The sequence below is a fragment of the Loxodonta africana genome, chromosome 5 (assembly GCF_030014295.1).
Source record: "Loxodonta africana isolate mLoxAfr1 chromosome 5, mLoxAfr1.hap2, whole genome shotgun sequence".
NCBI lineage: Eukaryota > Metazoa > Chordata > Mammalia > Proboscidea > Elephantidae > Loxodonta > Loxodonta africana.
In genome coordinates, this window is record NC_087346.1 from 51,365,510 (window position 1) to 51,437,598 (window position 72,089).

Below are 72,089 nucleotides of genomic sequence, written 5' to 3' on the forward strand. Positions count from 1 at the left end.
AATGGTACATAATTGTTAGCTGTTATTACTATCATTATTATTCCTTGGTTAAGAATTTGAACTCTGGGTAAAACCTCTAGTGACCCTGTAGGACAGAGGAGAACTGCTCTGTAGGGTTTCCAAGGAGCGGCTGGTGGATTTAAACTGCAGATCTTTTTGGTTAGCAGCTGAGCTCCTAACTACTGTGCCACCAGGGCTCCAGAATCTCGTAATCTCAGGCAATTTACCTAATCTCTCTTATCCTCAGTTTCCTTATCTATAAGGCGCAGCTAGTGGGTTCAAACCACTGAGTTTCTGAGCAGCAGCCAAACACTTAACCTCTTTGCTCCCAGGGCTTCTGATATAAGTAAAGCATTTAATAAGCACTCAATAATTAAGTTAGCTATTATTAAATCATTAATGAAATTAACACTATGCTATGGATAATCACCATAGATTTTTTTTTACCCTTAAACAACTGTTTTGAATTTTTAGATTGTACCTTTCCCTGGTACATAATTTTATACTGTCGAAATTGTGCAATTTAAGCCATTTTATATACTTTTAAAATTATTTTACAGTATTTTTTGTGCTTCTCTATCAACTCAAAAATTATCACTGCCTGGCATTTCATCATAGTGATCAACAATTTCTCACTAAAACATTTGCTGAACATTCAGATTCTTTGAATTTGGCACTCACAGAGAAAACTGCCATAAACATCTCTAAAGCTGGCTTTGCCTGTATCTTCTCTGAAATTATTTCCCAGGACATTTTCATCCTGTGTCAGAGATGGGTTACCAAAATAGTTTCTAATCTGGAGAAAAAGAAGATAACTTTGACTCTCTGATCAGCTTGGGGTTCATTATCAACGTAAACTGTTAATACTTGATTTGTAGTGTTGGATTAGGGGAGATTAAACATAAAGCCTGAGCATGTTGAAGCCCTGGTGGTGTAGTGGTTAAGAGCTCCACTGCTAACCAAAAGGTCAGCACTTCAAACCATTAGCCACTCCTTGGAAATCCTATGGGGCATTTCTGCTCTGTTCTATAGGGTCACTATTAGTTGGAATCAACTCAGTGACAATGGGTTTGTTTGTTTTGAGCAAATGAAATTTTTCCCTATTATTAGCTCCCTCCTTATTCTGCCTCAACCCCACAATTTTTGAAAGATATTAGACTATTTGTGAATGCTTACATCTTTTTCCCTTCCAAATATCTGTTAGGTAAACACTAACCACACTGCTTTGCCAAGTCTTTTGGCCAGTAAAATGAGTGATTTGGACTGGGTGATTTCTGAGCCCTTGCCAGTTACAGCATTCTTTCTCAGGTTCTATAAAATGTGAGGGGCTGTCTTTGTGGAAAAAATAGCCAGCTGAATGTCTTACTCAAACTCTGTTCTGCCCCCGTCTTTTCTACAGTAATGGAAAGAGTATGAGCTTCCGAATCAGACAGATGTGGCTTGAAATGCTGCCATTACCACTTATTTAGCAGCTCCATGAGAGCATTGGAAATGGTGTGGCTCCCTACACCTGAATAACCTCAACCCTCTGGTTTTAACTCATTGCTTCATGGCTGGCCACATGACATAGTTCAATCCAATATTAACTTCTTCCTGTGAACTTTGAACTGAGTGACAGATAGATTCTAGTCAAAAGATAGAAGACTTGGGACCTAGGTTTAGTCAGAGAAAGAGAGAGTAAGAGAGTGAGCATGTACATGAACACTAGAGAAAGAGAAACAGAGAGACAGAGATGTGATAGCCGGTTAGTCCCTGATGTTTCAGTTGTTGTTCAAGGCATCTTTGGCCCTGTCACCATCCACTTCTTGCCCTTTGATAGCTTATACGGTCACCTGTTATATTCATACCATAAATCTCTTATTAACACTAGCCTGAGCACATTTTTGTTATTGAAACGAACATCCCTAAGAAAGAATATTAAGGGATCTATAATCTCTGATCTTCTCTTACCTCATCTATAAAATGGGCATAATAATGGTACCTTCCTTTCAGGGTTTCTGAGGATTACATGTGATAATATATGAGAAACTCCTAGTACAGTTCTGCAATCATGGTAGGTGATCAATAAATTGTGGCCATTTGATTCCTGCAAATGTATGCCTCATAAATAAGCCACCAGTTTATTAAGAATTCAAATTATTTCCAATACCCAATCATGCCCCATCACTCTATAAATATACCAGTCTAATGAGTTTTTCACATTGATTCAGACTAGAGAGCTTCCTTGATACCACCCAGGCCATCTGGCAAATAGTCAGATTCCCTTCCTTTGTGCCCCTCTCCAGAAGTAAGAGTGGGCGGGCACAGAGAGTAGAGTGGTGCCATTCTCTAGAAGTGGTACCCAGTCCATGCTGATAAGACCACAGTGAGAAAATGGAAGCCCTTCTTACCTCTGCTAGTGTGACTCTCTAAACAAACAAACAAAAAACGGTTACCATTGAGTCAACTCCAACTCATGGCGACTCTGCATGTGTCAGAGTAGAACTGTGTTCCAAAGGGTTTTCAGTGGCTGATTTTTCAGAAGTAGATAACAAGGCCTTTCTCCCGAGGTACCTCTGGGTGGCCTCAAACCTTCAACATTTCATTTAGCAAACAAGAGCATTAACCGTTTGCACCATCCAGGGACTCCTCCAGCGCTATGTTAGACAACATTCTGTTGGGATTCATGAAGTTTTCATTGACTAATTTTCAGAAGAGCACCCAGTCTTTTTTCTGAAGTGTGGCTTTCTATACCTGCATAATTGAAGCTTGAGACTGACAACAGTGTTACCCCCTTGACAATTCCGGAGAAATACGCCCTTCATGCTAACAGATCCATGTGGACATGTTGCACCTAATTATAAAATTGAATGCATTGTGGGTCAGAGGACCCTGAGTGTGAGCAGAAGACTTGAGATTTATTAAAATTCAAACTCCTGTTCTCTGTGACTTATCCACACGAATATTTTTCTCTATTTGCCAAAATGATCATTATTTAGTCTCTAACCAAAAGCCTGCTCTTTACAAAGCCCCCTCTGAGCCCTTTGATCAGAATGCCCTCCCTCTGATTCGGAACTACCCAGATAGGCTGACTTGGGTGCCTGTGTGTCTTTATCCCCCACAGCTTGTGAACTTCCTTGTATGAACAATAATTGTAGCTAATATTTATTGAGGGTTGTCTTATCCTAACTTGGTCCTATCCAGGCACCAAAATAAGTGGTTTACATGGACTATCTCCTTTATTCATCAAACTGCCCTTTGAGGTAGTACTGTTATTCATTTTACTTTGCAACTAAGGAAATAAGGCAAAGCATAGTTAAATAATGTGTTCAAGTCAACACAGCTAATAATCAATAGAGTCTGCCTGAGTCCAAAGGCCATGACATAACCACTGCCCCATCCTGCCTGTTGGTACAAGTAGGGATCTTCTTTTATTCATCGTTGCCACCCCCACTGTACTGAGCACAGTGCCTGGTACAGGGAGGTGCTCAGTCGATGGTGATTGGTATTGAGTGGAGCAACAAGGCCAGGGACAGCAAGAGCCTTTGCTGTGACTGATTGGGTGTCTGACTTCTCTGCTATGAAGATAAGGAAAGTCTGGGTCCAACACCTTTCTCTGGCTCATAAGTCTCTCTACCCTACCTCCTTTATCCTGCTTCTTTCCTCCTCCTTCTACCTCTAACAAATAGATTGGAAAGTTGGAGCTTAGCAAAGACACTGGGAAAACAGAACTCTGTATGGTTTGTGTGGGATCGAGGGAAGAGAAACATGAAATCCAAGAGAAAGAGAGTGTCACGGATTGAATTGTGTCCCCCCAAAATCTGTGTCAACTCGGTTAGGCCATGATTCCCAGTATTATGTGGTTGTCCTCCATTTGGTGATTGTAACTTTATGTTGAGAGGATTAGGGTGGAATTGTAACGCCACCCTTACTCAGGCCACTTCCCTGATCCAAAGTAGAGGGAGTTTCCCTGACGTGTGGCCTGTATCACCTTTCATCTCTCAAGTGATAAAAGGGAAGCAAGCAGAAAATTGGGGACCTCATACCCCCAAGAAAACAGCACTGGGAGCAGAGTGTGCCCTTTGGACCTGGGATCCCTGTGAATGAGAAGCTCCTCCACCAGGTGTCGTAGAGGAAGGACAAAGACCTTCCTCTAGAGCCGACAGAGAGAGAAAGCCTTCCCCTGGAGCTGATGCCCTGAATTTGGACTTCTAGACCATAAGAAAATTAATTTCTCTTTGTTAAACCCATCCACTTATGTTATAGCAGCACTAGACAACTAAGACAGAGAGGGATTAAAATTTACGTACACGGAAATAACCTACTACCAAAATATATATACGGAAATATGAAACCTAATGAAATCAAGATGTTATCTGAAACTGGCATATTGCAAACAATGTCAGGTTTTGAACACTGGATCAGTACCCTTTACTTTCTGATTTGATTTGACCTAAGAACAAACTGATGAGTGTGGTTTAAAGATCCAGATCACGTGTGGAATAGGGCATTACTTGGGCAAACACTGTATCTGCTTGTGCACTCCAGCAAGGGGCAAGTCGGCAAGAATTCATTGGTTTCCTGAGCTGCACAGAAGACAGAAACAAAATGAGCACAGCAGGAAAAGTAAGTAGTAAAAAATTTACTTTTGGAAATACAATCTTATAGTAAATAAAAAATACAGTATTTAATGAATAATTTAAAATTCATATCTAAATTAGAAACAAAATATACTGACATATAATATTCTATGTATGCTACATATGCAATGTATATTTAACTACAGTGGAAATAGGCAGTTCCTATATATCTGTAACACGAGGGCATGACATCTGTGTCTATTAAAGTCTTTCTTTCCTAAATAATTAAATAAATGCTCAGTAGGTACCAAAATCAAATCAAACTCATTGCTGTCAAGTTGATTCCCACTCATAGCCACCCTGTAAGATAGAGGAGAACTCCTCCACAGGGCTTTCAAGGAACAGCTGGTGGATGTGAACGCCAACCTTTTGGTTAGCAGCCCAGCTCTCAGCCACTGTACCACCAGGGCTCCTCAGTAGTTACAGTGATAGTTTATACTATGCTAATCATAACTAGTTTGTAAATACAATGTTACAACTGTGCTTAACCAAGAAATTATATTTATATTAAAACCAAAAAAACCATAATTTAAATGTGTTATTCTTTGAAATCATATTCTTTTTACGAACATAGGAAAGTTTGGTCTGACAAAAGTTTTATGAGAGGAATTTGATTCTAAGGATTCTGAAAGATCCTTTGAACCTTACTATAAAATCTCTTACCAAAGGCATATTTATCTCAAAGCATTAGAACCATCAAGGTTAAGCAAACCATCATAAGTCAACATGCAAATTCTGACTATAAGGAGTCTATTATTGCATAATTCAAAAAATTCCCATAGCAATTCTACAGAACAGTATCTTCTCCATACAAAAGTCATCATAAACTTTACAGAAAGTTAATACTGATATTATTTTAATCACTTCTTAGCACTAGGCCTTCCACAGATTCATGCTTATTTGCTCAATGTGTTCACAGGTGCAGAGAAATGCATGCGGTCACTCAATATGATCAATTCATGTTTGTTATGTAATTGCAAAAGCCTGTGCACCTGATTCCATTGTATTTGTTGTGTTAGGAGTGCATCACATAGTATAATATCTTCATAGGAAAACTCGGTTCAAATATTCTGAGGTTTCTACAAAGACATTGTGACTCCACAGGCTTATATCAATAAGATTCTTTGGAAACCACATGAGTGGCCAGTGATCAGTTTTCTTATTTCAATACTCTTTATTTTCCTTCATTGTTGATTAGCACTTACAACAGAAAGTTACATTCCAAATATAAAATAGTGAGAAAAAGGAAAAATTGAATATGCCAAAACTCAGCTTAAAAGATATAATAGAGTTCATAGAGCAACAGTAAACTAATCGTATTAATGAAAATAATAAATGCTGAAACAGACGATCAGTCCTCTTCCTGAGAAGCACTGTCAATAACTTTCAGCTTTGTGAAAACACTGTAGATATGTTTAGCCTTTCTGCATTTTATTTTCCTCAAATATTAAATGGGTATTAGTAATAATACCTACCTCGTAAAGTGGTGAGAATTTAATTAATTTTGTAAATCACTTAGAATAGTGCCCGATATATAGGGAGAACTCAGTAAATACCAGTCACTGCTATTGTTATTGTCATTGTTTTATTCACATTTTGTTAAGGTATTTGGATACCAAAGTGTAGTGAAAAAATAACCCTGGATTGATCTTAATTCTTTACACAGCCAACTTTGTGACTTGGGTAAAATTACTCAGTTAATGCAAGCCTCAATCTTTTCACCTGTAAAATAAGGTCAATAACCCAATAACACTAAGTTGGCAGCATACTTGTAAGGTGTAAAGATCACACAGCACAGGCGACAATATGTCTGACACTTGATACCAATTGCCACAGCGTCAATTTCAATTCATTGTGACCCCATGTGTGTTCAAGTAGAACTGTGCTCCTTAGGATTTTTAATGGCTGATTTTTTAAAAGTAGATTGCCAGATTTTCCTTCCTAGGCACCTCTAGGTAGACTCAAACTACCAACCTATCAGTTAGTGGCCAAGCATATTAACCATCTGTGCTGCCCAGGAACTCCCTGCCACATGATCGTTGTGATGGTTAAGGTTGTATGTCAGCTTGGTTGGCTGAGTCATGATTCTCAATAGTTTGGCAGTTATGTAATGATGTAGTTTGGCAATATGTAATGATGTACTTATCCTCCTTTTTGTGATATAATGTAATCACCTCCATGATATGATCTGATGTGATCAGTCAATCAATTGTAAGGGGGTGTGAACTACATCCAACATATGTGGATACCCTGGCAACGTTTACTGGCTTTTGCACTCTGGATCCTGCATCTGGCTCTTCATCACCTTACCTGTGGTTCTTAGGACTTGATTCACCAGCCTGCTGTATTGCCTGCCTATCTTGGGATTCATCAGCAGTCTACTGTTTTACCTGCCAATCCTGGGTTTTTCAGCCCCTGTAGCCATGTGAGTCAGGAGAAACCTCCAGCCTGATGCCTGACCCATGGAATTTGCAGCAAGGAAGACAGGTTTTAAAGTACACTCTCAAACGCTGAAAATATGCACTTAACTTTTAATAACATCTCTAGATAAGTTGTCCCACCTAGAGTTCCAAACTTTTGTTTATATATATATGTGTGCGTGTGTATAGACACATATACACACACATATATATATTCATGGACCCCTGGTGGCACAATGATTAAGAGCTTGGCTGCTAACCAAAAGGTCAGCAGTTCTAATTCATCAGCTGCTCCTTGGAAACCCTGTGGGGCAGCTCCACTCTGTCCTGTAGGGTCACTATGAATCGGAATTGACTAGACAGCAACGGGTTTGGTTTTAGTTTTTACATATATTCATATATGAGCATGTGTTTGTACATTTTACTCTCGAGCCTTAAACTCTGTACTTTTTGGCTCAAATCTAATCTGGAAGGAGTTCCTACACATAAATCGGACAACACAAAGCAAGGCTGCAAATGTATGGGGCAAACAGGACGCACACAAAAGTGTGGGAAGAGAAACTCAAAGAAAGAGGAGAGCTGCAAACAGAGAAAAGGAGAATCTGTCCTAGACAGGGAGGCAGGTGGGTACCCCTTATGGTAAAGTCAGATTGTTTTGGCTTAAACAAAGAATTGAGCAAGAGGGCAATAGATTTTATGTGAACAGACATAAGTTTTTTTCTGTCAACAAAATAATGATGACTTAGAAGTTCATGTACAAGCCAGAGTTTGTAGGTAAACAATAACCAATTTCAGGACAGCATTAGTAAATATCAGCCATAAACATCCTTAGAGAAAAACAGTAATGTAAGAATGGCCTAAAAGAAAATATTCAAATTTATCTCATCGTATTTTTATGGTTAATTCTGTTTCTCTTTCCTTATGTTACTAGTTCACATATTAAAAATTTTTTTTTTCTCTTTGCAGATCAGAGGTTTTCATTTCTATGGAGCAGTTGTTTGTACATACACGGGGCTGCATGTAGCACATACTGAGATGAAAAGACACAATCCCTGACTTCAAGAGTGGGGGGAAACTGTTATCATCTTTCTGTTCTATTTTCCAGATAATAAAATGCAAAGCAGCTGTGCTATGGGAGCTAAAAAAACCCTTTTCCATTGAGGAGGTGGAGGTTGCACCCCCCAAGGCCAGTGAAGTTCGAATTAAGGTGAAACATTTTTTTCACTTCCACTATATTTTGGTTTTAAGAATCTCAGAGAATAATAAACAATGGAAATAACCAAAGAGCCAATAAGAGGAACTTTGTATATAAATACAGTCCTACATTGCTTAATGTCCACTATCCGTTCTGTGAAATAGGACATTTTGCCATCTGGACATTGTGGGGTTCCCAGGATCAGGAACAGCCCTGTCCGGCAGCTCTAGCTGCCGCCTGCCCACCTGACAAATCTGGAGAGCTGTATCCACTGGATACAGAAGGCCCTCCTTGTTGGGTGTGTGGCTTCAGGCTAGGAGGGGCTGCGCCTGAAGCCAGATAGGAACTTTACCCACGTCTAGATGCAAGGCAGGGGTTGCATGGGGGACGAGGATATGTGGCACGGAGAGGTGGCCACGGAGTCTGAGCGGGGAGCAGGTGTGCGGCCGGGGAGCAGGTGTGCGGCCGCGAGGGCGCGGGTGGTGGTGGCAGCCCTGGCTGTCGCTGCCCTGTTGGTGTGGCTGCTTCCTGATCGTGTGCAGCCTTCACTGCTGACTACTAGATAGAGCAGGGAGCTCACAAGTGCCCCTGGCCCTGTTGGCACCGCCCCCCCAACCCCACCCCCACCCCCAGGACCACTGGCAGGAGCACAGGAACTGAGGCAGGAACTGCCCTGCACCAGGAGTGAATGACCTCAGGGCTGCTGTGTGGGTGACTGAAGGCAGGAGGATGAAGGTAGGAGGAGGAGGAGGAGGCGAAAAACAAGGTGCTGCAGGGATTGGGGTGCACACTGTAGTCACGCTGCTTGTTCACTATGGCGGTTTGGGGTCTTTAAAACAATCAAGAGGAAATAATGAAAGAAAGGAGAGTTTCTTTACCTCTAAAAAAAAAAAAAAAAACTTCCTGGGACCATGGACACACTTGTGTTCAGACGTTGCCAGGACCGTCGTTAACGGACCCATGACTACAATGTTAATCCAGACAATGAACTTACGTTTGTTGTCAAGGAAAGGTATAAATGGCATATATTGTTAAATTTAAGAATTCACCAAATAGTAAATACCATATAATCCCAGTAAAATAAAAAAGAATGTGTGTTTGTACAGAAAAAAAAAAGTGAAAATATATATCAAGATTTTAAAATCAGTTAGAATTTAGGTGACTGTTTTCTTGCTTCTGATGTTCTATTTCTACTTCTATAAAAAGCATGCATTCTTATATATTTCAAATTTACATGTTTCAAGAATGTGCTGGAACATTTAATGCAAGAAAGGAAATAATCCCAGGCATAAACTGAATCTTTTGTACTTGGGAAGAGCAGGGACTTAGCAAAACTCTTTAGAAACTCAATTTCCGAGAATTCTGAACGTTAAGTCCATCTGAGGGCCGTAATCTTTTACGAATTTAGTCATTCTCCCTTTACTCTGTAGATGGTGGCCACAGGATTGTGTCGCACAGATGACCATATGATTAGTGGACAACTGGCCTTACCACTTCCTGTGATCTTAGGCCATGAGGCAGCCGGCATCGTGGAGAGCATTGGAGAAGAGGTGACTACAGTAAAACCAGGTACAGGATTCACACTCAGGGAATGTGTCTCAGTTCAGGCCCTGCAAGAGCATCCAGCTTGAATGAGGAAACTAAGGCAAAGAGAGATGAAGGACTTTGTGTAAGGTCACAGCAGCAGCAAAAAGCTAAGTTGGGGCATGGACAGAGAACTTTCCTCTCTCCCTGCCTGGCTTCCTTCATGCGTTCAGGCATATATGTCTTCAAGCACTTATGTGTGCTCCCCTTCAACAATTATTTATTGGGTATGACTAGATGGCAGGCATCAGGTTAGATCCTGGAGATTTCATGAGAATCGAAAGAGACGCGGTGCCTAACATCATGGAGTTCATAAACTTACAACTTCCATTTTAGTATTCCTGAGCACTGCCTTCTGTCAGGACCCAAAACAGAACTACAAATGAGACTAGGAAAAAACATGTCTGTGTCCTGAGTCTCTAGATCAGTATACAGGAACTATTATTTGCTGAGTTTACAGGGTGGCGGCTGTGAGGGTAAGGCTGTATCAACATGGTCTCTCCTTTGGTGGGAAGTGGAGCCCATCCATTTCCTCTTCTAATATGGCCTCGCTTCTTGAACATGGAACAAAGAAAACAGACCATATGAAAGGAACTGAAAGAGACCTATCCTGGGTAAAATCCTGGGAGGAACAGTTAATGTGATTGACTGCTAACCAAAAGGTTGGAGGCCACTTAGAAATGCCTGGTGATCTACTTCCAAAAATCAGCCATTGAAAACTCTGCGTGGGGTTGCCATGAGTCAGAATCACCACCACGGCAACTGTTTCTTTCTTTCTTTTTTAATACCAGGCATCCTACACCAAACTGTTTTATTACCTTTAACCATAATAAACTATATCGGATTACAAACTGTTGCCTAATTTGTTTTATCCTAACTTTATTGTGTATTAATGTAGATAAATATTTTTAGAGATAAAGTGTGAATAAAAGCCAAACGTACTGCCGTTGCATTGATTCCAATTCATAGCCACCCTATGGAACAGAGTAAAGCTGCCCCATAAGATTTTCAAGGAGTGGCTGGTGAATTCAAACTGCTGACTTTTTGGTTAGCTGCTGAACTCTTAACCACTGAGCCACCAGGGCTCCACAAATTGAACACAATAGGAAATGTCCATGCTATCATTTTCACGTAAAGTTTATCAATTAAATGTGATGGTTAATCATTTTTTTCTTGATCTTGTGAAATAGGTTGCAAATGTGATTTTAAAAAATTACGTTTAATTCTAAAAAATCACTTAGTAGATTCACCTGCCCCCCCACCCCCCTTACCGAACAGTTAACTGACCTGTGAACAGAAAAAAGTAAATCCTGTGGTTTGAGTTTCAGCTCTTAGTATTTCCTTCAGTTAAGAAAAAAATATTGATGATAAAATGACGATCTTACTTTTCACCCTCGCTCCCTCCACTACAAGAGGAAAAATAGACAATTCATAAAGCAAGTAATTGGCTAGAAACATTTGAAAGTCAGTTCTTGTCTTACAAGAAAGTACCTGCCTCACTGCTGAGGAATGAGGCTTTCCAAGGAATTCCTTGAATTCTCGTCTCATTCTTTTTAGTTTTTAGTTTTCCTTGAAAAAGAACAGAAAAGTAAATAAAATAAGAATTCACTTCAGAGTAAAGATAAGCATAGTGACTCTGAAAAGTCACGAAATTCTGTGGATAATGATTATCAAAATTATTATTTTTATTTTATTGTAGCTCAAACTATTGCAAAATGCCAGATCTCCGAAACATCTAGTGGAACTATGGCAGCCCACTTATGACTAAAATTTATATTTATACTTACTGTGAGACCATTTGAGATTTAATTAGTTAAGAATTAAATGACAGAGTGTGCTCATTTGGTTTGGTTTTTATTCATGCTTTATCTCTAAAAATATTTATTTACATTAATACACAATAAAGTTAGGATAAAACATTAGGCAATAGTTGGTAATCAATAAAATAAAACTATTAATACAGTGGAATTGATTAAAAGTCCATGGTGTTTCCCACATTTGCATTTCTTCTTTGGGAGTCTTCAGGCCCATATAAATCCAAAGAAAAGCAATGTTGACAGGCAATGACCACTGGCGTAGTGGTGATTGCACCCTATCTCTTGGGAGGCTTGGCAAAGAGAACCTGCTGCAGTCGAGTTGATTCCGACTCATAGCGACTCTATAGGGCAGAGTAGAACTGCCCCATAGAGTTTCCAAAGAGCACCTGGTGGATTTGAACTGCTGACCTTTTGGTTAGCAGCCATACCACTTAACCACTATGCCACCAGGGTTTCCGTGGCAAAGATACATGCCTCTAATATATATGCCTAAGCTTGAAGTACTTGCTCCATTAATACTTGGGTAGAAATTTAAGAAGAATTTGTTTTATTCCCCTCCAGGTGATAAAGTCATCCTGCTCTTTCTTCCCCAGTGTGGAAAATGTGCCGTTTGTAATCACCCAGAAGGCAACATCTGCTTGAAAAATGAGTAGGTTTCTGATACTGTTCTTGCACATCCAGTGAGTTTGCACATCCCTTATGCTCCTGGCTCATGCCTTATGTCTCTGTTACACTGTGCAGTGTGATTGTGCCTCGGGGGACCATGCAGGATGGTACCACTAGGTTCACCTGCAGAGGGAAGCCTGTCTACCACTTCTTCAATACCAGCAGCTTCTCTGAGTACTCCGTGGTAGATGAGACCTCAGTGGTCCAGATCGATCCAGCCTCACCTCTGGAGAAAGTCTGTCTCATCGGCTGTGCATTTTCTACTGGTTATGGGTCAGCCGTCAATGTTGCCAAGGTAGGAATAACAATGGGTGATAAAACTAATTACGTTCAGACTGTCAGGAACCAGAAGGGAAACATTTTGTCACAGGAATCAGGGATCTTTCCTCACAGATTTTAGTAATACTTTTCCGCTTGTTCCTATAATAACACTGATATACTTGGTAGAATTTGGGCTGTCAATTACGGGCAGAAAAATGGTCTCTGAAGAAATTGAGAGCATGTCCTAGAAAATTCACCTGCTTATCATAGATGAAAAAACTGTTAATAACTTTGTTAATAAAAAGTAAAATTTCCTTTTCCATAATTATTTTTCTCTATTTGATCATTTTGGAATTTTTTAATTTTAGAGCTGGGAGCTTAATCTTTCATTCTACAAGTAAAGAGCACATACATGCATCAGACACAGCAGGTTCTACTAGGTTCTAAGGTGGCAAAGGTAATTGAAATGAAGGATTTGCCTTTGAGAACATCTAGTCCATGGATCCCATACTCACAGAATTAGGATCGACAGTAAATTCCAAATTCTTAACTGATACACCTCCAAACCTACTGCCACAAACACATGCAGTCTGTGAACTCCCTGGAGGAAAGTAATGAAGCTTCAGTGGAGAATTTATTCTATCCTATTCAAGGATGTTACTGCTACATCTCCTCCCAGCCATGAAAACACACACACAGCACACCACACCATACTACATGCCTCTTCCCTAAAGATTTGGAAACCAAAATCTAGTATACCTACTCCTCACTTATCAACTATCTCATTATCCAGTATTTCACATTTACAACAATATTTTTAAAAAAACTACTATTTTGGATATTAACAATGCACACCTGAAGGTAACGAACGCCAAGGTGGGAGGCGAGGGTAACGCTGGCTGTGATGGTTAAGGTTATGTATCAACTTGTCTGGGCCATGATTCTTACTGGTTTGGCAGTTATGCAATTTGGCAGTTATGTAACGATGTGATCTGGAAGTTATGTAATGATATGATCTGGTAGTTATGTAATGAAATAATTTGGCAGTTCTTTAATGATGTAATCATCCTCCATTTGGTCATCTGATGTGGTTATCCTCCATTTTTTAATAATACCAAGTTTCACACAAGGACCTAGTCTTTGGAAACAATGTCATAAGTGAGGTGTATTATCTCTTTCCTTTAATAATTATATAAAAATGAGATTCAGAGACATAAAGCTATTTGTTTTAAAACTCATTGTCTTAGTCATCTAGTCCTGCTATAACAGAAATACCTCAAGTGGATGGCTTCAACAAAGAAATTGATTTTCTCACAGTCTAGTAGGCTAAAAGTCCAAATTCAGGGTGTCACTCCAGGGGAAGGCTTTCTTTCTCTGTCAGCTCTTTATAGAAGGTCCTTGAGATGCATCATTCTTCCCTTGGCCTGGGAGCATCTCTCAACCTCAGGTCCAAAGGATGTGCTCTGCTCCCAGTACTGTTTTCTTGGTGATATGAAGTCCCCAACTCTTTGCTTTTTTCCATTTCCTTTTATCTCTTGAGAGATAAAAGGTGGTACAGGCCACACCCCAGAGAAACTTCCTTTATATTAGATCAGGGATGTGATCTAGTAAGGATGTTACAATCCCACCTTAACCCTCTTTAACACAAAATTAAAATCACAGAATGGAGGACAACAACAGAATACTGGGAATCACGCCTAACCAAGTGAATACACACACTTTTGGGGGGACATAACTCAATCCATGACATTCATAGTTGGTTATCTTAGTACAGAGATTAGAATATCTTTCTGAAAACTTCTCCTGAACATTAAATCATTAATTCCAAGCATTTTTAAATAACAGTAGTATACCCTGTTCTAATTAGAGCAAGCCCACTACAGCCAAAGAACAACCCTGAGTATATTCCACCTGAATTTGGAGACCACGTGTCTTGGTTGTTCTAGTGCTACTGTAACAGAAATACAACAAGTGGATGGCTTTAACAAAGATAAATTGATTTTCTCACAGCCTAGTCGGCTGGAAGTCCAAATTCAGGGCGTCAGCTTCAGGGGGAGCCTTTCTCTGTTGGCTCTAGAGGAAGGTCCTTCTTATCAATCTTCCCTTGGCCTAGGAGCTTCTTTATACAGGAACCTCAGGTCCAAAGGACACACCCTGCTCCTGGCACTGCTTTCTTGGTGGTATGATGTCCCCATGTCTCTCTGCTCACTTTCTTTTTTATATCTCAAAAGAGATTAGCTTAAGACACTATCTAACAGTGTAGACCTAATCAATATCCCAACCTAATCAATATAACTGCCACTAATCCATCTTATTACATCATAGTGATAGGATTTACAACACATAGGAAAGTCACATCAGATGACAAAATAGTATGTAATCATACAATACTGGGAATCATGACCTAGCCAAGTTGACAGATATTTTTTGGGGTCATGATTCAATCCATGACACCACCTAAAGAATAGATTTGACTCATCGAACACTAAAGACTGAAGACCAGACAAGTTATGGAATGACATCAAGGACATCATACATGAAGAAAGTAAAAGGTCATTAAAAAGATGGGAAAGAAAGAAGAGACCAAAATGGATGTCAGAAGAGACTCTGAAAGTTGCTTTTGAATGTAGAGTAGCTAAAATGAAAGAAAATGATGAAGCAAAAGAGCTGAACAGAGTATTTCAAAGAGTAGCACAAGGAAACAAAGTGAAATATTATAAAGAAATGTGCAAAGACCTAGAGTTAGAAAACCAAAAGGGAAGAACACGCTCGGCATTTCTCTAGCTGAAAGAACTGAAGAAAAATTCAAACCTTGAGCTGCAATACTGAAGGGCTCTGTAGGGAAAATATTAAATGACAGAGGAAGCATCAAAAGAAGATGGAAGGAATACATGGAATCACTGTACCAATAAGAACTGGTTGATGTTCAACCATTTCAGGAGGTATCATATGATCAAGAACCAATGATACTGAAGGAAGAAGTCAAACTGCACCGAAGGGAATGGTGAAAAACAAGGCTCCAGGAATTGAGGAAATATCAATTGAGATGTTTCAAAAAAACAGATGCAGCCCTGGAGGTCCTCAGTCCTCTACGCCAAGTAATTTGGAAGAAAGCTCCCTGGCCAACTGATCAGAAGGGATTCATATTTGTGCTGATTCCAAAGAAAACTAATCCAACAGAATGTGGAATTATTGAACAATACCATTAATATCACACTCAAGTAAAAATTTAGTGAAGATCATTCAAAAGCAGTTGCAGCAGCACATTGACAGGGAACTGCCAGAAATTCAATTCAAATGCAGAATGGGAAGTGGAATGATGTATATCATTGCTGATGTCAGACAGATCTTGGCTGAAAGCAGAGAATACCAGAAAGATGTTTACCTGTGTTTTATTGACTACGCAAAGGCATTTGACTGTGTGGATCATAACAAATTATGGGTAACGTGGTGAAGAATGAGAATTCTAGAACACTTAACTGTGCTTATGTGGAACCTATACATAGACCAAGAGGCAGTCATTTGAATAGAACAAGGGGATACAGTGTGATTTAAAGTCAGGAAAGGAGTGTATCAGGGTTGTATCCTTTCACCATACTTATTCAAACCATGTGCTGAGAAAATAATCTGAGAAGCTGGACTATATAAAGAAAAAGGTGGCTTCAGGATTGGAGGAAGACTGATTAACAACCTACGATATACAGATGACATAATCTTGCTTGCTGAAAATGAAGAGTGCTTGAAGCACTTACTGATGAAGACCAAAGAATACAGCCTTCAGTATGGATTGCACCTCAATGTAAATAAAACAAAAATCCTCACAATTGGACCAATAAGCGTCATGATAAACAGAGAAAAGATTGAAGTTGTCAAGGATTTCATTTTACTGGATCCACAATCAATATCCACAGAAGCAGCAGTCAAGAAATCAAAAGATGCATTGCATTGGGCAAATCTGCTGCAAAGACCTCTTTAAAGTCTTGAAAGGCAAGTAAGTCACCTTGAAGACTAAGCTGCACCTGACCCAAGCCATGGTGTTTTCAATCACCTCATATATATTTGAAAGCTGGACAATAAATAAGGAAGAGCAAAGAAGAATTGATATCTTTGGTTTGTGGTGTTAGAGAAGAATATTGAATATACCTTGAACTGCCAAAAGAATGAACAAATCTCTCTTGGAAGAAGTATAACCAGAATGTGCCTTAGAAGCAAGGATGGAGAGACTATGTCTTACATACTTTGAACACGTTATCAGGAGGGATCAGTCCCTGGAGAAGGACATCATCCTTGGTAAAGTAGAGTGTCAGTGAAAAAGAGGAAGACATTCAACACGATGGATTGACACAGTGGCTGCAATGAGGGGCTCAAACACAGCAACAATTGTGAGGATGGTGCAGGACTGGGCAATGTTTCATTCTGTTGTACGTAGGGTCACTATGAGTTGGAGCAGACTCAATGGCACCTAACGACAACAACAGGTTCCACCTGGCATGGTGTTTTCTTTCTTTTTTAAATTGTGCTTTAGATGAAGATTTACAGAGCAAAATTAGTTCCTTATTAAACAATTAATACACAAATTTTGTGACATTGGTTGCCAACCTTGTGTGAACACTCTCCCCTTTTCCTTCCCGGGTTCCCTGTTTCCATTCATCCAGTTTCCATGTCCCTTACTGCCTTCTCATATTTGCTTTTAGGCCGGTGTGCCCATTTAGGCTTGTATACATTATTGAACTACCAAGCACATTCCTCATGTGTTATTGATTGCCCTAATATTTATTTATTTATTGAACTTTAGATGAAGGTTTACAGAACAAACTAGTTTCTCATTAAACAGTTAGTACACATATTGTTTTATAACATTGGTTAACAACCCCATGACCTGTTGATACTCTCCCCTCCTGACCTTGGGTTCTCTATTACCAGCTTTCCTGTCCCCTCCTGCCTCCTCATCCTTACCCCTGGGCTAGCGTGCCCCTTTAGTCTTGTTTTGTTTTATGGGCCTGTCTAATCTTTGGCTGAAGGGTGAACCTCGGAGTGACTTCACTACTGAGTTAAAAGTGTGTCTTGGAACCATACTCTCAGGGTTTCTCCAGTCTCTATCACCAGCAAGTCTGGTCTTCTATTTTTTTGTGAATTTGAATTTTGTTCTATATATTTTTTTCTTTTTTTAATTTTTATTTTATTGTGCTTTAGATGAAGGTTTACAGAGCAAACTGGCTTCTTATTAAACCGTTAATACACACATTGTTTTGTGACATTGGTTGCCAATCCCATGATGTGTCAACACTCTTCCCTTCTCAACCCTGGATTCCCCATTAACCAGCTTTCCTGTCCCCTCCTGCCTTCTAGTCCTTGCCCCTGTGCTGGTGTGCCCATTTAGTCTTATTTTGTTTTATGCACCTGTCTAATCTTCGGCTGAAGGGTGAACCTCAGGAGCAACTTAAGCACTGAATGAACAAAGCCCTACTGTTGGAATTTCTCCAGCCTCTGTCGGACCAGTAAGTCTGATCTTTTTTGTGATTAGAATTTTGTTCTACATTTTTCTTCCGCTCTGCCCGGGACCCTCTATTGTGATCCCTGTCAGAGCAGTCAGTGGTGGTAGCCCGGCACCGTCTAGTTGTCTGGGCTCAGTCTGGTGGAGGTTGCGGTAGTTGTGGTCCATTAGTCCTTTGAACTTATCTTTCCCTTGTATCTTTGGTTTTCTTCATTCTCCTTTGCTCCAGCTAGGATGCAACCAGTGGAGTATCTTAGATGGCCACTCAAAGACTTTTAAGATCGCAGAGGCCACTCACCACAGTCAGATATAGAACATTTTCTTTATAAACTATGTTATGCCAAATGAGCTAGATGTCCTCCAACACCATGGTCTCCAGTACTCAGCCCAATAACGTGGTGCCTCAGGGATTTTGGATGTGTCTGTGAAGCTTCTATCACTTTGACTTAATCAAGTTGTGCTGACTTCCCCAGAATTGTGTACGATCTTACACGTCACCCAAGTTACCACTTATCTATTGTCTATTATCTATTGTCTTGTTAGTGTTTTTCCATCCTCATCCCTCCCCTCTCTTGTAAATACCAAAGACTGTTTCTTTCTGTGTGCAAACTTTTCAGAGTTTTTATGATAGTGGTCTCATACAGTATTGTCCTTTTGTGATTGACTTTATTCACTGAGCAAATGCTCTCCAGGTCCATCCATGTCGTGAGATGTTCCGCAGATTCATCGTTGTTCTTTATCATTGTGTAGCATCCCATTGTGTGTATGTACCACAGTTTGTTTATCCATTCATCTGTTGATGGCCACTTAGGTTGTTTCCATCTTTTTGCTATTGTGAGTTATGCTCCAATGAACAAGGGTGTGCATATGTCTATTTGCGTGGTGGCTCTTATTTCTCTAAGATGTATTCCTAGGAGTGGGTTTGCTGGATGGTATGGTATTTCTATTTCTAGCTTTTTAAAGAAGCACCATATTCTTTGTTGTACTATTGGTTTTACTATTTTGCAATCCCACCAGCAGTACATAAGAGTTCCAATCTCCCTGCAACCTCTCCAACATTTCTTATTTTCTGTTTTTTTGGTTCATGCCAGTAATGTGTGGGTGGATAGTATTTCGCTGTAGTTTCAAATTGCATTTCTCTAATGGCTAGTGATCAAAAGCATTTCCTCATGTGTCTGTTAGCTGCCTGAACATCTCCTTTGATGAAGCGTCTATTCATATCCTTCGCCCGTTTTTTAATTGAATTATTTGCCTTTTTGTTGTAAAGGTATTGGATTTTCCTATAGATTTTAGAGATTATTAGCACTGGGATTGTTTAAGGCTCCCCAGGTGAGCCAAATGTACAGCCAAGTTTGAAAACCACTGATCTAATTTACCGGTTCAATTTAAACATGAAGCGACTGAAGCAAAAAGAGGTTTGACAGCGGGTTGGACATGAGAGTCCAAGTAGGTCTTCATAATGGACAAAATCTGGCACTTTATACAGCTTAGAGTGTTCTGAACAATCATAATATTAATCCACGCTTCTGTTTTCTGAAAACACAGGTCACCAAGGGCTCTACCTGTGCTGTATTTGGTCTTGGAGGAGTTGGCCTGTGTGTAGTCATGGGCTGTAAAGCAGCTGGAGCAGCCAGGATCATTGCAGTGGATCCCAACAAATACAAATTTGCAAAGGCCCAAGAGGTGGGGGCTACTGAGTGCATCAGCCCACAGGACTTCAAGAAACCCATCCATGAAGTGGTGAAGGAAATGAGCGGTGGTGGTGTGGACTTTTCATTTGAAGTTGTTGGTCAGCATGACACCATAGTATGTACTATGACTTGTCTTGAGATACGTGCTTCTGCCATCTTGAGTCTCTTTTTAGGCAAAAGAACATAAACATTAATTACATATAATATTTTTTAAATTATGAGTAACAGTTTTTCATCCCGTTTGTTACCTAACCCGGTTGCTGTTCAGTAGACTCGGCTGACTCATGGTAACCCCACATGTATCAAAGTAGAACTGTGCTCCATAGAGTTTTTGCTGTTCTCCAAGGGGTTTTCTCAGAAATAGATCACTAAGCCTTTCTTCTGAGGTGCCTCTGTGTGGACTAGAATGTCAACCTATTTGTTAGCAGCTGAGTACTTAACCTTTTGCACCCACCCAGTGACTCTCTTTGATTGTTCTCTATGTTATTATGAGGAATTTTTCATTCCATCATCTAAATAAACCTGTCTCAAGTAATACTTTCCCTTTAGAAGATTTTAGTGAACCATTATAAATATATTTTATTTAAAAAGCCCCTTCAAACACAAGGAGATACAAATAATACAAATTCTGTTCTTAAATTGGGAAAATTTGATTTTTCACATATTCTTAACAAAAACAGTTTAACAATTTTTTATATGTTTTAATGAATCTGATTTTTTTCACATATCATACTTTGGTCAAAAGATACGATAAGCAATTTTAGGTCAAGCATCATTTTATTAATGAAAATAGGCCGTAAAGAAAGTGATCGCTTTAATGTATCATTATGTTTCCTTACAGCAGAGATCATACTGCCTGGCACATAATAGATATGCAAATTCTATGTATTAAACTGAATCCTTTAAAAAATCAACAGATTTTACCACCAAAACGCTTGAAGGTATATATATCTCATAGCATTGTTTGTGGATTACATGAGATAATGCACGTAAAATACTCAGCAGAGAGCCACTGGCAAGCTGTAGTAACCTCTCAATAAATGTTAACTAGTGTTATGCCTGTTCCAAAGAAAGATGATCCAATTGAATGAGGCAATTATCAAACAATATCATTAATATCACACACAAGTAAAATTTTCCCGAAGATCATTCAAAAGTGGTTGCATCAGTACATCCACAGGGAACTGCCAGAAATGTAAGCCCAATTCAGAAGAGGATGTGGAACCGGGGATATTACTACAGATGTCAGATGGACCCTAGCTGAAAGCAGAAAATATCAGAAAGATGTTTACCTGTGTTTTATTGACTACAAAAAGGCATTCAGCTGTGTGGGTCATAACAAATTACGGATAACATTGCAAAGAATGGGAATTTCAGAAAACTTAATTGTGCTCATGAGGAACCTGTACATAGATCAAGAGGCAGTCATTCAAATGAAACAAGGGGATGCTGCATGGTTTAAAGTCATGAAAAGTGTGTATCAGGTTCTGTCCTTCACCATATTTATTCAATCCGTATGCTGAGTAAATAATCAGAGAAGCTGGACTATATGAAGGAGAACATGGCATCAAGATTGGAGGAAGACTCATTAACCATCTGTGATATGCAGATGACACAACCTTTCTTGTAGAAAGTAAAGAGGACTTGAAGAACTTACTGATGAAGATCAAAGACCACAGCCTTCCGTATGGATTACTCCGCAACATAAAGAAAACAAAAATCCTAACAACAGGACCAATAAACAACATCATTATAAATGGAGAAAAAATTGAAGTTGTCGAGGATTTCGTTTTACTTGGATCCACAATCAACACCCATGGAAGCAGCAGTCAAGAAATCAAAGAACACATTGCATTGGGCAAATCTGCTGTAAAAGATATCTTTAAAGTGCTAAAAAGCAAAGATGTCACTTTGAGGTCTAACGTACACCTGACCCAAGGTGTTTTCAGTCAACTCATATTCATGTTCAAGCTGGAAAATGAATAAAGAAGACTGAGGGAGAATTGACACCTTCGATGTGTTGTGTTGGCAAAGAATATTGAATATAACATGGACTGCCAAAAGAACAAACAAGTCTGTCCTGGAAGAAGTACAGACAGAATGTTTCTTAGACACGAGTATGATGAGACTTCGTCTCACATACTTTGGACATATTATCAGCATGGACCAGTCCCTGGAGAAGGATATCATGCTTGGTAAAGTGGAGAGTCATCAAAAAAGAGGAAGACTCTCAACAAGATGGATTGACACAGTGGCTGCAACAATGGTCTCAAGCATAACAATGATCATGAGGATAGGGCAGGACCAGGTAGTGTTTCTTTCTGTCGTACATAGGGTCACTATGATTCGAAACCAACTCAATGGCACTTAACAATAAAAACAGCATTATTGTTATAAAATATTATTTACAATCTTGAAGTGCTTCCATTGTCTTTGAAATGTGCATGATAATGCTTTTAAATAATTACAAACAACATCAATAGCAAAGAACCACATTTCCAGCTATATAGTACCTGACCGGAATTCTTTAGAACTCTGAAGAAGTTCTCAGACCAACAAGTCCCAATTGTTAAAATTCTCCAGTAAGTTCCAGCAGCATTAGCAATAGGGAACTGAGCCCTGATCATAATCCTCTTCGCACTCTTGACTTAGACAATATGACATAGACAACTGTGTCTTTTTTTAATTTTTTTCCCCCATTTTCTCATGTGGGACTGAATTGTTACTTTATTTGGTGATACCAAATGTCTGATAGTCTCGTGTTCTAAGGATGTCTTCACATTCCAGAAGCAAAGAACTAATTGTTATATATCCCTGGGGGATCCCAATACGTTTTCTTGCTACCAAGAAAAACCTGGTTAGAGGTGAAAAGCTTTAAGAGATGGTCTTCTGAGGTTCCAGAATAATAGGTGTAGTTTAAAGTAAAAACAATATACATTATAGGGAACTAAAAACAACATTTAAACATGTCTATGTTAGAAATGAACAGTAGAATAAGGATCCATTAAAAAGGGAGAACATCAAGTGGATAAGAGACAACTTACGACAATGCAATCGACATTACATCATCTTCATCATCAAAATACCTAGTTCAAAGTACTGGGTTCAAAGTATCTGCTTAATAAATAAATGAAAAATTAGTTGTATAACTCATAGATTGCCTGGGAGTCATGAGATGATTTGAGGAACCAGAGTTTATATGTCTGTAATGATGTTTGTCTCTTTATTATTTTTAAGGAAGAATTATGTACACACAAATTCATTCATCCATTCTCTCATTCAAAACATATTTTCTGGGCATTCCCTAAAGTCACAGCACTAACACAGACACAACAAGGAAGGAAGGAGCAAAGATATTGTCTCTTTCCTCCACACAGTCACAATCAAACTAAGCCAATATTATATGAACTCTTACTGTGGACCATGGGTGGAGATTATCAAACAATCCATTTTAACAATTTTAATTATTAATTGTATTCCAGGTGTCTGCCCTGTCATGCTGTCATAAGGCATATGGTGTAAGTGTCATTATAGGGGCACCTCCCAGTTCGGAAGACCTCAGAATAGACCCTACGTTGCTATTGACTGGACGCACCTGGAAAGGAGCAATTTTTGGTGGTATGTAGTTATGTAGTTAGGCTTGAGTATCAAATTTTTATAATTTTGGGATTTGTTCCCTTTACACATGACAAGGCCAGATTTTGAAAAGCAATGTGGTTAAAAACAAATTAAAATCCCTGTTGTATTATACGCTCCAAATCAACTGTTGTTGTTGTTGTCAGGTGCCACTGAGTGCATTTCAACTCATAGCAGCCCCATGTGTGGAGTAGAATTGCTGCCATTGGTTTTCTAGGCTATGAGAGCAGATAACCAAGTCTTTCTTCCACAGAGCCACTGCACGGGTTCCAAAAACCAATCTTTCGATTAGCAGCTTAACAATTGTGCCATCAGGGCTCCTTTCCAAATCAACCAGATGTGGAAATAATGCAGTCAGAATACTCCCAGAAAGTCTTTCTGGTGCCCCCATAAACTTACAAGGACTTTTCAGCACCACCTCTTTTTATAACTGTGACTTCGTGACACTAAAATACCTACTACCAACCAAAGCACTTGGCCTTAAGTTGATTCCAACTCATGGTGACCCCATGTATGTCAGAGCATAACTGTGCTCCACAAGGTTTTCAAAGTCTGACTTCAGACACAGATTACTTGGCCTTTCTTCCATGGCAACTCTGAGTGGACTCAAACTGCCGACCTTTGTTTAGCAGCCAGACATGTTAACTGTTTGCACCACATGCTAACTACTTGCACCAAGGTCTCCAAAATACCTAGTAAAACAAACCCATTGCTTTCAAGTAGATTCTGACTCATAGCAACGGACGCTATAGGACAGGGTAGAACTGTCCCGTAGAGTTTCCAAGAAGAGGCTAAATTTGTTCTTTGACTTTGGGTATAATAACCAATCATATAATTTTTCTGTGAAAGATCTAATAACCCATAGTTTATCTGGGGGGTGAAGAGAGTGGACAAAAAAAAAATCAAACTACTACAAAAGCTATTGAAGCACATTATCTCTTATTAACCCAGTAATAGAAATAGCAGTCTGTGGAACGCAGCATGTTTTATACACATTCATTTCAATTCTATTTAGAAAGTCTCCTTCATAATTCTCCTACCTCCTCCTGCCTGAATCTCACAGTGATGTTTTCTTCTTTCCAGGCTACAAAGGTAAAGATTCTGTCCCCAAACTTGTGGCTGATTTCATGGCTAAGAAGTTTCCATTGGATTCAATAATAACTCATGTTTTACCTTTTGAAAAAATAAATGAAGGGTTTGATCTTCTTCGCTCCGGAAAGAGGTAGAGTTTAAGGTTTTTTTGTCTTTTTTTTTTTTTTTTCATGGTAGGGGGTTGGCTACCAGACAGGGGGAAAAAATTGCTCAAAGATTTGACGCATCTGTGAGAAGATGGAAGGATGAGAAAAACGATAAATGCCTTGGTTTTCCATTACCAGTTCAACCTTTGCAGGTAGAACATTTAAGATCTTACTGTGAAAAGCTAGGAAACAGTTGCTTCACATTTCCTGTTCTGCTGAAATCACATTATGTTTGTTACAGTGAAGCTGAATGATTAGAGCCACTCAGCCTTCTTTACAGGAGAACACTCATCCTTGCAAGGAAAAAGAATCAGAGTCACCTGGTTATAATTTAGACAGGGAGCCACTGCAGCCTCTGCCTGGCGGACAATCAATGGCGGTGAATTTAAATTATATTCTGGACATTCCAAAGCTTTCATTATGGAATGAGGTGGAGATGAATTGGTGTTGTTTTCTGTACAAAAACTGCTAGTTTTTCATTTCTTCTTGCAGTTTACAAAGAATTTTTCACAAACACAAATATTATTGTAAAGGGAAAGGGTACAAAATGCTATTATAAGTGTTTGACTCTTCCACTTCCTCCAAAGCTGAGGAAAAAAAGCCAATCCCATTTCCTCTTCCTATAACATTTCACAACCACCTAATAAGAGCAGTTTTGTCATCTGCATGTACATGAGACACAACTAGTAATAGGAAGTTGTATTCAATTTCCACCTTCTAGTTCCAAAGTCCTTGCCTTTTCTGCTCCCTCACACTTCTTCTCATGAGGTTTCCAACTTTAAATAGTATCTCTTAGGCACCAACGCTTGCTTATCAAATAAACAAAATTAAAAATTGTAATGCTCAATATTGTCAAGGGTAAGGGAACATGAACACTTTCATACATTGCTTATAGAAGTATTCATTGTTACATTCTTTATGGAAAATGGTAATTCATATCAGAAATATAAAAAACAAAATTTTGAAATCATTTGTCCCAGAATTTGTTTTTTTTAATTTTATTGTACTTTAGGTGAAAGTTTACAGCTGAAGTAATTTGTACCAGTAATTTCATTCCTGGAAATTTAGTCTACAGAAATAATCAGATATGCAAACTCACATATATGTTTAAGTGTGTTTACCTATTATCTATAATATCACAAATTGGAAATAACCTGAAAGTCCAACATTAATGAAATAGTTAAATAAGTTCCAACCATATACTAGAAAACAATAAAGCCATTAAAGGAAACGCTTTCATTACATTGGGAATTCTCATGAAGTAATTTTAGGTTATAAAATAGAGAACACAAACTTGTATATACAATATGATCTCAAATTTTCAACAAGAACAGTAACAATTGTATGTATGTCTAGAAAAAAGTTAATGAAAATTCAGGAAAATATTAACAGATTATAGAATTAAAGGTTGTTTTTATTTTTTACCCTGTCCTGCACTTTCTAGATTATCTGCGTATATTTATCTTACTATATATACATATACATTTAATTTTTAAAGTGGTATGTAGACCATCTTTTTCTAAAAGTATTTATCCATCAGAAGACGTTTTCCAGAAAGAGCATTAGTTCCAGTGTGAATGCTACATTTCTAATTTTCCCAAGAATGAATTCTCTTAGAATTCCACTTTATTATCTACTTCTAAGATTCCTTGGAAACTCTGGTGGCATAGTGGTTAAGTGCTATGGCTGCTAACCAAAAGGTCAGCAGTTAAAATCCACCACTCGCTCCTTGGAAACCCTATGGGGCAGTTCTACTCTGTCCTGTAGGGCTGCTGTGAGTTGGAAACAACTCGATGACAATGGGTTTGGTTTGGTTTTAGTTCTAAGAATCTTTAAGCATCTCTGCATTAAATCTCTATTAAACTTCCAACATGGTCTTTATTAAATTATCAGTTCCTTCATGCAAGCCATCTATCATCTTGTCATTTGTGCAACTTTGTGTTTGGGTTTGAATCCCAACACGCTATACTACATGTGTGACCTAGAGCAAGCTACATCTCTCTCTAAGTCTTGGCTTTTTTTTTAATTTTTAAAAGGGAAATAATATTAGAACCTACCTCATAGTGTTATCTAGGTTGAGGTTTAAATGAGACGATGCATGGAAAGCAATTACAAAGTACATGGCAAATAAAAACATGGCAAGTAGCAAGAACTTATTTTGTTACTACTCTTTGTTGTCTTATATTCATACTTATATCAGGTACTCAGACTCTCAAAAATTATTTCATGAGGATGCTAATATCAAATGAAGTCTAAATAGAAACTATATTCAGACTCTGATGGTTGAGTTTAAGGTTTGAGGAAAACACGGGAACAAGGAAAAGATGAACTGCCCTTCCACTTGCCTTTACCTGAATGGATAGAGATGGGAATAGAGTGGTTGGGGGTTCCTTGGACTTTCAGGTGGAAGAGTGTGGAATAGCTAAATGTTAAAACAATATCTTTTGTTTTTCTATTTCAGTATTCGTACAATCCTGACATTTTGAAACAATACAGAATCCTTCGCTTGTAGATGCCTCGTGTTCCTCCCATGCTTACATCATCTGAACCTGTTGCGGTAGAGTTGATTCTGACTCATAGCAACCATACAGAAAACATCTGAAGCACTGGCCAAAGGACACCATTAAATCTGATTTTGGTTGCTGCAGTCAATAAATTACACTTTCCATGTTTCCAAAAGAAACAAAAATTGATATGAAATCATTTTTCAAGCAAATCTTTAAATCCAAATATTACAGATTACATTATGTCCCCCCAAAAATGGCTAGGCTATGATTCCCAATATAGTGTCATTGTTCATGATTTTGTGATCTGATATGATTCTGTTATGTGTTGTAAATTCGAGCCCTGGTGGCATAGCGGTTAAGAGCTCAGCTGCTAACCAAAAGGTCAGCAGTTCTAATCCACCAGCTGCTCCTTGGAAACCCTATGGGGCAGTTTTATTTTGTCCTGTAGGGTCACTGTGAGTTGGAACTGACTCAATAACACCTAACAATAACAATGCAATGGTAATGAGGCAAGATTAAAAAAAAAAGTCGTCAAGTCAATTCTGACTCATAGCGACCCTATAGGACAGAGTAGAACTGCCCCATAGAGTTTCCAAGGAGGGCCTGGTGGTTTCGAACTGCTGACCTTTTGGTTAGCAGTTGTAGCACTTAACCATTACGCCACCAAGGTTTTTGAGGCAAGATTAGAGGCAGTTATATTAATGAGGTAGGACTGAATCTACAGGATTAGGTTGTATCTTGAGTCAACCTCTTTTGAGATATAAAAGACAGAATCAAGCAGAGAGGTTAGTGGCCTCATACCACAAAGAATGAAGGGCCAGGAGCAGAGCATGTCCTTTGGAACCAGGGTCCCTGTGCTGAGAAGCACCTAGACCAGGGGAAGATTGATGACAAGGACCTTCCACCAGAGGCAGCAGAGAGAGAAAGCCTTTTCCTGGAGCTGGCACCCTGAATTCAGACTTCTAACTTCCTAAACTGTGAGAGAACAAATTTCTGTTTGTTAAAGCCATCTACTTGTGGTCTTTCTGTTATAGCAGCACTAGATATCTAAGACACCAAGTGAGAGCTAGATGCCATGTTAAGCAATCGCTGAGTAGTTGAGGCCAGCACACTTTCTCTCTTCATCAGTATACTGATGTGATCTTTCTCACTGATGAAAGGCATTTCCTGTAACTTCTTGCACTTTTTGTATCTTTGCTACCCTTAGTCGTTGAAGCCCACTGGAAGGAACCCTCGTTGTTGCCAACCCACACATGATGGGCTATTGTCCTTAAAGTTTTCTGCTTCTACTCTATTTCAACTTTGCATATTTTCCTTTTTATGAAATGTACCAAAATCTTAGGATAAAAACTGCAGCAGAAGAAGAGATAGACTAGGATTTATAAGTGAAGAGGGTCCTGAAATTTTAAATCCAGGAATTTGTTAGTCACTCAAGGGAAATGCCATATATTTTCATAAAGCAAAAAGAATTGCTTTTTTAATTCCTTTTATTTTCTTTGCGGTAAATGAATAATTTTCCTTTTAAATAAAAGCAGATTTCATGATACACCTGAGGTAACTGTGTGGTTCAAGCACTAAATATGAAAACTGAACTATTCCTGGAATTTTTATTTATTAAAATGTTTTATTGGTTAAACTGTCTTAATGATAACAATGACTGAGAAATCAGGTGTTAAGTAATTAAGAAGTAATATAGTGACTGGAAGTATAGGATGAGAATGAAAAAGTTGCCAACTCAGCCTGGAAATGAGTTACTAAGAAAAGGCACACACATCCAAAGCACTATGTTGTCTAGATAGATATATACATATATACAGATGTACATACTTACAAGAATTATTTTCAGTATGGAACTTTTCTAGTAACTAAAAACAAAAAACAAACCCCTTGCCATTGAGTTGATTCTGACTCATGACAACCCTGTGTGTTGCAGGGTAGAATTATTCCATCGGATTTTCTTGACTATAATCTTTACCCAAGGAGACAGCCAGGCTTTTCTTCATAACTCTTTTAAATAGAATAAATTTGTTTTTTCGTTATACATTTGGACTTAAACACCTTCCCCTGAAAATGGAAACCCATTAACAAATGAATGACAAATCAACTTGCCTTAAATCAAGCCTGTAGCCCTGAAATTAGATTAATATTTTCAATATGTAAAAGCCTATTTTTTACTCATTTGCATTTTGAGCTTTATCTCCAAATTAATAATGAAAAATTTTACCCTATTTAAGTTGTAGCTATCCCCAAATGTGTTATTTGTTGCCATGTCTACTATCAATTTGATATTGTGGAAAGGACTCTGGACTTAGAGGAAAATGATCTACCACCTCCTAGGTGGCCTCCAGTAACTCACTCAAACTCTCTGAGCCTGTTTCATCCTATGTTAAATTAAAAAAAAAAAAATTTAGTTTACCAATCCTTTACAACTTTATGAAGATTAAATAAGATGATGCTAGGGAATGACGAATACCAAAGACGCAAGGTAATTACGAGCCCAAGAGACAGAAAGGGCCACATAAACCAGAAACTACATTAGCATGAGGCCAGAAGAGCTAGAAGGTACCCGGGTACAACCCATGACTGCCCCGACAGGGAACACAACAGGGAACCCCTGAGGGAGCAGGAGAGCAGTGGGATGCAGACCCCAAGTTTTCTTAAAAACACCAGACTTAATGGTCTAACTGAGACTAGAAGGACCCCAGTGGTCATGGCCCCCACACCTTCTGTTAGCCTGGGACAGGAACCATTCCCAAAGCCAGCTCTTCAGACAGGGATTGGACTGGACAATGGGATAGAAAAAGATACTGGTGAAGAATGAGCTTCTGGGATCAAGTAGACACTTGAGACTATGTTGGCATCTCCTATCTGGAGGGGAGATGAGAGGACGGAGGGAGTTAGAAACCGGCGAAATTGACATGAAAAGAGAGAGTGGAGGGAAGGAGCTGGCTATTAGGGGGAGAGAAATTAGGAGTATATAGCAAGGTGTATATAAATTTTTGTATGAGAGATTGACTTGATTTGTAAACTTTCACTTAAAGCACAATAAAAATTAAAAAAACATGATGCTAGGGAAAGTAAGTTGTAAACTATGAAGTGCCATGTAAATACAGGACATTGTTTTGTTAAAATTGCTGAAGGAGATATTTAGGGTCATGGCAACCTTCAGAATGTCATTGAGATAATATCGTGGGGCACTGCCTATTGCTAGGTTCTTCATGATTTCTATATTGGAACTGACCATGTCAAATTCAGACAAAAGGGAAATTTTTGTAAATCCCACATCAGAATAATGGACACAAAATCCTGTGGTTGCAAGAGTCCTATATCCAGCTTCAGCCTTCCTTCTTCCCAGATCACGGGGAGTAGACAGAGTTCAGGACACAGGTGGGCACTGTCAGTATCCTTACAGAGTGGCATAGTCCTCCTGGCGGAGGGAGGGCAGAGAGGCCTTATGCACCCAGCACTGACTTTTTATTTACACTGATGTTGGTGGGGAAGGAGGCAGGCTGAAATCACTCAGTATGATGTTTTCAAAGTCCACCACATATGAAGGTGGAACTCCAGAGTGGCTGCTATCCAAATAGGCCTGTAATGGTGTACACAGTCAGGGTGTTCTGGTGGCTCTCAGCCATGAAAAGTTTGATTCTAGAATCAACAACTTCCATATCTGTTGGTATCCTGCCCCCGCCCCAAAGAGTGTAACTCTGTGAATGTACATAGCATGCACTCACTTATAACTGGCAACAAAAAACTTAGTCAGAAGGAAGGAAATGTCCAGTTTGAACAGAAACAATTTCATCCTGATGCTTAACAAATAGTTCTTATGACAGTGACTAGTTCCTCAAAGTAGTACACAAAAATAAAAATACAGGTAAACTCAGGATTTATCCTTTTTACTTTACAATTGCATGTGGTTCTCTAGCATTAGAAAGTCAGCTGGTAGAATCATTAGAAAATTACTCAGAAGTTGAAGTAGGAATGAGGACACATTGTGTTTGATAATTACATATGAAAACACCTGACTATTCATTAGCAAATTATCATTGCACACATAACTTCTATCAAGTATTCTCTGAAAATGTTAAAACAACAGTTTTATTTAAGTCCGTTAAATTTTATTTGTCTATCAATTGCCTCACAATATTAAGGAAGTGGGTCATTGCATAAAAATAGAAACCAGAATCGGTGGGACAAGGATAAACTAGAAGTAGACTGGGGGCTGTAACTGGGCCAAACATTATTTCAATGAGATTAGCAGTCACTTGGTTCACTGATTTCATTCACTTGAGACTCAGAGTCCAAAGGACCATCTGGATGGTGCTATGACAAACAGCAAGTCCAGAGGCTCCTTATTAACTCACAAAGCTAACTAGAGGGACAAAACTACCTAGTGTCCTTGTCCAGGCTTGCTCTTTCAGGTATTTGGCATATCAACAAATAGCTCTGAAGATTTATTATGAATGAAAGCAGGTAACAGATCACCAGAACATTTTTATATAAGTATTATATTTAAAGGCTACCACATACTCAGAAACCAATAATTTAACAATATTTTCAGAGGCATCCAATTGCCTTTAACCCGTTGAAAAACTCCTTGCCATGGAGTTGATTCTGACTCATAGCCACACTATAGGACAGAGTAGAACTCTCTCGAGGGCTTCCAAGGAGCACTTGGTAGATTCAAACTGCCAACCTTTTGGTTAGCAGCTGTAGCTCTTAACCACTATGCCACCAGGGTTTCCAGTTGCTTTTAGGAAATGTAACTATAACTTCAAAACAAAAAGGATTTAAGTTCATCCAAAATTAAAATAATAGAGTTGTAAGTGACTCTATGGCAATGTTACCGTGTCACAGGATGGGTGGCAGGGAAAAGTTGGAAAATAACTTCAGGACTAAGTATTTCTTCTGAGCCTGAATTCAAGCCTCAGGCAATTGGAAGCCAAAGAAAAGCTGAAGTGAAGCAAATTCCTCCACTAGTGTAAGGAAATACTGAGCCATTTGGTTTTTTTATCTTTCCAACATTATGGAATTTGCTTTCGTCTTTACAACTATAATGAATAGCAGAAAGAGTTTCAAGCAGTCCTTAACTTTTTTTTTTTTTTTTTACATTTGTTACAGTCCTCTCCTTCAGGAACATTCCAAACAGAGGCCATTCAAATCCTGGTTAACTTCTGAGTTTGAGAGAGGCTGAAGGCTCTCCGAGCTATCTGTATCTCCATCTCTCCAATAGTTCTGAGAAAAAAAGAAGGGAATGAAGAAGGAAGGGAAGGAGATAACAATTACATCCAAAATTAATATCTAAAGGAGAAGTCAGAAATAATTTACCTTAAATATGTATTTTGTGATTAAGTTGTTACCTACAATCAGATACTTATGCCTAAAGTAAATAATAAGTGAAACACTCAAAGAAAATGGGGGAGGGGCATACCACACAGAGGGTTCAGCATGAAAGAGCAGATTGTGTTTAGAGAATTACAAGTATTTAGTATTGATGACCCATAAACATCACAATGGAGATGTCTGGGGTCTGAAAATAATGATCCCAGTATTCCATGGAAGAGTTTTAGATTTTATCTTCTGGGCGGTAGGAGTTCTATTACATTTTTTTGTGAGAAGATTGGAGGTATGATCAGATTGATACATTAGAAAACTGATTTCTTGCAGCACGAGGGAAGAGGGGATATTAGAGGTGAGAGAGAGAATGCAGAGACTTTAGCTAAGTCCAGGCTAGAGATCAGATAAAGAACCGATGATATTAAAGAAAGAAGTCCAAACTTCACTGAAGGCATTGGCTAAAAACAAGGTTCCAGGACTTGAAGGAATGCCAATTGTGATGTTTCCACGAATGGATGCAACACTGGAAGTGTCTGTGGCAAGAAATTTGGAAGACAGATGCCTGGCCAACCGACTAGAAGAGATCCTTGTTTGTGTCCATTCCAAAGAAAGGTGATCCAACAGAAAGCGGAAATTATCAAACAACATCATTATTACTACACACAAGTAAAATTTTGCTGAAGATCACTCAGGAGTGGTTGTAGCAGTTCACCAATAGACAACTGCCAAAAATTCACACCAGATTCAGAAGAGGACATGGAACTAGGGATATCATTGCTGACATCAGATGAGTCTTGGCTGACAGCAAAAAATACCAGAAAGATGTTTGCTTGTGTTTTATTGACTATGAAAGGCATTTGACTGTGTGGATCATAACAAATTATGGGTAACACTGCAAAGAATGGGAATTGTAGAACACTTAATTGTAGTCATGAGGAACCTGTACATACATCAAGAGGTAGTCGTTCAAACAGATCAAGGGAATACTGCATGGTTTAAAATCAAGAAAGGTGTATGTTAGGCATGCATTCTTTCACCACACTTATTCAGCCTGTATACTGAGCAAATAATTCAAGAAGTTGGACTATATGAAGAATATTGGGCATCAGGATTAGAGGAAAACTCACTAACAACCTGAGTTATGTAGATCATACAACTTTTCTTGCTGAAAGTGAAGAGGACTTGAAGCTCTTACTGATGAAGGTCAAAGACCACAGCCTTCAGTATGGATTACACCTTAACATAGAGAAAACAAAAATCCTTACAACTGGGCCAATAAACAACATCATGATCAATGGAAAAAAGATTGAAGTTGTCAAGTGTTTCATTTCACTTGTATCCACAATCAATGCCCTTAGAAGCAACAGTCAAGAAATCAAACTAATTTCATTGGGCAAATTTGCTGCAAAAGACCTCTTTAAAGTGTTAAAAAGCAAAGATGTTACTTTGAGGACTAAGGTGTGCCTGATCTAAGCCAAGGTATTTTCAATAGCATCATATGCATGGGAAAATGAATAAGGAAGACCGAAGAACTGATGTCTTTGAATTATGGTGATGCTGAACAATATTGAAAATACCATGGACTGTCAAAAGAATGAACAAATCTATCTTGGAAGGAATACAGCCAGAATGATCCTTAGAAGTGAGGATGGTAAAGCTTTGTCTCACATAATTTGGACATGTTATCAGGAGGGGCCAATCCCTGGAGAAAGACATCATGCTTGGGAAAGTAAAGGGTCAGGCAACAAGAGGAAGACCCTTAATGAAATGGATTGACACAGTGGCTGCAATAATGGGCTCAGACATAGGAACAATTGTGAGGATGGCACAAGACCAGCCAGTGTTTTGTTGCACATGGGGTTGCTAAGAGTCGGGACCTGCTTGATGGCACCTATCAACAATAGCAGGCCAGAAAAAAATGGAGCCTGCTACAGGAAAAGGAGAGCATCAGATAAATGAGACATTCGTCTGATTTTGTAGGTGAATTGGCATCAAGACTGAGTGAGTGCAGGGCACAAGGAGAGGGAAGAGCAATGGAGACTGATTCCAGAGTGTCTGGCCTGACAGCTGGGTGTGAACAAACAGTATCAAGTTTTTGTGGTGAAGATGGTTGTAAGTTTGACATCGAACTTGACATGTTTGAAAGGCCTCTAGGATATTCAAATGAAGTTGTCTATACAAAGTCTGACACTAAGAAGTAAGCTCTGAGCTAAATACATAGATTTAAGAGTCAATTCCCATTTTGATAGCTCCCTACAGTGAAAATCCTTCTTTCCTAGTATTGTCTGGAGAAAAAAAAAAGAACTATAAGTTCGGAAGTGTGATTTAAGTTTTGCCAATCAAAACGCTCATGAGAGACCATGATCTAGAATTACATTTTGCCAGGAAGATGCAGGATCTGAAGCACTCATTCTGCCAGTGCAGATCACAGTGAGAACAGCAAGGTTCTGGAGGGAGTAGATATCTTTGTAGCTCCTTGATTTAGCAGCTCCCTGATCAATACAAAGGCACAGCTCCCTTGCCATGCCAGGTCCTAACATTCATTCCTGGAAGCTCAGCTTAGAGCATGTTTTCTCAACCCTGTCATTAATTCTGTGAGCTACGTATCCCTCAATAAAACCCTTATGTATAAACTAGCTTGAGTGGCTGCTGTTGTCAATATTGATGAACTTTGATCAGTACAAGGTGGTTGCTGAATCCATGGGCATAGATAATATTGCCCTAGAAGAGCATATAGGATGTTAGGATAAGAAATCAGGACGTAGATCCCTGAGGGACAATAATAGTTATGTTGTTGTTGTTACTGGTTGTGACTCATGGTGACCCCATGTGTTACACAGTGGAACTGCTCCATAGGGTTTTCTTGGCTGGAGACCCTTAGTGTCAGGCTTTGTTTCCTTTCCTGAAAACAAAAGCCACGAAGATTTAGCAAATGTGTCCATCTGGAAAATTAATACAGCAGTAATGGGTGTAATAGACTGAGACTGGATAAGTAAGCTACTAGGAGAAAATTAGAATGGGACATTCGTGAAATAGAAGAGAGAGATGAGATTGCAAGAGACGAATACAAGAAACACCATCACAGAAAGATCAACAGGGTTGGAATCTTCAGTGAGAGAAGATTCGAAGATGACCACAGATCTTGAGGTAAAGGGAGAAGGGAAGACCAATAACCCCATTGACACATATACGGCATCAAAATAATATGGTTTTTAAAAAGAAAATAAATAGCTATGTCTTAGAAACATGGATTTTTGAGATGACCAGAGGCATTCAAAAAATGCCCAGCAGACAGACACGAGACTTGAGGTCCGACGTGGCAGGGGAGATGGAGTGGTCATTCCAGAGAGAGGCAATAGTAGAAAATATGAAAATAAAAATGAATTGTGAGAACAGAGGACTGGTATATGTCCACTTCTTTAGACTGAAAGAAAAAAGGAAAGTTTTCTGTTCTATTACCTTGGATGCATTTCTAAATAATACATGCCCTAACTTTCATCTTCCTAATAAAACCAAGGAGTCCCTGAGTGACACAAAAGTTAATTGTTTGACCAAGAGCCAAAAGGTTGGTGGTTTGAACCCACCTAGAGAAGAGATGCCTCAGGAGTCAGGCCTGATGATCTGCTTCTGAAAGGTCACAGCCTTGAAAACCCTATGGCGCAGCTCTACTCTGTACATGAGGGGTCTCCAGGAGTTGGAATCAACTTAATGGCAACTAACAACAACCAAAACCAAAAACCAAACCCATTGCCACCTAGTCGATTCCGACTCTTAGTGACTCTATAGGACAGACAGAGCAGAACTGTCCCAAAGGGTTTCCAAGGCTGTAAATCTTTACAGAAGTAGACTGCCACATCTTTCTCCCAAGGAACGGCTGGTGAGTTTGAACCGCCAACCTACAAGTTAGCAGCTGAATGCTTAATCACTGAGCCATCAGGGTTCCTGCAACACGAACAACAGTAAAAAAAAAAAAAAAAAAAATAGTTGTCCCCAAGTCAGTTCCAACTCATGGGAACCTATGTGTTGCAGAGTAGAACTGTACCCCATAGGGTTTTCAAGTCTGTGATCTTTTAAATGCAGATAGACTTGTCTTCCAAGGTACTTCTGGGCAGGTTCGAATCAGCAAGCTTTCAGTTAGTAGTTAACTGCTTAACTACTTGTGCCACCAAGACACTAGTCTGCCTAGTACATACTCTGAAATTTGAACACGAGCACCACTACACTAGCGTAATTCTCCATTATGAGAAATAATTTGATTTCCTCAATACCTATCAAACAGACACAAGTTAAAATAAAAATGAGGCTCCATTTATGTTATTAAATCTGCAAAAATTAAGTATGTAAATATAATATCAAAGAGTGGTGACCTTGTAGTGAAATTGTTGCAGAGCCTTGGCAGTAGCAGATTTAGTTCTCCAGGTTCGATAATCAAAGAAAGGTGCCAAGACCATGACGTGTGGAATTTGGAATGCTGCTGAGCCATGAAACTGAATTACAAGCCACAAGAGCCTATATGCAGAAACAAGTTATTTAACCCATGAACAAGCCTTGTTGCCTCCCCAGGTCTACATTTCCATTCAGCCCTGCTGTTCTATACACATCTTTAAAAATACAATCATTCTTGTGTAGTAACCAAAAATCTGTATTCACTACTAAACAGTTCCCCAATGGATAGTTACTTTTCTTTCTCATTTGGTAAGTGAAGAAAAAGTAAAAATTATTATTATTATTATTTTTACTTTTAAAAGAATTAATAATTCACACATGAAAATCAGTTTTACATAAAGAATGGAAGGATAACATTGAAAGTGATTTGATTCCATATTATGAACTAGTCTACCATATGAGCAATTGGGAGGGAAGAAAAATGTTCCATGAAATAATGTCCCAGCCAGGGCCCAAATTAAATGTTAAATGAGAAGTAAATCATTAAGAGTCTGAAAGAAGTCACTTAATATTTTCAGTTATTTTCTTGTATTTCCTGTATTAATACTTTGGTGCCTAGCTCTTATGAGTACACAATGTTTGCTTACAGAGTATAAAATTGTGTGACTTTCTGGGAGGAAGGACGTCTTGGTGATCCCTCAACTCTGGGAAAGAAAGAGGAGAGGTGGGAAGAGCCCCAACACTCCCCATTGGGACAAAAGCTCATGAGTCTAAAAATTTCCCCTTTTCCCTACTCAAGTATCCAGATTGGGGAAATGAAAAGAGCAGTTGTTATAGTGCCAATTCTTATTAACCTTTTGCATGGGGACCTCTGGCCCTAATTTATAGAGGACTTTTTAGAATTTCTGTTACTTTTTCAGAATTGTATAAATTGTCGGTTAAATCATCTACCTACAACTTCTTATTATAAATATTACATGTAGAAATAAATAAGGTTAGCAGTTATCCAGTATACAGGATTTTCTCATTGTTCAACCTTATTTCAGTTATTTTCCTTGTCTCATAATATTTTCTACTTAAACTAAATTTTTTATTTTGAACAGGTTTAACAATAATGCTCTGTTTTCAGTTTCCTTTATACCTCTTGTAGGTTTTACTCAAAGTGATATTTACATCTCTACTTCATTTTTTTTTTTACTTCACATTCTACATTTTCCTTCACATGATTCAGGAAGTTCCAAAAATTCTCTCTCCTCCCTCAAGGCTTTTCTTATTAATTGAAAGTGTTCCCTTTCTAAACAATATCTCCTTTGATTATACATAAAAGTTTCCTTGAAATTTGTAAAAACGTAGTTAAAAAATAAACACGGTAGCTGGCAACTAATAATTACATGAAACATTTCTTCCCATGTACATCTGTTTGCTCTTGCTGTGTAACAAGCTACCTCGAAATTAGCAGCTTAGAACAACATTCATTTATTATCTCACAGTTTCTGTAGGCCCAAAGTCTGAGCGTGGCTGAACTGTTTCTCTGCTCAGTGTCTCATAAGGCTGAAATCAGCGTTAGCTGGGCTATGATCCTTAGTGGAGCATGGGGTTCTCTTGCAGGCGCACATGGTTGTTGGCCAAATTCAGTTCCCTGTGATTGTAGGACTGATGCCCCTGTTCTTCTGCTGACTGTCATCCAGGGGCCAGTCTCAGCTCCTAGAAACTGACTGAAATTCTTTGCCATGTGGCCCCCTCCACATAACCTCTCATGGTTTGAATCTCCTGACTTCCTATCTGCCTCCAGTTGACTAAGACAGAAGCTTATATGACGTAACAGAATCACGGGAGTGAATACCCATCACCATTTGCCATATAATGTAATCTAACCAAGGAAGTCGCTATCTCATATTCACAGGTTCTAACTACATTTAAGGAGTCACTTGGTGGTGCAAACAGTCAAGTGCTCAGCTACTAACCAAAATGTTGGCAGTTCAAACCCAGCTAGAGGCCCCTCGGAAGGCAGGGCTGGTGATCTGCTTGCACTGCCAGTAGAAATAGGAATTGTTATAGATTTTTGACAAACTATTAACAACATTTATTAAGATTTTAAAATATACATGTCCTTTTCCCCAGCAATTCTACACTTGGAAATCAAGTCTATAGAAGTAAAAACACTTGTGGGTAAGACAGGGCTATTTACTCAGCCTTGTTAGTAGAAAAAAAACAAAAGCTTTAACTAGTCTGGTTGATAGAGATAGGAACTACACATCCCTATATTGGAATGTTCAGTGGATATTTCAAAGAAGGAATTACATCCTTAAAATCTGAAGGGATGAACATGATGCATATCTAAGTGTTAAAAGCCAGGTACAGAGTAACTTGTATTGTGTGGTCCAATTTTTATAAAACACAAAGCAAAGTAAATAAAAATTCCCCTTTGTTAATACATAGATTTGTTTGAGAATGGTAACAGGAAAAAAAAAAAAAGCCAAGCCCATTACCTTCGATTCAGACTCATGGCAATACCAATTTTTACAGAGTAGAACTGAGCTTCATAGGATTTTCTTGGCTGTGATCTTTAAGAAAGCAGATCAAGACTCTGTTGGGTAGGTTTAAACCCCGAACATTTAGGTTAATAATTGAGCACAAATCATTTGTGCCACCCAGGGACCTTTTATGAGCATAAGAAAAGTGTAGAAATATACAAACAGGCTGCTTACCTCAGGTACCTGGGACTGAAGGAAATTGGAGAACTCAAGTTAACTTTTTAACTGTAACGGCTTTGTTCCACTTGTTAGAATGAACTTTATTACTTCATTACCTAGTAAAGAAACCGTAAAGAAAAGAAATACATAAGCTGCCAATCTTTATGTAATACGTGAGGTAACTTAAAGGTACTTTGATTCTTGTTTTCATTATTTAAAACACAAATAAACAACCCTCTCACCAAATAATTATCAAAATAAGGTAAACTATTCTAAGCTGTCTCTAAGATTTTGAGACGATGTCCAAAAACTTTGTCCACATTGTGGATTACTCATAGAAATGTTCCTTTTCTTTCTGGGTCACTTAAGAATGTGGGACTATTTAAGACAGATTATGAGGCTAGAAAGATGAAAGTTCTCAGTTCTTAAAATTTTTAGCGCTATTAAGCATGAGATTATTTTAATGGCTAATAGATTTTTGGTTTGTGTCTTAAGAGATTAATGTGAACAGGCTTTCTGGATTTACCTGGATAGCCTGGATTCTGCCTCTTTCTTCCAAGTGGCTTCCAAACAGGCTTATGTTTGGCTCCTTCTTTCACTGGTTGGGCCCCGGAATGTTAGCAGTGGGGCGTGTATCCTGCACACAGGAAACCAGAAATTCCTGCTCTGAAAAATCTGGCTATACCAAGAGAAAAGACTTAAACGTACTGGCATTGCAAATTCCCCAACAGTAAAGCCCACCAGATCTCTCTATGGTACATCAGCAAATCCCACTCATGTGTCCAGACCTTTCATGCAGCTTGTTCCATTCTTTAACAGGAACAGACAACCAAGAATTCCTAGACAGTTGGGGTGATTCTATCATTCTAACATGAAAAACAGGACAAAGCAAATAAAAGGAAAAAGGAATAGAAAAAATCCATAAAAGGAAAAATTGTTAAATCTTAAAATAATCTGTTATTACCAACTTCAAAGAGACAAGGAGATAATGTACTCATAAATTAAGAACAAGTTGTTATAAAAAAATAAATATAGAACAAAAGAAAAAGCTCTTAGGAACTAAAAATTATCATAACAGGAATGAAAATCCAATAGAAACATAAAGACCTCAGTAAATTTACCTCCCAGTGCATGTTTTATTGGGAAGCTACCTGAGGAACAGACCCCAAATTGATAAATTAAATCAAGAAAGAGGAAGATATGGGATTTGGGAAGCTGAAGCTCTCAACCTGGAAAGAGTGAAGGGATTCACCAGGATGAGGTTGAGGATGCTCCCAGGATGGCAGGTATGTCCCAAAAGAGCAAGTCAAAGACTCTAGGAGGATACGTGGCTGGTAATTCCAGAGACCGCATCAACTCTTGATTGAAAACATGCCGTGTCTCAAGCAACTTAAAGGGAAATAAAGTTGACTTGTTCTGGAAAACTGTGCTACAAAAGTCAAAAAGTAGCTTTAATGATGCCAAAGACAGTGATGAAATACCAGTATGTATAAAATGGAGATAGGGTACCTATACCTACCTCATAGACTTATTGTGAGGTTTAAACGAGTTGATAAACGTAAAGCACTTAGAAAAGTACCTGGTACATCATCACAGTGACAAAATATTATGTGTTTTTTATTACTACCACTACCCATTACCCATCTGTCAGCTTGTCCTATTGTGGTGGCTTCCATGTTGCTTTGATTCTGGGAGATATGCCGGTGGTATTTCAAATACTAGCAGGGTCACACATGGTAGACATGTTTCAGCAGATTTTCTAGACTAAGGCAGACTCGGAAAAAAAGCCTGGTGATTTACTTCAAAAATTTAACCACTGAAAACCCTAAGGATCACAACGGAGTATATTGCCCTAGGTTGGAAGGCACTCAAAATACACAGTGACCACAACAATGGACACTTGTGAAGATGACACAGACCCAGGTAACATTTCATGCTGTTGTATGTGGGGTCACCAGGAATCAGAGTCAGTTTGACAGCAACTACCAACCACAAAAACTACCATTATTAATATTACTAGTAGTAGTAGTAGTCGACACTTGAACTCCAGAGTCAGGCCTCCCGAAATCCTGACTCCATCACTAGCTATGTTACCTCGGTAAATTTATGTAGACTCTCTAAGTTTTAGTGTCTTCATCTGTAAAATGTGCTGTGATGATACTTAACCACAGAAGTTAGTTCTCAGAATTGAATTAGAAGAGACAATGCATGCAAAATAGCAAAGTAAGCACTGCATGAATGTTAGCTATCAATAGTAATAAGTTATGTTTCTCACAGAAAATAAAAATACTTTTTTAAATAAGACTCTTAAAAAAAATTGAAAATGAAAAAACTCTTTAGCTCTTTTTTCTTTTTAGTTTCACTTTTTATATTGTTGCAGCCATGGAATCTGTCTTAGGCAGAGGTCCCTAGAGAATCAAAACCAATGAACCATCCAGAGAAAGAGAGATTTATATCAAGGATATTGCTAATGCAGTTGTAGAGATTGGAAAGTCCCAAGTCCATTGGTCAGGCTGGAGGCTTCTCCTGACTCATGTAACTGTGGGGCTGGAGAAACCAAGATTGGCAGGCCAGGCAACAGGCCTCTGGCTCACAGGCTGTGGAGGCCAATGAATCCCAAGGTTGCCAGTTAAGCTGGAAAGCCCCTGGCTCACAGACTTCTGAGGGTGACAAATCCCAAAATCAGCAGATAAACTGCTAGATCAAGTCCCAAGAACCAGAGGTCAGATGAACAGGAGCCAACTTCAGGATCAAGAGACAGCAAAAGTCTGTGATCCTTGCCAGAAAGTCCACCTGTATTGGATTCAGGCCACACCCTCAAGGAAACTACTTTTCAAACGATTGGCTACTCACAGCAGATCCCATCATGGAGGTGACCACATTATATCAGATGTCATCATGGAAGTGATTACATCATTATACGACTGCCAAACTACATCAGAACTGCCAGACCACTGAAAATCATGGCCCAGTCACATTGACATGCAACCTTGATTATCACATCCTCTCACCAGATAATTTCTAGTAGAGTTTGAGAGATTGAATACAAAGAACAACAGAAGGGAACAGGTTCCAAATGCCAGAGGAGGGGTGTTAGTGCTGCAGGGATGCCAAAAAGGGAAGAATAACTGTGAGATGGAGCTAAACCTCAGTCTCAAAGTTTGGTTGGATTATAATGTGCAAGAAAAAGAGAAGAAACATGGTGAGCCAGAGTTTGAGGAGTGGGCTTGTTTGGAGGATGATGGAGACAGAAGCTTTTAAAGAACATAGCATCTGTGTTGGAGAATAAGGAGGGGTAGGGAGATGAGAAGGCTAGAGTAAGATTATGAAGGGCTTTGAATGTCAAGCACATGATTCTGGACTTTCTTCCTTCCTTCATTCTTTTCCAGACTGGAAGCAACTTGCAAGCTTGAAATACCTTCCTTTTCCCTTCCCTCTCTGCTGGGTGAATGGTTCTCAGCTCTGATGCGACTCTCAAAGATCATATGATTAAAGCTTACCCACAGAGCCCTTAACTAGTCATGAAATTGTTCCCTTGGCAATTCTAGAGAAGTTTGTCCTTTATGTTTATTTATCTATGTTAACAAATTACATCTGATTAAATAGCTGAATTGCATCTGATTAAATAGCTGAGTTTTAAGACCTACAAGTGTGGATAAAAAAAAAAGAAAGAAAGGAAAGAAGAAAACTAAACTCTTATTCTCTAGAAACCATACATAAACTATTTACACTGAACAAAAGATAAAAGAAATACCCAAGTGAGGATTTTTTTTCTATTTTCCAAGATTGTTAAATGCCTGCTCCTCTACAAAGTCTCCTCTGAGTCCTTCACTCAGAATGTCTGCTCCCTGCCCCCTCTGCTTCCAAAGCACTATCTTTTACCTGGGGTGCAGTACTTCCCAGACAGGCTGATATATAAAAGACTTGGTTGCCTGTGTGTCTATTCCCCCTAAATATTGTGAAGAGAAAAGTGCTGGGTCAAACACCTTCCACTGGCTTGTAGCTCTCTCTACCCTACCTCATTTGTCCTGTCATCATTTTAGATCCTGGGGACACAGGACAAAAAGAGAGAGAGAGATAAAACCTTGCCACCTTGGAATGCGTAATCTAGTAATTCTCATTTTAGTATTCCTGAGCACTGCCTTCTGTCACGACCCAAAACAGAACTACAAATTGGACATGGAGTGGAGCACAAGTCTGTGTCCTGAGTCTCCTTACCAAAGAACTGGAGACTCTTTGCATAGCAGGAAATCTCTGGATCAGGGTTCAATGACCACAGATGAAGCAAAATTATCACTTCTTGGATGGACCATGGAGCCAGGAACAAATAGTTTCTTATTCTAGAGCATAGAGCAAGTCAAACAGATGAGAACCAAGGAAATGACAGCAAACATAGCAAAAGGCATTTTGGGAGAACAATGTTGTTTCTATTTGCCTGTTTACCTTAGACAGGTGTGTCTGACCGTGTGAGAATGATTGATTATTGGATCCAGTAATGGAGATAAACAGTGAATATAATAGAAAATTTAATAAAAAATAATAGAAAATTTCTGTAGTGTCATTTCCACATAAAGTATATTTATTTATAAAATCGAAGGCCCAATCTATATTATTATCTTAGGGGAGAAGGAGCATAATAAATTAAAACTAAAACCCAAATGTAATAATGAAAACCACTTAAACCAGTAGCTTCAAACTCCCCTTTTAGCCTCTCAAATTTTTAACCGAACTGAAAAGAGAGGTGCTAATTTACACTTTACATCTTTTATTTCCTTTAGTGTTAGATGAATAATAAAGTTAGTACTTTGCTTTCCATCATATACCTTCTACCACACTTACAACTAAAGGAAAAAAACAAAAGAACTAGCTAACAAAATGCTTTGTTTCCTTTAAATTTTTTTATTTATTTTTATTCTGAAATAACTTTAAAGTAATAGGAAATTGCAAAACTAGAAAAAAAGAGTCCCGTTTACCCTTCATTCTGCTCCTTCCAATGACTTCATTTTACATAGTTGTAGTATAGTATCAAAATCAGGAAATAGGCATTTGTACATTGGTACATTACTGTTAACTAGATGACAGGCTTTATTCAATTTTTACCATTTTTTTGAACCTATGTTTGTGCATGTTAAGTTCTGGCAATTTTATTCCATGTATTGATTCGTGTAACCACCACCACATTGAAGATACAGAGCTATTCCCTCACCACAAAAGAACTCCCTTATGTTACCTATCTTAGTTTTAGGTAGTGCTGCCCTAACAAAAATACCACAAATGAGGAGATTCTAAAGAAGAGAAATTTATAGTCTCACAGTTTTGGAGGCTAGAAGTCCAAATCAGGGTATCTGCTCTAGCGGAGAGTCCCTCCTTGTCAGTAGCTCTGGGTGTACTTTGCATTCCTTGGCTTGTAGATGGCTCTTTACCTGGCTTTTTTCTGCTGTGTGTGTCTGTTTTCCATTTTTATAAGAGACCATTCAGAAGGGATTAGATTAAGGACCCACCCTACTCTGGTATGATCTTATTAACATAACAAAGAAACACCCTATTTCCAAATGTGGTCATGTTTACAGATACGGGCATTAGGACTTCGACATAACTTTCTGAGGGACATATTCAATTCATAACACTACTGCTTTATATTTACACCCACCCATCACCTTTTCTGTCACCTGGCAACCACCGATCTCTTCTCCATCTCTCCAGTCTTCTCATTTTGAGAATGTTATGTAAATTGAATCATGTAGCATTTAAACTTCTGGGATTGACATTTTTCACTAACCACAGTGCCCATCAGGTCTATCCAGGAGGTTGTGTGTGTCAATAGTTCATGCCTTTTTATTGCTGAATAGTATTCCATGGCATGCAGGTGCCACAGTTTGTTCAACCCTTCAGGGACCCATGAGGGACATTTGGGTTGTTTCCAGTATTTTGTTAACATTGAGAACACTGGTATGAACATTAATGTACAGGTTTCTGCATTAACATAGGTTTTCATTTCTCTGGGATAAATGTCTAAGAGTGTGTTTGCTGGATCATTTGGTAAGTGCATGATTAGTTTTATGAGAAATGGCCAAACTATTTTTCGGGGGGTGGGGGGATGATGGGAATGCACCATCAACAATGCATGAGAGATTCAGTTTTTTCATATCCTGCAAACATTTAGTATTATCACTAGTTTTAGTTTTAGCTGTTCTAATGTGTATAGTGATACCTCATTGTGATTTTAATTGCGTTTCTCTAGTGGCTCATGCTGTTGAAATCCTCTTTGGTGAAATACCTGTTCATATCTTTTGTTTATTTCGTACTTGGATTATTCGTTTATTTACATTTCAGATTTAAGGGTTCTTTACATACTGTGCATATAAAGCCTTTGTTGGGTATGTGGTTTCCAAATATTTTCTCCCAATCTGTGCTTTGTCTTTTCATCCTCTTAAAAAGTTCTATTGCAGACCAAAAGTTTTTAACGCTGATTAAGTTCAATTTAATAATTTTTTTCCTTTATGAGTCATGATTTGGTGCCATGCCTAATGTCTTAATCATCTAGTGCTGTCATAACAGAAATACCACAAGTGGTTGGCTTTAACAAAGAGAAATTTATTTTCTCACTGTCTAGTAGGTTACAAGCCCAAATTCAGGGTGTCAGATCCGGGGGAAGGCTTTCTCCTCTCTCTGTTAGCTCTGGAGCAAGGTCCTTGTCCTCAATTTTCCCCTGGTTGAGGAACTTCTCAGGCACAGGGACCCTATGTCCAAAGGGCATGCTTTGCTCCCACAGCTGCTTTCTTGGTGGAATGAGGTCACCAATTCTCAGCTTGCTTCCTTTTCCTTTTATCTCTTGAGACATAAAAGGTGGTACAGGCTGCACCCCAGGGAAACATCCTTTACCTTGGATCAGGGAAGTGACCTGAGTAAGGGTGGTGTTACAATCCCACCCTAATCCTCTCAACATAAAATTACAATCACAAAATGGAGGACAACCACACAATACTGGGAATCATGGCCTAACAAAGTTGATACACACATCTTTGGGAGACATAATTCAATCCATGACACCTAATAACACTTTGTTTTTCCCAAGGTCCTGGAAATTTTCTCTTATGTTTCCTTCTAAAAATTCCATAGTTTCACACTTTGCATTTAAACTCATGATCCATACTGAATTAATTTTTTATACATTTTGAGGTTTAAGTCAAGGTTTTGTTTTTTGTTTTTGTTTTTTTGCTTTTCTTTTTTTCTTATCAGTGTCCGATTGTTCCAGCAAGATTTGTTGAAAAAACTATCCTTTGTACATTGAATTGCTTTTTCACCTTTGTCATAAAAATCAATTGGGCATATTTGTGTGGGTCTATTTCTGGGTTCTCTATTCTGTTCTGCTGATCTGTAAATGCATTTTTAACATCATATAGAGCGATTCCTCCCACATTATTCTTCTTTTTCAAAATTGTTTTACCTATTCCAGCTGTTTTCCTTTCCATATACATTTTAGAATCAGCTTCTCTATTAAAAAAAAAATTCCTGATGTTTTGATAGGAATTCTGATAAACATAAATAAATTTGGGGAGAATTATTACCTTTACTATATTGTCTCAAAATTTTTGAAAGTCAGTTTTCATCCCTCAAGAAATGTATGCCCTAAACTCACTGATAACAATGAAGGCTTTCAGAGGAATTTCTTGCATTCCTTTCCTTGGCCCACTTTTTAATTTCTATGCATATAATAAAGTTTAGGGAGAAAAACAGTTTGCACATCAGTAAAACTAAGCATATTCTTTCCAAAAAGCCAGTAAATTCTGTTTATAGTAATAACCGAAATTCTCATTTCTATATAATCCAAATCAATAAAAAATACCAGATTACCATAATACCTGTTAGATCTTTGGCATCCCACCTGCAGTTTAGAGTAGCTTAAAACTGATCCTGAAACATCTTCGGAATATTTAAAATTTATTTAATTAAAGATTAGATGAGATGACATTCGTTAAACCTTCAGTACAGATCATAAATAAGCACTCAGATTACAACTATTAATACAGATCAACAGTATACATTCATGTCTTTTTCCACATTAGCATTTCTTCTTTGGAAATGTTCAGGCCACAGATAAAACAGAACTGAAAATGGTGCTGGCAGGCAATGACAATTGACTTGGTGGTAACTGAACACAAAGAAACATGTAACCAATTCATACATCATCAGCCTTAGTTCTAGACACAGTTTCAAATATTCTTTTCTACAGCAAACCCTGTTCCTGGATTTTTTTCTTTTAAAAAATCAGAGCTATTATCTGTTACTTAGGCTTCTTATTTAGGGTTATTGTATTTACTACTATAAGAAATCTGTTATTTCATCAACTAAGCAATAATTAATTGTCACAAATGAATTTTCTATTTCAATAGTTGTTTTCTTTATAAGAGCGTGAATTCATGTATTTAATTTTGTTCATTTAAAGTCAAAATAAGAATACATTCAGTACTAAATTGAACAAGTATGATTTTCCCCACATTTCTGCCCCCCTGCAAAGTAAAGTTTCAAGGATATTTATATATTTTAACTAATTCATATTTATTTTTGATATCACACTGTTATCCAAAAACAGTAAGAAGCAACTCATTAACAGAAAATGTTCTCTTCTGGACTGTAAGCTCCTTAATTCATTGTTACACATCCTCACAGTACTTGGCATGAAGAATTTAGTGGCACAAAATTTCCCTGATATCATGAAAGGCAAGAAGAAATCTATCCAAAAAGCTCAATGAACCCCATATAGTATCAATCCCAAAAGAAAATCTCCAAGACATATTGTAATCAAACTTGCCAAAACCAAAGACAAAAATAGAATCTTGAGAGTGGCTAGAGACAACCGAAGTGTCATCTACAAAGAATAATAAATAAGACTAAACTATGACTACTCAACAGGAACTGTGAAGACAAGAAGGCAATAGGATGACATGTATAAAGCCTTGAAGGAAAAAAACTGCCAGCAAAGAATTATAAACCCAGCAAAGCTGTCTCTCAAATACAATGGTGAAATTAGGTCATTTCCAGATAAACAGAAGATAAGGGAATTTGTAAAAAAAAAAAAAAAAAAAACCAAAATTACAAGAAATATTAAAGGGGGTCCTTCAACAATATCAAACAACAGTCCAAGACTATAACACAGGACAGATCAACCATTTGTCAACCCAGATGGGAAAGTCACAAAAAGAAATCAAAGTTAAAAGACTGAAAATAGGGATAGAGAGAAGTCAATATGTAAACAACGACAGTGTCAAAACAAAAAAATAGGAAATAAACAGTGTAGTCATAGAACTTCTATTTGGAGAGGAAGTTGGGAGATATCAAGAAACAAAAGATCAGTTTAAACTTAGAAAAATAAAGGTAAACTCTAAGGTAACTACAAAGGAAGCTAACAACCCTATCCATCAAAATGAAAAAGAAGAAAAACATAAAGAATCAGCAAACACAACATCAATAATGAAAGAGATGAAAAGATAATATATAAAGAAAAATGACTCAGCACTGAAAATTAAATGGAACAAAAAACTTTCAATACCAAAACAAACATATATATATACACACACATGCATACATCACAATGACAGCAGGAAACTCATACATATCAATAATTACACTGAGTGAAAATGGGCTAAATGCACCAATAAAGAGACAGAGAGTGGCAGAATGGACTAAAAACACTATCCATTTACATGCTGCCTATAAGAGACACACCTTAGACTCAAAACTGAACAACACTAAAACCCAAAGAATGGAAAAAAAATATGTATCAAGCAAACAACAACCAAAAAAGAGCAGGAGTGGCCATATTAATCTCTGACAAAATAGATTTTAAAACAAAATCCCCCTTGAGGGATAAAGAAGGACACTATATAATGTTTAAAGAGTCAATATACCAGGAGGATATAGCCATGATAAATATATATGCGCCCAATGACAGGGCTCCAAAATACATGAAACAAATTCTAACAGTATTGAAAACAGAAAAAGACAGCTCCGCAATAAGAGTAGGAGACTTCAACACTCCACTTTCAGTGAGGAACAGAGCATTAGAAAGAAACTCATAAAAGGTATGGAAGATCTAAATGCCATAATCAATCAACTTGATGTCATAGACATATACAGAACATTCCACCCAATAGCAGCCAATTCTTTTCCAATGCAGGTGGAACATTTTTCAGAATAGGCCACATTTTAGGCCAAAAAGGAAGCATTCACAAAATTTAAAACATCAAAATATTACAAAGCATCTTCTTTGACCATAATGCCATAAAAGCAGAAATCAAAAACAAAACAGAAAGGAAAAAAAAAATCAAAGAAATGAAAGCTGAACAACACCTTGCTTAAAAGCTACCGAGTTAAGAAGAAATCAAGAACAGAATAAAGAAATTCATAGACTCAAATTAGAATGAAAACACATCTTAGCAGAACCTTTGCGGCACAGAAAAAGCAATGCTAAGAGGACAATTTATAGAAATAAATGTCCACGTCCAAAAAGAAGAAAGGGTTAAAATGAATACATTAACTCTACAATGCAAACGAATAGAATGAGAACAGCAAAAGAAGCCCTCAGTCATCAAAAGAAAAGAAATAATAAAGATCAGAGCAGAAATAAATGAAATAGAGAATAGAAAAGCAAGTGAAAGAATCAAAACGACCAAAAGTTGGCTCTTTGAAAAGATGAACAAAATGGAAAAACCATTGGCCAAACTAAAAAGAAGGAAATAACTAGAATAAGAGACAAGATGGGTGATATCACAGCACACCCAATTAAATAAAAAGGATCATAATATCATACCATGAAATATCCTACTCGAACAAATCTGAAGACCTAGATGAAAAGGGCAAATTTCTGGAAACATACTATCTACCTAAACTAACAAACTGAGATAGGAAAACTAAACAAACCCATAAGAAAAGAAGAAACTGAAGAGGTAATAGAAAAAAAAAAAATTCCCAGCAAAAAAATGCCCTGCCTTGATGGCTTCACTGCAGAATTCTACCAAAGGTTCAGGCAAGAGTTCACACCAGTACTACTAAAGGTATTTCACAGCATGGAAAAAGAAGGAATACTCCCAAGCTCATTCTTTGAAGCTATCATAACCCTGATACCAAAGCCAGGTAAAGACACCACAAAAAAAGAAAATTACAGGCCAATATCCCTCATGAATATAGAGGCAAATATCCTCAACAAAATCCTAGTCAATAGAATTCAACATCATATCAAAAAAAAAAAAAAAATTCATCATGACCAAGTGGGATTTATATCAGGTATGCAGGGATGGTTCAACATTAAAAAGGTATTCAATATAATCCACCTCATAAGAAAAAAGATAAGAATCACATGATCTTATCAACTGATGCAGCAAAGGCATTTGGAAAAGGCCAATACCCACGCATGATAAAACCTCTCAACAAAATAGAAATGGAAGGGAAATTCCTCAATATAATAAAAGGCATTTATACAAAGCCAACAGCCAAAATCATTCTAAATGGAAGGAGACTGAAAGCATTCCCCTCAAAAATGTGAACCAGACAAGGATGTCCTTTATCACCCCTCTTATTCAACATTGTGCTGGAGGATCCTAGCCAGAGCAGTAAGACAAAAAGTAAATAAAATAAAGGGCATCCAAATTGGTAAGGAAGAAGTAAAAATATCCCTATTTGCAGATGATATGACCTTTTACACAGAAAACCCCAAAGAATACCACTAGAAATAATAGAAGACTTCAGTAAAATATAAGAGTACAAGATAAACATACAAAAATCACTTGGATTCCTCTACACCAATAAAAAGCAGTTCAAAAACAAATCACCAAATCAATACCAACGACAATAGCCCCTAAGAAAATAAAGTACTTAGGAATAAATCTAACCAGAAATGTAAAAAACCTATACAAAAAAAACTACAAAACAGTACTGCAAGAAACCAAAGAGACATACCTAAGTGGAAAAACATACTGTAATCATGGATGGAAAGACTCAACAATGTGAAAATGCCAATTCTAGCCAAAGCGATCTACGCATATAATGCAGCCCTGATCCAAATTTCAACATCATTTTTTAATGAGATGGAGAAACAAACCACCAACTTCATATGGAAAGAGAAGAGGCCCTGGATAAGTAAACCATTACTGAAGAAGCAGGACAAAGTGGGAGGCCTCACACTACCTGATTTTAGAACCTATCATACTTCCACAGTAGTCAAAACAGCCTGGTACTGGTACAACAACAGATACATAGACCAACGGAACAGAATTGAGAACTGACACATATGAGCACCTGATATTTGACAAAGGCCTAAAGTCCAATAAATGGGGAAAGGGCAGTCTCTTTAACAAGTGGTGCTGGTATAACTGGGTAGCAGCCTGTAAAAAAAAAAAATGAAACAGAGCTCATATTTTACACCATACACAAAACTAACTCAAAATGCATCAAAGACCTAGATATAAAATCAAAATCGATAAAGATCATGGAAGAAAAAATATGGACAATGCTAACAGCCCAAATACATGGCACAAATAGTATACAAACCATAACTGACAATAACAAAGAGCAGAGGAGAAACTGGATAACTGCAAGCTCCTAAAAATCAAACACTTAATGCTCACTAAAAGACTTCACCAAAAGAAAAACAGGAGAGGACACAAATAAACAAAATAAGACATGAAATGAGGGACCTTACAATAGACCCAACCAAAATAAAAAGCATCATGAAAGAATATTATGAAAAACTATACTGCAACAAATTTGAAAACCTAGAGGAAGTGGACAAATTTCTAGAAACACACTACCTACCCAAACTAACACAGAATGATTTTCAAAATCTGAACAGAACCATAACAAGAGAAGAGATTGAAAAGGTAAAAAAAAAAGCCCTGGCCCAGAAGGCTTCACTGCACAATTCTACCAAACATTCAGAGAAGAGCTTATGCCAGCAGGACTCAAACTATTTCAGAACATAGAAAAAGGAAGTGATAGCTCTGAATTCATTCTATGAAGCCAGCATAGCCCTGATACCAAAACCAGGCAAAAACACTACAAAAAAAGAAAATTACAGACCAATATTTATCAGGAATATAGATGCAAAAATTCTCAACAAAATTCTAGCCAATAGAATTCAGCATCATTTCAGAAAAACAATACATCGTGACCAACCAGCATTCATACCAGGTATGCAAGTGTGGTTCATCATTAGGAAATCAATCAATGTAATCCACCACATAAATAAAAGGAAAGAAAAGAATCACATGATCATCTCAGTCAATGCAGAAAAGGCATTTCACAAACTCCAAAACCCATTTCTGATTTAAAAAAAAAAAAAAAACCTCAATAAAATAGGTAGAGAAGGGAAATTTCTGTCAACATACTAAAGGGCATCTATGCAAAACCAACGGCCATCATCATTCTTAATGGAAAGAGGCTGAAAACATTCCCCTTGAGAACAGGAACAAGACAAGGGTTCCCTTTATCACCACTCCTATTTAACATTCTGCTGGAAGCCATAGCTATAGCAATAAGGCAAGAAAAAGAAATAAAGGGCATCCAAATTGGTAAAGAAGTTAAACTGTTCCTATTTGTGCATGATATGATATTATACACAGAAAACTCAAAAGACTCCATGAGAAAACTACTGGAACATAAAGGAAAATTAAGCAGAGTTGCATGATACAGGATAAACTTTCAAAAATCTGTTTGATTCCTATACACCAATAAAGAGAACAATGAAAAGAAAATCATGAAAACAATACCATTTATAATAGCTCCTAAAAAAAAAAACAAATCTTAGGAATAAATCTAACCAGGGATGTAAAATTCCTATACAAAGAAAACTACAAAGTACTACTTCAAGAAACCAAAAGAGACTTACATAAATGGAAAAACATAACATGCTCATGGATAGATAGACTTAACATGGTGAAAACAACAATTCCACCCAAAGCGATTTACAAATACAATGCAATCTCGATCCAAATACCAACAACATTCTTTAAAGATATGGAAAAACCTATCATTAACTTTATATGGAAAGGGAAGAAGCCCCGCATAAGTAAAGCACTACTGAAAAAGAATAAAGTAGGAGGACTTATACTACCTGACCTCAGAACCTACTATACAGCTACGGTAGTCAAAACAGCCCTGTACTGGTACCACAACAGATACATTGACCAGTGGAACTGAATTGAGAACCTAGATGTAAATCCATCCACCTATAGTCACCTGATCTTCAACAAGAGCCCAAAGACCATCAAGTGGGGAAAAGAGTTTTTTTAACAAATGGTGCTGGCAAAACTTGATGTCCATCACAAAAAAAAAAAATGAAATAGGATCCACACCTCACACCATATACAAAAACTAATTCAAAATGGATCAAATACCTAAATATAAAGCCAAAAACTATGAAGTTCATAGAAGAAAAAATAGAATCAACGCTGGAAGCCCTAATATACAGCATTAACAGGATACAAACCACAACCAACAACACACAAGCTTCAGAAGATAACCTAGATAACTGGGATCTTCTAAAAATTAAACACTTATGCTCATCAAAAGACTTCACCAAAACAGTAAAAAGAGAACCTACAGACATAGGTCTAATCTCTAAAATCTACAAGAAAATCCAACACCTCTACAACAAAAACACAAATTCAATTAAAAAATGGGCAAAGGAAACAAGAGACACTTCACCAAAGAAGACATTCAAGAGGCTGTAAACACATGAGGAAATGCTTGCCATCACCAGCCATTAGAGAAATGCAAATCAAACCACAATGAGATACCATCTCACCCCAGCATTACTGATAAGAATAAAAAAACAGGAAATAAATATTGGAGAGGTTGTGGGGATATCAGAACTCTTATGCACTGCTGGTGGGAATGCAAAATGATACAACCGTTTTGGGTAACAATATGGTGCTTCCTTAGAAAGCTAGAAATAGACATACCATATGATCCAGCAATCTCACTTCTAGGAATATACCCTAGAGAAATAAGAGACATCACACGAATATACATATGTACATCCATGTTCATTGCAGCATTGTTCACAATAGCAAAAAGATGGAAACAACCTAGATGCCCATAAACAGATGAATGGATAAACAGTGGTGCACACACACAATGGAGTATTATGCAATGATAAAGAACAACAGTCAATCTGTGAAGCATCTCATAACATGGATGAACCTGGAGAGCATTATGCTGAGTGAAGTAAGTCAATCACAAAAGGACAAATATTGTATGCGACCACTACTGTAAAAATCATGAAAAGGTTCACATACAAAAAGAAACAATTTTTGATGGTTACGAGGGAGGGAAGGGGTAGGGATGGAAAAACACTAAATAGACAGTAGATAAGTGGTAACTTTGGTGAAGGGTAAGACAGTACACAATACTGGGGAAGTCAGCACAGCTTGTACAAAGCAAGGTCATGGAAGCTCCATAGACACATCTAAACTCCCTGAGGAACCAAATTGCTGGGCTGAGGGCTGTGGGGACCATGGTCTCCGGGAACATCTAGCTCAATAAGCATAACTTAGTTTATAAAGAAAATGTTCTACTTTCTACTTTAATGAGTAGCATCTGGGACTTCAAAGCCTGTGAGTGGCCATCTAGGATACTCCACTGGTCTCACCCCTTCAGGAGCAAGGAAGAATGAAAAAAATTAAGATACAAGGTAAAGATTAGTCAAAAGGACTAATGAACCACATCTACCACAGCCTCCACCAGGCTGCGTCAAGTACAACTAGATGGTACCCAGCTACCACCACTGACTGCTCTGACAGGGACCACAACAGAGGATCCCGGACAGAGCTAGAGAAAAATGTAGAACAAAATTTCAACTCAAAAAGGAAGACCAGACTTGCGGCCTGAGAGAGACTGGAGAAAACCTGAGGGTATGGCCCCCGGATATCCTTTCAGTTCAGTACTGAAATCACTTCTGAGTTTCACCCTTCAGCCAAAGATTGGACAGGCCGATAAAACAAAATGAGATTGAAGGGGAACACCAGCTCAGGGGAAAGGACTAGAAGGCAGGAGGGAACAGGAAGTTGGTAATAGGGAACCCAAGGTTGAGAAGGGAGAGTGTTGTCCTGGGGTTGTCAACCAATGTCATAAAACAATATGAGTACTCCCTGTTTAATGAGAAACTAGTTTGTTCTGTAAACCTTCATCTAAAGTACAAAGAAAGAAAGAAAACTTCACCAAAAGGGTAAAAAGAGAATCTACAGAAGGGGAAAAAAAATGTTGGCTACTACATATCCAATCAGGGTCTAATCTCTAAGATCTTCAAGATACTGCGACACCTCAACAACAAAAAGACAAACCAATTAAAAATGGGCAAAGGATATGAACACTTTTACAAAAGAAAACATTCAAGGAGCTAACAGACATGTGAGGAAATGCTCTATATCACTACCATTAAAAAAAACCCACTCAGAGAAATACAAACCAAAACTACGTTGAGATACCATCTCATCCCAACAAGGCTGGCAGTAATCCAAAAAACACAAAATAACAATGTTGGAGGGGTTGTAGAGAGATGGGAGCTCTTTTTTTTTCTTTTAATATGTTGAGCTTTAAGTGAAAATTTACAAACCAAGTCAGTCTCTCACACAAAAAATTTATACACACCTTGCTATGTAACCGTAGCTGCTCTCCCCCTAATGCGACAGTACACTCCTCCTCTCCACCCTGTATTCCCTGTGTCCATTCAACCAGATCCCATCACCCTCAGCCTTCTCATCTTGCCTCCAGACAGGAGCTACCCACATAGTCTCATTTGTCTACTTCAGCCAGGAAGCTCACTCCTTACCAGTATCATTTTCTGTCTTATAGACCAGTCCAATCCCTGTCTGAAGAGTTGGCTTCAGGAATGGTTTCAGTCCTTGGGCTGACAGAGGGCTTAGGGACAATGACCTCTGGGGTCCCTCCAGCCTCAGCAAGACCGTTAAGTCCAGACTTTTTAGAAGAATTTGAACTCTGCATCCCACTGTTCTCCTGCTCCATCAGGGATTCTCTGTTGTATTCCCTGTCAGGGCAGTCTTCGGTGGTAGCTGGGCACCATAAGTTCTTCCAGTCTCGGGCTGATGTAGTCTCTGGTTTATGTGGCCCTTTCTGTCTCTTGGGCTCACATTTACCTTGCGTCTTTGGTGTTCTTCATTCTCCTTTGTTCCAGGTGGGTTGACACCAATTGATGCATCTTAGATGGCCGCTTGCTAGCATTGAAGACCCCAGACAGCACTCACCAAAGTGGGATGCAGAACACTTTCTTAATACATTTTGTTATGCCAGTTGACCTAGATGTCCCCTGAAACCATGGTTCCCCTGCTACTCTGGTCTTTGAAGCATTTGTCTGTATTCAGAAAACTGCTTTTGGTTTAGTCCCGTTGTGCTGACCTCCCCTGTATTGTGTGTTGCCTTTCCCTTCACCTAAAATAGTTCTTCTCTACTATGTAATGAGTGAACACTCCTCTCCCACCCTCCCCACCTTCATAATAATCAAAGAATATTTTCTTCTGTGTTTGAACTTTTTCTTGAGTTCTTATTATAGTGGTCTCAGACAATATTTGCCCTTTTGCAACTGACTTATTTCACTCAGCATAATGCCTTCCAGATTCCTCCATGTAATGAGATGTTACATGGATTCATCGTTATTCTTTATCATTGCTTAGTATTCCATTGTGTGAATATACCATAATCTGTTTATCTATTCATCTGTTCATGGGCACACTGGTAGTTTTCATCTTTTTGCTATTGTAAACAGTGCTGCAATGAACATGGGTATGCACATATCTATTAGTGTGAAGGCTCTTATTTCTCTAGGATATATTCCAAGGAGCAGGAATTCTGGATCTTAAGGTAGTTCTATTTCAAGTTTTTGAAGTAAGTGCCAAATCGATTTCCAAAGTGGTTGCACCATTTTACATTCCCCCCCAGCAGAGTGTAAGTGTTCTAGTCTTCCCACAACCTCTCCAACATTTATTATTTTGTGTTTTTTGAATAATGCCACCCTTGTTGGAATGAGATGGTATCTCATTGCAGTTTTGATTTGCATTTCCCTAATGGCTAATGATTGTGAGCATTTCCTTACGTATGTGTTATGTTAGCTACCTGAATGACTTCTTTGGTGAAGTGCTTTCATATCCTTTACCCATTTTTTAATTGGGTTATTTGTCTTTTTGTTTTTTGTAGTATCTTGTAGATTTTAGAGGTTAGACACCAATCGGATTTGTCATAGCCAAAAACTTTTTCCCAGTCCTTAGGTATTCTTTTCACTCTTTTGGTGAAGTCTTTGGATGTTTGATTTTTTGGAGCTCCCAGGTATCCAGTTTCTCTTCTGGTGTTTGTGCATTGTTAGTAATGTTTTCTATACTGTTTATGCCATGTATTAGGGCTCCTAGTATCGTCCCTAATTTTTCTTCCATAACGTTTATCGTTTTAGAGTTTATATCTAGGTCCTTGATCCATTTTGAGTTAGTTTTTTGCATGGTGTTAGGTATGGGTCATGTTTCATTTTTTTGCAGATGGATATCTAGTTCCGCCAGCATCATTGTTAAAGAGACTGTCTTTTCCCCTTTTAACAGACTTTGGGCCTTTGTCAAACATCAGCTGCTCATATGTGGATGGATTTATGTCTGGATTCTCAATTTTGTTCCATTGGTTTACGTATCTGTTGTTGTACCAGTACCAGGCTCTTTTGACTACTGTGGTGGTATAATAGGTTCTAAAATCAGGTACTGTGAGGCCTCCCACTTTGTTCTTCTTCAGTAATGCTTTACTTATCCAGGGCCTATTGGTTATTTGTTTCTTCATCTTATTAATGAATGTCATTGCAATTTGGATCAGGATTGCATTATATCTATAGATGGCTTTGGGTAGAATAAACATTTTCACAATGTTGAGTCTTCCTATCCATTGGCAGGGTATGTTTTTCTACTTACATAAGTGTGTTTTGGTTTCTTGCAGTAGTGTCTTGTAGATTTCTTTGTATAGGTCTTTTGTCTCTGGTTGGATTTATTCATAAATATTTTATCTTCTTGGAGGCTGTTGTAAATGGTATTGATTTGGCGATTTCCTCTTCAATGTTCTCTTTGTTGGTGTAGAGGATTTCAACGGATTTTTATATGTTTATCTTGTATCTTGATACTCTGCTGAACTCTCCTATTAGTTTCAGTCGTTTCCTTGTGGATTCTTTAGGGTTTTCTGTATAAGAGATAATGTTTTTTGCCAATAGAGACACTTTTACTTCTTCCTTGCCTGTTAGGAAGCCCTTTGTCTAGCCTAATTGCTCTAGCTAGGACCTCCTGCACAACGTTGAATAAGAGAGGTAATAAAGGGCATCCTTTTCTGGTTCCTGTTCTCAAGGGGAGTGCTTTCAGATTCTCTCCATTTAGAATGATGTTGGCTGTTGGTTTTGTATAAACGCCCTTTATTATGTTGAGGTATTTCTCTTCTATCCCTCTTTTGCTGAGAGTTTCCTCATGAATGGGAATTGGATTTTGTCAAATGCCTTTTCAGCATCAATTTATAAGATCATGTGGTCCTTGTCTTTTGTTTTATTTATATGGTGGATTACATTGATTGTTTTTCTAATGTTGAACCATCCCTGCATACCTGGTATGAATCCCACTTGGTCATGGTGAATTATTTTTTTGATATGTTGTTGAATTCTATTGGCTAGAATTTTGTTGAGGATTTTTGCATCTACATTCATGAGGGATATAGGTCTGTAATTTTCTTTTTTTGTGATGTCTTTACCTGGTTTTCATATCAGGGATATGGTGGCTTCATAGAATGAGTTTAGGTGTATTCTTTCCTTTTCTATGCTCTGAAATACCTTTAGTAGTAGTGGTGTTAACTATTCTCTGGAAGTTTGGTAGAATTCTCCAGTGAAGCAGTCAGGGCCATGGCTTTTTGGGGGAGGGGAGTTTTTTAGTTACCTTTTCAATCTTTTCTTTTGTTGTGGAAGTATTTAGTTGTTTTACTTCTGTTTGTGTTAATTTAGGTAGGTAGTGTGTTTCTAGGAATCTGCCCTTTTTTTTCTAGGTTATCAAATGTGTTAGAGCGCAATTTTTCATAGTAATCTGATATGATTCTTCTCATTTCAGTTGGGTCTGTTGTGATTTCACCCACCTCTTGTCTTATTCAGGTTATTTGCTTCCTCTCCCTCTCCCGTTTTTCTTTTTTCAGTTTGACCAGTGGTTTTTCGATTTTGTTGATCTCTTCAGAGAACCAGCTTTTGGCCTTGTTAACTCTTTCAATTGTTTTTCTGTTCGCTATTTCATTTAATTCTCTGTTAATTTTTATTATTTGCTTTCTTCTTGTATCTGAGGGTTTCATTTGTTGCCCAATTTCTCTTTGTTCAAGCTGAAGGTATAATTCTTTGATTTTGGCCCTTTCTCCTTTTTGGATGTGTGCTTTTATTGTTATAAATTGACCTCTGAGCACTGTTTTAGCTGTGCCCCCAAGGTTCTGATAGGAAGTGTTTTCATTCTCATTGGATTCTATGAATTTCTTTGTTGTGTCCTTAATTTCTTCTCTAATCCAGTGGTTTTTGAGCAAGCTGAGGTTCAGTTTCCATGTTTTAGTTTCTTTTTCCTGCTCTTTCTGATATTGATTTCTACTTTTATGATTTTATGCTCAGGGAAGATGCTTTGTAATATTTCAATGTTTTGGATTCTGTTAAGGCTTACTTTATGACCTAATATGTGGTCTCTTCTGGAGAATGTTCTATGCGCACTGGAAAAGAAAGTAGACCTGGCTGCTGTTGTGTGGTGTGTTCTGTATATGTTTATGAGGTCAAGATGGTTGATTATGGCATTTAGATCTTTTGTGTCTTTAGAAGCTTCTTTCTGGATGTTCTGTCTTTCATTGAAAGTGGGGTGTTAAAGCCTCCTACTATTACTGCAGAGCTGTCTATCTCACTTTTGAATGCTGTTAGAGTTTGTTTTATGTATCTTGAAGCCCCATCACTGGGTGTGTAAGTATTTATTATGGTTATATCCTCCTGGTATAAAAAAAAAATTTTTTTTTTTGGTATATTGACCCTTTAATCATTATATAGTGTCCTTCCTTATTCTTTGTGGTAGATTTAACTTTAAAGTCTATTCAGTCAGAAATTAATATTACCACTCCTGCTCTTCTCTGATTGTTGTTTGCTTGATATATTTTTTTCCATACTTTTGTGTCTTTAAGTCTAAGATGTGTCTCTTGTAGGCAGCATATAGATGGATCATGGTTTTTATCCGTTCTGCCACTCTCTTTCTCTTTATTTGTGCATTTAGTTCATTTGCATTCAGTGTAATTACGGATAGATACGAGTTCAGTACAGTCATTATGATGCCTTTTTTGTGTATTGTTGATGTTTCTTTTTTCCACTTAATTTTTTTGTGCTGAGTAGTTTTTCTTTATATATTGTCTTTTCCTCTTTTTCATTGTTGTTAATTTTGTTTCTGTTAGGTCTTTATGTTTTTCTTATATTTTATTTTGATGTTTAGGATTGTTAGTCTCCTTTGTGGTTATCTTAATATTTACCCCTGTTTTTCTAAGTTTAAACCAAACTTTTATCTCTTTTTATCTCCTTGACTTCCTCTCTATATGAAAGACATATGACTACATTTTTTAGTCCCTCTTTGTTGATTTCATGTTGTCGTCTTTTACATATTGACATCTTTGTTTCCCTGTTGTGATCTTTTTTTTCTTGATTTATTTTTGTGATTTCCCTATTTGGGTTGATATCTGGTTGCTCTGTCCTGTGTTCTCTTCTCGGTTATTATCTGATGTTATTGATTTTCCAACCAGAGGACTCACTTTAGTATCTCTTGTAGTTTTGGTTTGTTTTTTACAAATTCCCTAAAGCTTAGGGGAGCCAGCAGATTATTTTTTCACCATTTGTTAATTTGTTCATTCTTAAAAGCTGAGAAAATTGCTCAGGGCACACAGCAGGACCTATCTCAGGCCCAGGGAAAGTGACCACCACTGAAGCTGGCTCAGGGGCTGGAGTAGAGGGAGGAGAGATCAGATAAATGATGTGCAGTTCTTTTGAAAGCATTGCCTTTTGGTCCATGTGCTAAGTTAGATGCAAGTATTTATCTTTTGCCAAGAGTGCTGTTCTTCACTGATTCCTGATTCTGGAGGCATGAGTAGACTCTGTGGCGCTCGTTCTCTCTTGCTGAGGAAACGACATCCTGAATCCTACCACCAGCCCCACTGCAGTCATGCCAGGGAAACAGGCCTGCAGGGTGGTGTTTCCCTGCGAGTCAGGTCCTGCAACTCCTCACTGTTTCTGAACGGTCTCTTCCTCCCCCTGCTGCTCAATCCAATTCCTTAACTTTGCCTTTAACGTACAGGGCTCCTAGCTTCATATATATAATCGATACACTTGTTTTTTCAGGTCTTTCTTGTAAGAGGGACCACAGAAGTTGTCTGAGTACTCCGCCATCTTGGCCCTGCGTCTTGATTGGAACTCTTTTGCACTGATGGTGGGAAGGTAAAATGGTACAACCACTTTCAAAAATGATTTGGCACTTCCTTAAAAAGCTAGAAATAGAAATACCTTAAGATCCAGCAATCCCACTCCTAGGAATGTATCCAAGAGAAATAAGGGCTGTCACAGGAATAGACATATGCAAACCCATGTTTACTGCAGCACTATTCACAATAGCAAAAAGATGGAAACAACTTAAATGCCCATCAACAGACAAATTGGTAAACACATCATGGTACATATACACAATGGAATACTATGCAATGATAAAGGACAATGATGAATCTGTGAAACATCTTACAAATGGTTGAATCTGGAGGGCATTATGCTGAGTGAAATAAGTCACAAAAGTACAAATAGTGTATGAGACCACTGTTATAAAAACTAGGGAAAAGGTTTAAACACAGAAAAAAAGCATTCTTTGGTGGTTTTGAGTGTGGGGAGGGAAAAAGAGGGGTAATCACTAACTAGATAGTAGACAAGGATCAACTTTGATGAAGGGAAGGACAACACACATTACAGGGGAAGTCAGCACAACTGGACCAAAGTAAAAATGCAAAGTTTCCTGGGCACATCTAAACACATTGAGGCACAGAGTGGTTGGGGTTGGGACCTGGGAACCATAGTTTCAGGGGACATTAAGGTTAATTGGCATAATAAAGTTTATTAAGAAAATGTTCTACATCTCACTTTGGTGAATGGTCTCTGGGGTCTTAAAAGCTTGCAAGTGGCCATCTAAGATACATCCATTGGTCCCATCCCACCTGGAGCAAAGGATAATGAAGAAAACCAAAGACACAAGGAAAATATTAGCCCAAAGAAATAAAGGACCATGTGAACCAGACTCCACCACCCTGAGACAAGAACTAGATGGTGTCTGTTTACCACCAATTATCATCCTGACAGAAAATACAACAGAGAGTACCGGACAGAGCAGGGGAAAATTGTAGAACAGATCTGAAATTCACATAAAAAGACCAGGCTTAATGGTCTGACAGAGACTGGAGGAACCCCCAAAACTATGGCCCCCAGATGCACTGTTAACCTAGACCTGAAACCAATCCTGAAGCCCACTCTTCAGGCAAAGATTAGACAGGAGTATAAAACAAAAAATAACACACATGAGAAATGTGCTTCTTATTTCAATCAGATATATGAGGCCAAATGGGCAGCTCCTGCACAAAAGCAGGATGAGAAGGCAAGAAGGGACAGGAATTGGTCAAAGGGACCTCAGCGGGGGTGGGGGGGGAGGTGGGAGAGGAATGTGCTGTCACATTGTGGGGATTGCCACTATTGTCACAAAACAATATGTATATAAATTTTTGATTGAGAAATTAACTTGAGCTGTAAACGTTCACCTAAAGTACAATTAAAAAAAAAAAAGAGCGGAACAGAAATTATGAGAGGGTGGCTCTAGAAGACAAAGCGAAGTATTATAATGAAATGTGGAAAGATTTGGAGTTACGAAACCAAAAAAGAAAAACTAGCTTGGTATTTCTTAATCTGAACGATCTGAAGGAAAACTTCAAGCCTCCAGTTGTAATACAGAAGGATTCCAGGGGCAAAATATGAGCAATGCAGAAAACAACAAAAGAAAATGGAAAAGTATAGAGTCACTGTACCATAATGAATTGGGTGACTTTCTACCATTTCAGGAGGTAGTACAGGATCAAAAACCAATGGCATGGAAGGAAGAACTCCAAGCTGCGAAAAACAAGGCACCATTGTTTGACAGAATACCAATTGATATGCTTCAACAAACTGAAGCAAGACTGGAAGTGCTTATTCATCAATGCCAAGAAATTCGAAAGACAACTTCCTGACCAACCAGCTGGAAAGGATCCCTAACTTGCCCATTACAAACAAAGGTGAGGCAACAGAATGTGGAAATTATTGAACAATAACATTCATTAATATCATATGCAAAATTTTTGCTGAATACAATTTTATTTTGTACGATGTGAATATAGTCAATGCAGCCTTCTTATTGTTGCTTTTTACATTTATATATATATGTGTGTCTGCATATACATATATATATAATTATATACATGTTTTGTCATCCTTTTGATTTCAACTTATTTGTATTTTGAATCTAAAATGCAGCTCCTGTAGAAAGCATATATTTGGATCTTTCTGTTATGATCCCATTTGACAATTGTTGCCCTTTGACTGGATTGTTTAATTCATTCATATTTAATGTTATTATATTTTGCTTTTATGTCTGTCATTTTAGTTTTTTCATATTTCTTATGTCTTTTTTCATCCTCTCTTCCTCTTTTATCTCATTTTGTATTAATTGTAATTTTCTAGTGTAACATTTTAACTTCTTTAATATTTTTTTAAGTTATAGTCTTTTTTTCTTTTTTGTTGGCAGCTCCATGGCTTACCATGTACATCTTAATATAGAATGTACTTCAGGTTTACATTAATTTAATCTGAGTGAGATATAAACGCCATTATGTCTTTGAATATAATTCTATTCCCTCTTCTTCATTTTTGTGTTATTATTCATATGAATTTATATATCACAATACTAATAATACATTATTATATTTTTAGTTTATATACTTTTTGTCTATTAAATAAGCATATTTTTTAAAAAAGTCCTAATTAACATAATAATTGGGTCCCAGAAGTAAAATGGTTCACTGACATCCCTCAAATGCAAAACTCACTGAGTAGAGTAGGGTAGGAAGCAACAAGGATTCCACTCTCCTTGACTTAGAAGCTATATTCTGTATTAAAGTAATTAGTTAGTCAATAATCACCATTGGCTCCTAGAATTCATATCACATACCCACTAAAGCTCTGAATTTAGGTAACATGGTAGAAAAAACGACTCTTGTTCCAGCTTGTCACAAGATACTATTAGAGAGACAAGCACAAACTTACCCTGCTGAAAAAGACAATTGATAACCAGAACATTCCTTCATTTCAGGTCACATTCAGTGTTCTATTGGGCATCACATCATCACAAGTTTTACTGAACAGGAACAACCTGTAGGTTTCAAGAAGAGGTGCGTGGGTGCAGAAGCCAGGGGAAGCAGTTATTCTCTAACACTTTATTCATTTCTCTATTATCATTTCATTGCCTTTTCCCACATTCTCCTTCAAGCTGCCTGTCTCCCCACTCAGTGTCCTTATTCTCAACTCCTTCCTTAAACATCCTTTCTTATTCTTTAACATTTCTTTCTGTCGTTCATTATCTAATATTTGCCGATCAATTCATCATTCTTATTTTCCCTATATTTACGTGTGGTTGTGCAATGATTTTTAATGAGTTTTGGTATGTAGGCAGTATAAGTACTCGGTCTAGTTTGCCAAGGAACAGTCAAAGACGTGAAGCTTTTTCTTTTATACCTGTAAGACTCAAAGGAAACCAGAAGATTCATCATGGACAGTTCTGGCAAAGTAAGTGCTCTACTTTTTAAATAGATCTATAGCCTCTTCCTTAAACCAAACCAAACAAGCCTTTGTCGTGGAGTCTCTATAAAAAAAAGAAAAAAAAAAAAGACCTTTGCCATCGAGTGGCATGGCGACTGTATACGACATAGTAGAACTGCCTCAGACGGTTTCCAAGGAGTCGAACTGCTGACCTTTATGGGTGGCAGGTGAGCTCTTGACCCCTGTGCCACCAAGGCTCCAACAGGACAGGGTAAAACTGCCCCAATGGGTTCCAAGACTGTAATCTTTAAGGAAGCAGGTCAAAATGTTTTTCTCCCTCACACAGGCTAGTGGGTCCCAACCATGACCAGTGGGTTAGCAGGTGAACGCTTCACCACTGAACCACCTGAACTACTTTTCCTCTTCAATAGTTATGAAAAAACGTTTGCATTAAAACAAAATTAAGACACCTTTTCCCTGATCAGATTAACAAAAACTTTTAACGATAAGATCCAATGTTTTCCCAACTGTGGAAACTCAGCTGCTGGGAGAATAAACTGCAGGAAACGTATTGGTCGATATCTTGATAATATTATATCAAACCCTTAAAAAATTGTCTATCATTTGACCCAAAAATTTATTCCCAGGAAATGATTATGTATGCTTTTGTAAACATGGTACCTTCATATTTACATTATTTTTAAAACCTATAACACTGAAAATAATATATGTCCAATACTAGGAAATATTAGGAAACTAGGTAAATAAGGTACGATATATTAGTAAATTCTTAGGTGGCTATTATAAGTAGTATGTATGTATTGCTTCTGTTATTGGGAAATTTTTTTTCATAAAGTGTATTTTTTTTATTTGTACTTAATTGGTGAAAGTAGAATTATTTTATCTAATTATTTTATTCCCCAGAAAGAATTAGTTTTTTTATACTGTTTATTTTATTTTATTTTATTTTATACTGTTTTATTTGAACTTCTCTTGTGGCATCATCCCTTTTCATTTGTATTACAAGACATGTGTTAGCTCTTCTACTGGAGTCTAAACAGCCTGAAGACATGGCAGATTTACTCAGCTAAGTAGATCTGTCAGCATATCTGTAAATGGAACACAGAAAATGATGAGGGCTACTAGTACTACCAGGCAGTAAAATACATCGTAAAGTCAAAGTATTCAAATCATTGAAGTGCTGATGTAAGAATAGATAGAAAGATAAATGTAAGAATTGAAAAGCCTCCAAAAGAATCTTGTAAATCAAAAAGTTTGTTATATAGTAGAGGGGTTAATATTAAGCAGAACAGGAAGGAAAAATTAATCAAGAATTCCAGCTAGGACAATTAGTTTAAATCTCACTTCACATCACACAACAAAATAATTTTCAGTTGGATTTAAGAGTAAAATGTTTAAAAATCACACCATAAACATATAGGAGAGATGATCGGAAGTATTTATTTGCTCTCTGTATGGGGAGAATTTTCAAAGTTTGAAAATGGAATAAATAAAAAAGAAAAAGATATATTTTTATCAAAGAAGATCATAAATCCTTTTTATATTTAATTTACACATATGTATATCATTTTATAAGGAATTAAAAGTCAAAGATCAACCAGGGAAGAAGCACATATAACAATCCTGGCAGACAACAGGTCAAACGAATTAGCATGAAAAAGATCAAAATATCAATAGACACTTACATACACTATATGACCAAGCACGCCACAAAAGAGAAAAATACAAATGATTAACATAAACATAGAAAATATTCCACACTACTAGCATTCAAAGAAATACTAAAGACGCAGCTATCTTTTTCTGCCTGTCAGGTATTTGTTTGTAACGACTATTTTTTTTTTTTTTAAATGCTGATAAGGGTGGAATAAATGAAGATAAAGACAATCATATGCACTTCTAGGGAGACTGCCAAGTGATTCATCCTTTTACAAAGGTATGTGGTAATAAATTTAGCACTAATAACATCTCTTCCCTTTCCCGAGTAGTTTTACTCAAGGAAGTCAAGCAGGTAAAAATTATCATCAAAGGCACTTATCGCAGTATATTGTATAATAGTCAAAACCATGGGAATAATTACGTGTCTAGCAGCAGCTACTGATTCAACAAGGTAGGGCACATTTAAGTGATGCAATATAAATAGCAGTTTAAGATTATGATTACTACGCATTTTGTAGTCATGAGAAAATGATTACAAACATGAGAAGGGCAAATGTTCAGTAAATGGTGGCTGCTGTTAGCAAAAAATTCGAAAATATATAAAATTATTTAAAAAATATGATCTCAACTATATAAAAATATCTTAAAAGGCTAGAAGGAAGTATGCTGAAATCTCAGCAGCATTATGGCTAGATTTTCAGATGATCTTTGTCCTGTTCTTTATCATTTTGAATTTTTCCAAGTTATAACAAGTAAGCATCATTGCATAAACAGAACAAAAATTTAATTTTTTTAAATATTAGTTTTTAAAAATAAGTTACTGCCATATGACTTCATTTACTTTTCCCTGTGTCCACAGACGATTACATGCCGAGCAGCTCTTGCCTGGGCACTAAAGTCTCCCCTTTCAGTTGAGGAAGTGCAAGCTGATCCACCAAAGGCTGGGGAAGTTCATATTAAGGTAAACCTGGGTCTTTTAGCCTTTACCTTTGAAGGCAAATAAAAGGAAATCCTGTTTCCTAGTACATACATCAGTTTCATGTACATTTTTGGACTGTCTACTTCTTTTAACAAAAGAAAAATATATAAACTAAGATGAAATAAGTGTAGAGTTAATGAACGCTTGAGATATTCTTAATTATGGTAAAATATTGGTATCTCACTCACCCAATATAATTATTTTTATTATCAAGATTCTTATTAAAATTATATAATATCACAAGCCTGTAAACTTCAGAATGTGACCCAAAAGGGTTTTTTTGAGAGTTAAGTTGTTTTAATTTCTGAGGGGAAGGAGGAAAGGAGTGCATTTCCTCATATCTGTGGTGCAAACTTGATATTCAACAAATGCATATTCAGTGACTAATAGACAAATTATCCGACTCTACTGCTTTGTGTTCATACATTATCGCAACCTCAGAAAACTCATTGGAAAACATGTACCATGCAGTAAATTTTCCAGGAATGATCAGCAATAACTCCATGATGGTCTCCCAAGTGATTTGAAAGACAGTTAGCAATTATTGAACAGAGTTTAGACCAGGGGTGGGAAAACTCTGGCCTATCAAAGACCACTTGCTGCTTTCAAATCAACCTCTCAATCAATGCCTCTCAAATTTTATGAAATCATTAAATACCCTAGATTAAGAGTATTAATACTTAAAATTTTATTAAACTTTAAATTAAGAACAGGAAACTCAAAATTTGATTCAATGAAAGCAACACATACTAAAAGCTATACAACTCTACTTCGTATCAAGATGAATCTAAGTAGGAGAAGGGCACAGGAGGATGGTTAGAAAAAGGAATGAAAGGGATTGGGAAGGTGCTAGGAAGATAAAAGATGGAGGGAATAAGGCAGGCAGAAAAAGATAAACAGGGAGTCAAAGTCGGAAACAAGAGACTATGGGAACTAACACTAAATAAACTATCACCTCCATGTCCAGTGCTATGCTAAGGGTTATATTTCACAGATGAGAGAAAATGAAGAACAAAATGAAAAGTGATAAGAATTTACACAAGACAAAGAGTTCAATAATTGGTTTTAAATGACTGCTTGTGCTGTTGTTAGCTGCCATCAGGTTGGTCCCTGCCTCATGGCAACCTCATGTGTTATGAAGCAGAACTGCTTCATAGGCTTTTCTTGGTTGTAATCTTAATGGGAGCAGTTCACCAGGCCTTGCTTCCACAGAGACACCGGGTAGGTTCAAACCGCCAACCATTAGGTTAGCAGCTGATCGCAAACCACTTGCATGAGCCAGGCTCCTTACTGACTGCTATACAGAAGCTATATTCACCTATTTATCATTCATCCAAACAGCATTTAGCAAGGGCTTATCGTGGGCTGGGTCATCTTCCACTGAAGTGTTTATTAGTTGATAACCTACTGTTCTCTGCTCTTACAGTGATATGCTCCTTAACGACAAAGGCTAAACCCTGAATAACAAATCCCAAATAGCCCACCAAGGTGGAGGTTGCAGCATCAAGGACCTGAGCAATGTTACCATGAACCCTGAATAAAACCCAGGACTGGATCTGCTCCTAACCACAGAGTTCCCCACTCCCAGCTTGTACTATATAGACAGCTTTCCACAGATAATCGAATATACATATTTGGTGTGAAGAACAAAGCTGATAGTGAGATTTCTAGCTTGCTGAATACCTAACATAACACCTCTAGATTTTGACAGCATCTCGAAGCGATTTTAACACTAAAACCAAAAAAAAAAAAGAAACCAAACCCAGTGTTGTTGAGTCGATTCCAACTCATAGCGACCCTAAAGGACAGAGTAGAACTGCCCCGTAGAGTTTCCAAGGAGCACCTGGCAGATTTGAACTGCCAACTCTTGGATTAGCAACTGTAGCACTTAACCATTACACAACCAGGGTTTCCAAACACAGTGTATTTCTCCTGGCAGCTCTTTTCAGCCATTTGCTACAGTTATACCATAGCTGTTTCCAGTGTTTCAGCTATAAAATGCTGCCTCTTCCACAAAAGATAATGAAAAATTTCTTAGCAGCATTTGGGCATATGTTTTTCTGGTTGTATTTGAGGCAGATCAGTAGTACATGGGCATGAAATGTTTCATTTTTATGATCCAATTTAATTGGGTTGGGCCCATCCACAGACTAGAAAACTTATACCATTATATTAGAATTTTTTTTAATTCTCAATTTCAGTTAAATTTTGCAACAGTTAGCTTATTAAATTTAAACTCACTTTACATTGTTGTTGAAGTAAGTTTTCAATGCACTAGTTTAAAAACGTGAAACTGACTTTCCCAAAGCATTGTAGAAAGCACTCTACAATATGAAGCCTGAAATTCTCTTTCTAAGTGGAGGTGCTATTAATATTTGGTCAAAATTTCTCCGTTAAATGGTACTTCCCTACATTTCAGGACTGCTTAGTGACATAGAATGTAAAGACCAGATTTCAAAATACCTAACTTTATTACCAACTCTGAAACTCATAAGCCCTCTGACGTTGGACAATTCATTCTAATCTGTGAGGCTCCCTTTCCTTCTCTCTAATGGATGTGTTAAGACCTTCCCTGTGTTCCTGTGAAACCATTATAGTGATCAAGTAAGATAATTCACATAAAAAATTTTAAATAATCACAGAATAAAGAAAAGGAAAAGCCCCAAACCAACGGATCTTTGGTCACTTAATTCCTATACAGACGACTTCTTCAGGGATCTGTGGTACTGATAACCATGCACTGAAAGGAGAACTCTCAGTGAGCTTTCCTTTAATCCCAGGCCATGAAGGAGCTGGGATTGTGGAGAGTATTGGTGAAGGAGTGAGCTCCATGAAACCAGGTAGGAGACCGGACAGCAAAAACTTTCTTACAGCGGCCTCTCAAAGAAATCCCTCTGGGCAGGGGAGGAACATAAGACACATTAACATGTTTTACAGGAGAAATAAATTGGTTTGTCTCTGGTTTCTTCTAATTAGTAACATTACCCTTGTATTAAATGTACCCAGTGATTCCAAGAATCACATAGGTTTTCCGTTGTCATCTCTGGCCTGCCAGTAGGGCAGTGGCTACGCTAGATCTATGTAACCAAAACCAAATGAGAGTTGAGATAGAACCAATACACTTCTAAGTAGCTCCTTAGGGGCAAGTATTGCTTTTTATATGTATTTGTTTCCACCACAGTGCTTAGCACCAGTGCCTGTCCCAGAGTTGGAAAGTATTAGATGTTTGACAAATGAGTAAATGTTCTAATCAACTAGAATTTAAAGCTTGAATTTTCATTAATAGAATAACTGTGACAGTTGAAAGAATCAATAGAAAGCAGCTGTATGCTTATCCTCAGCCATACAAAAAATGATCTTAAGATTTCCTGTTTTTAATATATATGTCTAAAATGTTCAAAGTAAATAAGCACAATTACATAGACTCGGGTAATATGTGAACCCTGAACTTGAAACCAGGTCCACAAAGAGATTTAAGAGAATGCATTGTGAGTACATTCACAAAGCCATCATTTGTGTCTTCATTTAGCAAGAAATCGTGGAGTGCCTACCAGGCACTATAGTGACTGTGTTAAGGCATCCAACTGTGTGGACAGAACAAATTATGGATAACATTGCAGAAAATGGGAATTCTGGAACACTTAATTGTGCTCGTGAGGAATTTGTACATAGATCAAGGGGCAGTCTTTCGAACAGAACAACAGGATACTGCATCTTTTAAAGTCAGGAAAGGTGTGCATCAAGGTTGTAGCCTTTCACCATACCTACTCAATCTGTTTGCTGAACAAATAATCCAAGGAGCTGGACTATATGAAGAAGAAGGGGGCATTAGGACTAGAGGAAGATTTATTAACAACCTGCACTAGGCAGATGACACAACCCCGCCTGCTGAAAGTGAAGAGGGCTTGAAGCACTTACTAATGAAGATCAAAGACCACAGCCTTCAGTATGGATTACACCTCAACATACAGAAAATAAAAATCCTCACAACTGGACCAATG

At 37.8% G+C, this 72,089-nt stretch overlaps 1 protein-coding gene and 1 pseudogene across 1 annotated transcript; both read left to right on the forward strand.

Annotated features, from left to right (window-relative positions):
- The first annotated feature begins 4,587 nt into the window (after window positions 1-4,587).
- LOC100658488 (alcohol dehydrogenase E chain-like) lies at window positions 4,588-27,107 on the forward strand. The gene is made up of 9 exons (XM_010590464.3): window positions 4,588-4,605; window positions 8,145-8,246; window positions 9,665-9,803; window positions 12,197-12,284; window positions 12,377-12,596; window positions 19,602-19,862; window positions 23,230-23,365; window positions 24,467-24,605; window positions 27,083-27,107. Exons 1-9 carry the CDS (start codon window positions 4,588-4,590, stop codon window positions 27,105-27,107), a joined length of 1,128 nt encoding a protein of 375 aa, XP_010588766.1.
- A 38,331-nt stretch (window positions 27,108-65,438) lies between these two features.
- LOC100658207 (alcohol dehydrogenase 1-like) overlaps window positions 65,439-72,089 on the forward strand; it is a 9,590-nt pseudogene continuing 2,939 nt past the window's right edge.

Bases quoted from the DNA above. Each gene is read 5' to 3' on its own strand.
- LOC100658488 (XM_010590464.3), top strand. The intron at 9,804-12,196 runs GTACAGGATTCA...ATTCCCCTCCAG, and splicing joins GGTGACTACAGTAAAACCAG to GTGATAAAGTCATCCTGCTC. The intron at 24,606-27,082 runs GTAGAGTTTAAG...TTTCTATTTCAG, and splicing joins CTTCTTCGCTCCGGAAAGAG to TATTCGTACAATCCTGACAT.